We start from the raw sequence: 70,370 nt of genomic DNA, 5'->3' as shown, positions 1-70,370 counted from the left end.
AAATGTTGGCATCAGAATCTGATTATAAATTCACTCAGGTGTATTTGGAACATTCACTGAAATTCAAATTCAAGCAAACATCCATAATACTTTAACAGACTATATATGTAAGGAAGAGTGTGATCTTAACTGGCATTTCTATTTTCTATAAATTAGGGCAATTAAACATTCTGCATGCCTTCCTCTGGAATTATTTTTCCATAGGAAGCCCGAGTCTGTTATATATCTACTAAAGAAGTTCCTCAACCCTGTAGCAGAACCTGAAATCCAGTGATGAAATCCTCCATGGCTAACTTTATATTCAATATGTTCTCTTGGTCCAGGGTGAGCGGTGCTGTGATTAAGGGTTATGAGAGAGATGTGGGAACAAGAACATCCTTCTATGGATTCACTGCCTATTCCTTAATGTCTTCCCTTTTGATACTGGGGAACCATGGATTCAAGAAGATCCCCATGGGAAAGGTAAGACAGATGCATAACACTTGTCCTCCACCCCCTTGTTGGGGCTGCAGCCTGCAAGGTAGTTACTTTTCATTTATCTGCCTAAGGGCAGATTTACATCGCAGTTCTGACATACTGTGCTCTAAAGTAGAAGCTTTGGGCCCGTATTCACCTTTCTGGTCTGGTTGCCAGGTATCTTAGCTATTCAGGTGTGGGATATCAAAATTTGAAGAATTCTGGACACTGCAGTGCTGTGGTATGTGTCTCTTTAAAAAATACTATTAATTGAATAGATAACGAGTTCTTATAAGCAAGCCAATTTTACAAATTAATTTCATATCATCATCAGTTATAGCGTACCAAAGAACACATATGGGCAGATTCCATCTTGGAATTTAGAGTTCCAGAACAGTAAAAGATAGGCCATCATTCATAAAATTTATTCATTTCAAAATCTGACGTAGAGTACATACGTAGTATATTAATTTGATCATTATACTCATTTTCCAAATCTTATTACAACCATCTGATCTTGCTGGTGTTTATTAATTTTTCCAATTTATTGCAATACGTTTTTGCCACGGTCAGCAGATTTATAACCAAATTGATATCCAAAAGATATGTTTAAAATATGCTCCATTAGCAAGGCACCACCAATATTTATCCCTATCTGTTTTATATATTGTGTATTCTATATGGTGTTAAATACCATTGATTTTTAATATTAACGTTTTTTCTTCTAGGTTAGCTGAAATTAATCTAGAAGAAATATCGTTCTGTATCCATTTCTATCAGAATCTAAGATATATCAACCAAAATCCTTTCCCCATTTTCCCCTAAATGTAAGAATTGATTGATTCCATTCTATCAGTATTGAATACAATTATGCAATAGTCCTTTCATACCTATATTACTCATAATTAGTTCACACTGTATATGGGTTTTTTTGTTAAGTATGCCATATTTCCATAGAAGGGCTTGAACGCTATATTTTACTTGGTGTTTCATAGTACTTTTGGCAGTGTGTCCTGTTCAGCCACAGCAGGATAACAGCTGCAACTCAAGGCTCTCTTGATAAGAGTTTAATTAAAGTGATGTGTATAATGTTGTGATCAGTAGTAATGTGCTTATGAAGGTGCAGGGCTATAGAGCTACCATGCACATCTGTATGGCTCCAACAATTCCCTAGGGCTGGGTTTTCTCTGGAATTTGGTGGGATGCTGTCTTGATGTTGGAGGCTAAAATAAAGATTTCAGTTTATGTGCCTGAGAACTACTTTTAGGCAATCTTAAGTGGCATGTTCACACTTTCTCTTGCAGTCACTTCAGTGCAGTAGGAAGCAGGGCAAAAGCAGGAGTGATGAGATTTGCCTCCTAAAACAGTAACTACGTTGCATGGGAGATCCCACCGCCAACACCATCCTGGCACTTATGCAGATGGAAGCAGGGCAGCAGCAATTAAACAAAATTGCCGCCCGCATCTCAAGCCACGACTTGAGACCTGTTTAGTCTGAAATAAAATGCCACTGAGATTGATACCCATGTTAAGCATGCATAAAATCGCCAAACGGCACAGAACCCCTGAGATGACTGACCATTAGCCTCAAACCAGCAATCAGCCACTGCAAGCAGAAAAGTTGCAGTGGGTAATACAGTTTCCTTGGTGTCAGCTTCCCTGAACCATTAAGATATTCATGCTGACAAGATGAGCAACCATTACTTAGAAGCTAGGCAGCAGTTCCTCATACTGAGCATTATTGATTTTATCATAAAATCCCAGTGACTGTATTTAAAATTTTATATTTTATATATGCCAATAAAGGCTTGCTTGCTAGCATAACACCCCCCCCCCAAAAAAAAAAAACTGTGGCCACTGGTTCTCAGATTTCTCTTGGGTTAACATAGTCTGAAGCATCTCCATATTTTTAAATCAGCACTCCATCATTTTGACCCTGTTCTGTTGCTCTGAAAAGCTGAGGCTGGCCTTGCATCACTGACATAATTTATTCACAATGAAGCCTGGAACAGAACTTGGATTTCATTTGGCTGGCACAAAGTACACCCAATCCTGCTCAATGATTGCCCAATGCATTCTGGCAGTGCTTCTGTTCCGTCTGTCCTACCCCCTGTCAACATATGTGTGATGTGTTTCCTAGGAGATCAAATACCTTCATTTCCTGGAAGGGGAAAGAGATTACGAATGGCTGAAAGCTCTTCTGCTGAACAAGGAAGTCAGGAAAGGATTTTTGGACTACTATGGGTGAGAGAGGCTGTGTGGTCCAGGCCCTATTCAGAACATTCTTCATTTAGCTTTTTTTTTTTTGGCAGCTTTAGCTTTATAGAAGGCAATGGTTCCTAACAGTTCCTAACAGTTAGTCAACTACTCCCCCCACCCACCCCCATTTATTTAAACCTGTATATGCCACTTTCCCTCACTGACCATGGTAACTGAAGGCAGCTACAAAAACCCTGACCCACAGGCAATTCAAATTTTAAAACTGAAAGCTGAATTGCATGTGCCTGGCTTGAGGGTATGGTGTATGTATGGCGTATCAGCATAGTGGAGTAGTTAGAATGTCAGACTAGGATCTGGGAGACCCAGGTTCTGTGGAAGCTCACTAGGTCACCTTGGGCCAGTCCCTCTCTTTCAGCCTAACCTACCTCACAGGGTTGTTGTGAGAATAAAATGGAAGCGGAAAGAATGGTGTGAGTTGCTCTGGGTCAGCACTGGGGATGAAGGCAAGGTATCAATAGCTAATTAAACGTTTTGCTCCCTTTCCTAGGAAAAAGCCAAGGGAAAAATTTGATAATTTCAGCCTGGATAAATACTTTGTGGTTCATCCAGATTTTCTCAGATACATCAAAAACAGGTAAATCATAAATAAAGTTAACTTCAATAATAACCCTTTGTCACTGCAACGTCCAGCATAAGTATGATTGCCAGATTCGATGCATGTGAGTGCATCTGAGCTCTAATAATTGTGGCAGTACTGGGCAGGCACAGCTTCCACATCCGTTATGCCGCAATGGTAGGAGTAGCTGTGCCGACTGAAAATATTTCTTCTGCATAAAGTTTTAGAGCTCCAAAGTTTAGCAGTAGTAGCTGATGAATTTTAGGAGAAGAGGAGTAATTGTACTGTATAAACGGATACCCTATAAAAGCCTTACTGGCAATGCTAGCTAGCCTCATCTATGCCTTTCTCCCCTGGCTTATATAACCGTCAAGGGATAAAATGTACGAGAAATGTATTTATTTATTTAAAACATTTCTATGCCACCTTTCCACCCAAATAGTGTCCCCAAGGCAGCAAACATCAAGGCATTGAAATGTTTAAAAGATTAAAGTAGCTTTTTAAATGTATATGTAAAATATTGTACAATACAATAAAATATGTCCTGGCATGGATACCCCAGGCAAGCCTGATCTTGTCAGGACTCAGAAACTAAGGTTAGTAGTTGGTTAGTAATTAGATGGGAGACCTCCAACGAAGACCAGTGTTGCAGAGGCAGGTAAGGGCAAACCACTTCTGTTAGTCTCTTGCCTTGAAAACTCCAGCAGGGGTCGCCCTCCATCAGCTATGGCTTAACAGCACATTCTACCCCTACTATAAAAACATATAGACTTAAAAACACAACAGAACCAGGGAGGAGGGACCAATAAGAGTTTACTGGTGATAGTGTGCTTTCCCTTGGATTTTGTCCTCCTTCCTACCCCTTTTGAATCCACTCACCCTTTCCCTCTTTTTTCCTATAATAAACCTTTTCTATAAAGGCATTTTTGGCTTCCTTTGTCCGATACATTTCTCCAGGATATTTCTCTGACTTCCTTCCCTAGGTGCCAGGTCATTGGGGCGCTACCTAGTTTGCTAGAAGGCATTTCCCAGTGTTTCCACTCTGTTGCTTTGTAATTTTGCTAGGGCTTCCCAGCTTCCCAGCTATTCTCAAGAGGTCCCTGAGTGGTGGCAAGTGAGTACCAGGGTGCTTTCCGGGGAAACCTTGCTCTGAGCTCATTCCCAGCAAGGAAAGCAACTCCCCCCCGCCGCCTTTCCTAACTATAGCAGCAAGTGTTTGGGGCGGTTGTTGCCTTTATATCTTATTGATGGGATTCCCACAAACATGTGGCTGGCTAGCGTGGGAAATAGTGTGGACTAGAGAACCTCTGATGTGACCCAGCAAGCCTCTTATTTTATTCTCATAGAAGGTATAGGGCACGTGGTTATCCTATCCTCATTTTTACAGAGAGGTTTAAAAATATTATTCAGGATCCCTTTGCTTCCTCTAAGTATGCTCCTGAATTATTAAAGTATGTGGGAAGAAAGGAGACTGGGTAAAAGGTATTCAGTACATACTCAGAAGTATTTTTCTTCCAGAACTCAGCCTGTGCTGAAAACAGTGTCTTAGAGCCAAGGTACAAGAGACGAATTACACAAGAAGGAGCACATGAAGGGAGTTGCAGTGTTAGCCGGGAAGCTGAGTTTTAAAAGAGATAGGAAGGCTTTGTCAATTTCCCCTCTCTACAGAGCTAACCCTGCTCAGGTTTCTTTATTTCCTCTTGCCTCTCAGAACTGACAGAGGAAATTAAAAAACCCTCTGAGCAACCATCTCCATGGCTCCCTTCATGTGCTCCTCCTCGTGTAGTTTGTCTCTTGTGGCTTGGCTCTTAGTGAGATCTTGGGACAAAAGACAAATTTTTGAAGGGTTGCCATGTTACTCTGTTGTGGCAAACCCAAAAAGGAATCTTGTGTCACCATTTTAAAAATATGTATTGTCGTTCCAGCTTTCGTAGTTAGAATCTATTTCATCAGATACATAAAGTAAATTCTCAGTCTGCAGATATTGCTACACAGAGGGGGAAATGTTTATTAGTAAGGAAGAAAAGCAGTTGTAATTTCTATCAAAATGCCTGGTATTGGAGCTATGATGATACCTTGTAGTTAATCAGTATTACAAGTTATATTTTTAAAAGCTTATATGCAAGGAAACAGAAAACTGGGGGTAAGCCTATTGAATAAAATGGGACTTACTTCTAAGGACACCTGCTTAGGATGGCTCCCAAAAGATCTATTCTGTTCTGTACTCTTTGATCTTCTAAGGATCTGTACCTTCAACCTGATCAGGAACATGGATTGAGCTAATCTGGAAACTATTTCCAGGGTAATTTCAATTGCCCAATCTGTGGCTGCCCCTGCTCTCCGGCTTGCTTTCCCCTCCCCGCTTTAAGGAGGCGGCGGCAGCAGCAGGAGAGGAGGGAATAGGATGGAATTGCAAGAGAGAACTGGAGCTAGTTGGATTTCAGCATCCAGGGGCTAGAATCACTTTCCTAAATTAGTGCAGATACAGGAAGACAACACCATCAGGAGACTCGGCTCACCTGCCTTCTTTCCCTGGATGATAAAACTGACTTTTCACATCTCCAAAATGTTCCTTCCCCCATTTAAGCATTTTCATGTTGTGAGCTTTCTTTCTTTGTTCTTATTATTTGTTTCAGGTTAGTAGATTTTTGCAGTTTAGTACTTCTTGAGAGAGACTGATGTCTCAATTCAATGGGGCTTATACCCGGGTAAATTGTGTCTCACCTACGTTTAATGAATAGCGCACATCAGTCTTCTGGCTAGGTCCCTTGGCCAGTGGAGTCTTCCGGATTCTGCTTGCTCCTGTTTGTTTGTTTGGCACTGTATCTCATTGCAACGTGCACTGTGTAAATCATAAATTAAGTAAACTCTACTAATTAATAATCTTGTTCTTTCCCTTCAAAGCTTCCTACCTAACGAACAATTATTATTTTATTCACAGTAACGGAAAGCCAAGTGATTTGTTTTGTTATGTATCTTTTGGATCAGGGTATGTGCGGAATTTTTGTCTGGGGGGATCCATGATGGCTATTGCATGCCCTGGCCCTACCCACTGTCTAAAACCAGGGCTGGTGCCATTGTTCCCACAGACACCATGTTGAGGACCCCTGGTGTATACCGTATTGCCTACATTATATGTGTGATGGTTAAACACCATTTTTTACAACACAAACATTGTGTTTCACAAGAATGTCATCTGCCATCTTATGTCCCGCTGCAGGTTTCTAAAATCCCAAAGTTTGGACAAATCCTACTGGCGGCTCTATAGACCCACCACAGGTGCTTTCATTTTACTAACTGCACTCCATCTCTGTGATCAGGTAAGTACTCGGAGGTGCTGCACAAGACATAAGCACTTTTCTGAGGCGTCATGAAGGAACAAAAAAATAGAATTTAAATTTGATGTAACCTTTCAATCTTCTGTGCTTTACAATGCATATTTGATTTCCGTCTCAATCCCTTTGTGGCATTTGTGTTTTCTAAATGGGATATGTATGCCCCTTCTCCATCTCTCTCCATGATTTGCAATAGTGCCACCACCATCTGCCAGTTCTGTGCTTCCTATGTTACTGGAACTGCCTTTTATTTGGATGGGGAACTAGCTTAGCAGTCCAGAACTAAATTTAGCGTGGATCTAGCCAGCTATACCAAGGTCCTTTCTTCAGAAACTCACGTGATAAAGAGGCAGACTACAGATATTCAATCAATAAAGTGTATTTTCTAATAGTGTGGCATATGCCTGAACTTACACACACATACAAGATTACATACAAGAGCTAAGAAATACAGAGTAGGAAAATTAGAGACGGATGCATGAGCAGGAACCCCACGATGACAAGGGCATACTTACAATCCTGAGGCAGGTCAGAGATATGGCAGCGACGTGGTCCAGTGCCAGCACCAGAACCACGGAGAGACAGCAAGGGGGCTGGGACAGGAATGGCACACGCCCTCTGGTTTGAGGGGCTAGCTTATATACTTTCAAAGTATTTGGGGGCGGGCGCCCCGTTCAGTGGTTCTCACGACTTAAAGGATTTGAGGCTATCAGAATAGCCTTGATTGGACACTGTTTGAAGTCTGATTGATATCATGACACCTTTTGGGAGAGGGGATGGGTGAAAGGAAGGGGATCTGGGCAGTTTGCACGTTCCCAGCGCTCATCCTGGTGCCATCAAGTCCGGCGTGCAGAGGCTGCTTTGATGTGCGCTCGTTGATTGCTCTGGCTGACTGGTGCCCAATCTTCATTCTGGATAGGTGTTAAGATATGCAGAGGAGAGTGGAGCTCTCTCGCTGTGTACGTGGTCAGCTCGTTTCTTCGAAATGGCTTCCCAAAGCAGGCAGTTCCCCTCGGTTTCCTGGCTGCCTAAGAACAAGGCTGTCGTCTGGACATGGCTAGGGCTTTCTAGCAGGCTGCCCGGTAGCGAGGGCGAGCTTGGTAACTAGCCTGTGAGAGGCTCCCGGCGGGAGCTGGCCAGGGGGCGCCTGGTCAGGTTCACTGAAGATCTCCCTGGCTGGCACCTGGCTGCTAGCAGCGTGGGTGGGGCCCAGGGTAAGGCAAGGTGTCATGGCAGGCAGAGAGAAACAGCACGTGAAGCACAGTCTGTGGTTGATGGCAAGGCAGAGGGCACACAAGTAGATCAAATGTTCTGACCTCAGTTCAGGGAACTGACACAGTCTATGGCAGCAAGTATGAAACTGACACGTGTGTCAGGAATACATGTGCAAGGCAATCTCTGATGTATCGTAGTGCAGGAAACTCAAGCATAGTCCATGGCTGATCTACAAGCAGAGGAGGGGGGCTGCTTGGCAACACCTACATTTTGGTAAGCCAACTGTTTCTTCACCCATCTCCCATCATCTGTAAGTTACTTTCCCTTTTGAAATTCATGTTCCCTTGCCCCTTAATTTTCTATAGCCAACACATTTTTCCCTATAACTCCCTAATCTTTTGGATTTTTTGCCTTCCCCAGGTAAGCGCTTATGGGTACATCACAGAAGGTTACCAGAAGTATTCAGACCACTATTACGACAAGGAATGGAAGCGTTTAATCTTTTATCTCAACCATGACTTTGATCTGGAACGAGGGGTGTGGAAAAAACTTCACGACGCAAACATCATGAAGCTTTACCAACAATCTTGATCAAGGGGTCATAATCTTGATTAAGGCAGAGACATAATGCCAACAGCAGCCTTTTTTTTATTTTGCTCCTTGATATAAAATGAGAGGGGTCAGATTTTTGTGTGTGGAAGCAGGGATGTTATCCAGAGCTAAACCATATTTTTATTATTTATGTAATAATAGTAGAATCAAGGATTCTATTACTTGAGAACACACTGGTGGGATAGTTATGTCCTGAGAATCCATTTTGATTATAATGGACTGGATTATGGATTTATTGACCTACCCTAAGAGTTTCTTTCCAAAATCTCAGGCAAAGGTCCTTCCAGTTGCTGCTACCTCTCTTCCTTAGTTGAACTTGGAACTTAATGCATGCAAAGCTTGTCTGCTACCTCTGAGGTGCAGCCTCATTCCCTTCCATTGTTTTGACTGAACTATTAAGATGTTGCAAGGATTTTATAGTAGTACCCTCTCCGCTTGATTATGAATTCTTAAACCAAAGTTGGAGAATTATTAGTGTAAAACATCTATTCTCCTTTCAGCTGGGGCATTACAACTTTGAAATGCACATGTCCACAGCATAAACCAGGTGGGAGCATGTAGATGCACAGTGTGTGCATAGTACTGGTGGCTGTTTTTTATTTGGGATCCTCTTGGCAGTTGCAAGATTATGGTATTAAGAGTTGATCTCTTTGTTCCCGCCCCTATCCCTTAGCGTGTGAGTTTCTTAAGCCTCAAAAAATGAAACATCTATTCCTCTGGGGACCAAAGGATCTTAATTGAGAGAGGATAGCTTGGATGTATTCCAGAAGTCTTTCATCCTTTTCTGCTGCCACTCTGATCCTTTTATTTTACTTGCATTTTTTTACGCATTGACTATTAAACATTTACTTCAATGGACTTATGGGGGATATAACTCTGTTTAGGATTTTACTGTAAATCAATCAGTTTGTAGTCTCAGCAGATTTGCTGTTTCCTGACTGGACACACTGTCCAAATCTTTCACTGTATACCAGGCAGTTTTAGCTGCCAAGTCATAGTACTACTCAAGAAAGCTAGCGGGGAAAGACGTGAACATTCTTTCTCCGGTGAAAGATTACCAAAGGCTTATAGCCTCTTTGGCCTAGAGAACCTGCATTATATTTATGTCTTTCACACCAATGAATATATGTGCCTATTTGTGACAGAACAGAGAGGAATTGCATTCAGATTTGAATGAGCTCCAGCAGCTGTCTGGGAAAAGCGATTGTATTCCATGATAAACTCAGCTGAGTGCTGCCTTTAGTCTGCTTAATACATTCCAATAGTCAAAGCGCTAGAAAAAGCTGATGGCATCACTATACCTTGAGAATCTGAGCCAAAATACTTCATTAGGAAATGTCAGCTTTATCCCATGGGGCGATTGGCCCCCCCTTTTTTTTTTCTTTCAGCAAATGTGTGCCTCATCCTGTGGCGTAGCAAAGAAGATTCACCAAATGTCCATGGAATACACACGTTTAAAGGCAATTATAAATAACAATGAAATAAATAAAAAAACAATTCCTTTGACTTTTCAATCTCAGTCCATACAATTTTATCTGAACCTGTAATGGCTTATATAGCATCCAAATTAAAAACAGGAGAGCCCGATAGACCTTGTGGATCCAGAAAGGTATATATTAGATGCTAGCCCTCTACAGAAGCAAAATTCTGGGTCTGTCTGTGCTAACGAAAGAGGCTTCAGTCAACCAGCCAGTCAGCCTGTCCAAAGGGCCTGGGAAGTGTTGAATTATTTCAGAATCTCCTGGGACCGGGTTCCCCCCCCCTCTACCCTTTTAGTTGACAAGGAGCCCTACATAAAACCATTCTGTGTCATATCAGCCTCCCTCTCATTTCCTACCTCAAGTACCCTTAGTTGTCTTCTCCCTCCAAATTCCAAATCCCTTTACCTGCTTCCATCCCTGATTCAGCATGGCTTCGGTAATGTCTATTTTGGCACAGAACTTGCCCTATTCCCCCCTGCAAACTTAACCTCCGATCACTGCTTCCAGGCAGTTCCCTGACTATTTGGATTCCAGGTAGGGGTTACTGATAGTGAGCCCACAAAGAGTGCAGGAAGACCCAGAGAAAGAGAAGCTAGTGCACACTGGGCTTCGGCAGCTGAGAGATCCAGGCCAGGCAAAAAAAATACAAGAATCAGCCGCTAAGGAAAGGGGTATAGAAGTTTTGGCTTTTCATTGAGATGTTTGAAATCTCCATTACAATTTTTTAAATAAAGAAAATCTTGTTTTCTCCTTGAAGTTTCCAAAGGAAATTTACATTAATTAAATTTTGCAGGAAAGGCACAAACTATACACATTGTGGATAAAGCAATTCTAACCATTCCAGGTATGGGCCTTACCCTCCCTTCACTGGCTGCCATCAGGACAAAAATATGAATAAGAGGAGGCCTGAGAGTATTCTCCTCAGCTGTGTTTCCACCACCTTTGCTCTCTTATCTCAATTGAGCACCAGTGTAATTTTGCTATAGTTGCTTAAACTTTTGATTTATGCCAGAGAAGAGCAAAGCCCAATTATGAGACTGTCATTTTCCCCTTATATTTTGGGGCAACATGAGCATTGCTTTCCCCATTTTTTCCAATGTAACCTTTTCTCTCATAAGGCATTTTTCCATCTCTTGACTTCGATCCCTGCTGTATAGAAGAAGGTCCCCAGGCTTTGAGTTCTCAGTAGGGCAGTAAGGGATCATTGTTTCTCCCTCTCTGGAATCCAGGCCGTGCCACATTACTCCAGGTTGCTAGGTGACCATCTCCACGCTTGTATTCTTCAAAGCTGAATAGGAACTTTTCAATTCCCAAGAAGTTTTTGAAGTTTTTCTCCTCAAAGGCCCCTTCTCCCTTGTAGTTCTCTGTTATTGAAGGGGGATTATTCTCACCCTCCTCCTCAACAGCATGTAGTGATGGAAAATTCTCCACAACAGAAAAGCTGGCTTTAAATTCAAGAAAAATCCAGTGCACATTTACATGGGCAAGTGATTAATTTCTGGCATGGCTAAAGCCAAGAACCCTTTCCAATCTCACTGGTTGATTTGTGACTTGGCGTTGATGAATAGAAAAGATCCTGCATATAGTGGTTAAGTGGCTGGGCTGTGAATCAGCACTTGCTGGTTCCAATCTCACTGCTGCCATGAGCTCAGCAGGTGGCCTTGGGTAAGCCACTCCTCTCAGCCTGAGCTCCCCAGCTGTATTGTGGGGATAATAATACACTGACTTTGTTCACCGCTCTTAGTGGGGCACTAATCTGTCTAGAAGAGCAGTATATAAGTGCAGTTATTATTATTTAAAAGCTCAAAACTATCTTTTCTGCAGCTCCTCATGTAGCAAGGAATAATTTAGTATTTCACCTCTTAAGTTGTCTCATGTTGGAAACATGGACTTTAGCTCCATAGTTTCGAAGATGTTTAATCCAATTAAAAGAAAATAGTTGCTCTGTGTACTGACAGGATTCCTGTTTTGTTTGTCTTCTACAAGACTGCAGAATTAATTATGGCAGCCTCAACTGAGTAAATCCAAAAGTTTGAATCTTAAAATGCCAAAGTGCAAGATGTCAAATTTACGATGAAAATTGGATCCATCTTACTATTTCTCTTTAAATAGTAATCTACTGACTGTGGGCTGAGCTGCCTTTCTCTGATGCTATTTTTCGAAATTGGGAGTTTTATTGGCTTAACTATGTTCTTAAAGATATACATCACAACACATCTGTTTTACCTTTTGTCCAGTTTACAAAGGGACATGTGGCTATGGTGCTGGTGAACAGAGAGGGAGAGAAAATAAAAGGGATGAGAGAGCAATGAGAGGTCTAAATGGAAGGTGCTGGTCTGCAGCTCATGATGCTCTCTCTTCATTCCCCCCTGAAGAATTTGAGAAATGGTACCCAGATGTGTTTCTGCATGCCAATTCTTGAGCATTTCTTGAGTAATGCCTCTTAATCATTAGACTAATTAAGAATGGCAAGATGTGATTTTAAAAGAGTTGGCAAACTGCAGGAGAAATGGAGGAGTGCAGAGACCAAACAGCGAGTCAGTTGGTTTATTTGTTATATATTCACCTTTCTTCAAAGGAACTTAAGTCAGTTTTCACAGAGTTCCAGAGTGGCCGTCCATCCTGGGGCTGACCAGACCCAGACCTGCTTAGCCTCAACAAGGTTGCTAAATCAAGTACCAGCAAACCATGCTCTGGGCTTCTTCATTAGGGGAGTTCACAAAAATATCTCTTGTACATTTGCAGATATTGGCAGGTTTTCAAAAAGAAAGTTTCATCACTTCTATTAAACATCTCGTTTGCAAAAGCAGGATACTTGGGCTGCTTTGAGTTTGGCCTGTCTCAGCTTAGCATTTATGCTAATTATGTCATTTATGAAATACCAAGAATAACCAAAGTAAAATAAGGATATATTGCAGGGAGTGTACACTGTATGTATTAACCATGAGGACTGGGCTGCTCAGTGGCAGGGATTGCCCCATGTTGTGGCAGGGACTGCCCCAACATTGTTGATGTTCTGCTTCGTGCCATAGGCACGAATGGCAGCCATGCAGTTGTAGGGGGGGGGGGGGGAAGGAAAAAAGATGCCCTAAAGGATAAGTAGTGGCGTGAGGTTTAAGATTGTTCCCTGCCCTCGGTTTGGGGGTGAGAGTATAAGTGCATATCAGTATCAGCATGGTGAGGGAGGATGATAAGCTGAGCTATGCTCACCTGCCAGAACTGCAGTGACACTGTGGCCCATGAGGTGGCAGTAGGCCTTTGGTTTGTGACAGCAAAACCAAAAATGTAACTGAGGATAATCAATGTGCAGCACAATGAGTTTCTTCTCACAGTGCCATACCCTCTGGAACAATGCACTGTTCTCAGTACAACATGTAGTGCTGCAAAAACTGCAGTACAAAATATAGTGCCTCTGTGCTTATTGTATATCTGTAGATCATTCTAGTTGGACAAGAGTCGAACTAGAAGTGACATTGGCAGGTCCGCCAGGAGTGCATGCGCTGCGCATGTCCCCAGGGTGCCTGCCAGTGGTGAGCGATTTCTAGGTGGCTGGAAACCTCCCATTGGTTGCCAGTAACTGGCAAGCAAGTAGCTAAACCAGCAGGCACCTGGGATCCCTATCCACGCAAGTTGCCTGTCTTAATTAGAATTTCTCGCAACTCCACACAGACAGCTTAGGCTCCACACAGGTTGCCTGACTTAACCAGAATAACCTCTCTCTAAGATACACAAAGGGAGACTGAAAATCCTTCCCTCAGCACTGACCCCAAAAATGCAGTTCACTCCGCCCCCTAGGTTACAGCTATTGTCCAATCACAGCAGACTCCATTCACCTATCCAGCCCCCTCCTTCTTTCCTCAGAGATCTGCATTTTAGCAAACAGCAGCAACTTCAAAAACCCCACATTAGCAAGCAGAAATAAAATACTCAATTATATGCAAACCATTACACCCAGGCTTCATTACAACCATTACACTCCATCCCAGGAGGACAGGGATGGAGGAGCACTCTGACCCCTGCAAGCAACAGGGCATCTTCAAGGATCTCCTACCTTCTTACAAGGTCAATGGAAGAAAGACTTTTTGAGTACGGCCAGCACAGTTCAGACAGAGAAAGGCACTGTATGGATGATACTGGGAGCTTCATGCCATTACTCTTGAATAAGAAACTCCCAGGAATATGTGGTTTTCTTGCTTTTATTTTATTTAAATTAATTTGGTTGTTTTAATCATGATTTTGGTTTTGTCGATCTGTCCCTTTTGACTAAATAAAGCAAAGTAAATAAACAATTCTTAGTGGTATTTGCTCTTAACTCACTAAAGTGAGTGCAGATGGCATGCATTTCTAGGGTTGTTCTATTCATTCAATTTAATTATTTTGGGGGAGGGGGAGTGTTGGGCTGCAGATATAGGAACTATAGCTGATGTGGATATTTCTCTCTTTGCTTCAGCCACCACATGACTGCATTGATTCTTCTGTACTGCTAGTCATTTGCCCCCATCCCAAAGGGAATGAAAGTGATCAAATGTTTAAAGCAAAGCCCTGCTAAGTTCAGTTCTGAGTTGAGGCAGTACATCCTCCTTGGATCATCATAGTAATAAATGTATTCCATGTCATCCTGACGAGTTGAGCGACTAGAATCACTATTTCCCCTTCTAGGTTTGCAGCCACATGTGTGAAAGTATCCAATGAAAGAGTAATCTAGTTAGAACCTTTGCACCCAATTATATTAAGCATAGTGCATAAACATTTTAGCAACTGTCTTACAGGGCTTTTTTTGAGCTGGAACGCCCTGGAACAGCATTCCAGCGCCTCTTTAAAATATTCATGTGACTGGTGTCACGTGGGTATTTTAAAAATGGCCTGTTTGGGGCCCTTTAGAGTCCAAAATGGCCCGGATCAGATCCGAAACAGCCGGGATAAGGCTGGTGCCAGGTGTGGGACGATTCCCCTGCCCAGCACCGGGCTGATCCAGGCTGTTTTGGCTGCAATCCAGGCCATTTTGGGGGCGTTTGGGGCCCATTTACGGCCCGAAATGGCCCGGATCTGGGCCGAAAAAGCTGGGATCGGGCTGATGCCAGGTGAGGGAGGGTTCCCCTGCCTGGCACCAGCCTGATCTTGGCCATTTTCACCCTGATCTGGGCTGTTTCGGGGCCATTCTGGGCCCATTTCAGGCCCCAAAGGACCAGGATTGGGCCCAAAATGTCCAGGATGGGGCCTCTGACGGGCAGGGGAACACTCCTCCACCCGGCAGCAGCTTGATCCTGGTCCTGTTGGGTCCCTTTTGGCCATTTTGGGCCCAATTTGGGCCCAAAATGGCCAGGATCAGACCCAAATCGGCCAGGATCAGGCCTCTGCCAGGAGGGGAAACACTCCCCCACCCAACAGCGGCCCTGTCCTGGCCATTTTGGGCCCCTTTTGGCCATTTTGGGCCCAATTCAGGCCCGAAACAGCCAGGATTGGGCTGCTGCCCAGCAAGGAGTGCTCTTCCCTGTGTCAGCTGCCTGTTCCAGGCTGATTCGGGCTGTTTTGGGCTTGTTTTGGCCCAATTTGGGCCCGGACCCAGCCACTGCTGAGCAGGGGAGTGCTCTCCCATGGCAGAGTGGCCTGTTCTGGGTTGATTCAGGCCTGAGCCGGGCCGACTTTAGCCTTATCCAGGCCGAATTGGAGCCCTCCATGGAGCACAGGAGAGCTCCCAGGGCAACCACGGCCTGCGTGATGATGTCACTTTCTGGACATCATGCAGTCCCAGGAGTGCATGCATGTGCATGCGCAGCACACACGCACATGTTGTGAGAGGCACACCACCTCCTCCTGGGAGTTGCCCTGGGTGAGAGTTCCCCCACCTCTTTTCCTAGAAAAAAGCCCTGCAGACAACAGTATACTGTCCTAGCACTACAGAAAAGATGGGAGCAGAAGATAGCCTTGTTGCCAGAGATATAGCAAATACTGGCATTTTATGCTTTGAAAAAATTGCATTCCCATGCACGAATAGTATGGCATAACCATCAGTTTTGTTTTCAGAATATAAAAAGTGAATGCATATATAGTATGGCAATTGTATCTCACAACCATCAATTTTGTTTTCAAAATCTAAGAAAATGAAAAATGTTCTGTAATGATTCCAAGTAAATGTGTGCATGTGTCTTTAAATGCTTGGTTTGAGCTAGGTGAAGAGTGGGGGTGAGAGAGGGAAGAGTGAGTGATGTGATTGGTTGATGACTGAGAGTGTGGGCGGAGTGAATGCAGTTTAGACTGACAGTGCAGGGAGAAAAGGTTTCAGTCAGAAGAAAGCAGGCTAGCTGTGTGCTGCCTGAGTATACTGAAGTATTTATGACAGAAATATAACCTGTGTGGAACCTGAACTGAGCATGTTTGTGAAAGGACACTCAGTCAGGGAAAGAGAGGCCAGCTGTGTGCTGCCTGAGCAGGTTTAATATTTCTGTGAATGAGAGTCAGAGAAAGAGAGGCTAGCTGTGTGCTGACTATATTTGAAGTATTTGTGAGAGAACGAAGAACTACTTTTATGAAACCAATACGCTTCTTGAAAAATAAACATTTATTTTGTTTTGTTATATCCCAGTGTAGCTGTCATTGCTATATCCCATTCATACCCTCAGGGCCACATAGAACCACGAAGGAGCCTGACGCTTAAACACGTTACCAAAGGGGAAATTTGAATAAAATATTTTGGAACAATATATTCCTGGTGGCAGCAAACTACCCAGAGGGTGTAAGGGGAAGATTAAAAGAAAAATCTACCCCAAAGAAAGTACAGGTCATAACATGTTCATTATAATGTGCATTCCCCAGTAATGTGGTGTTCCCCAGCAATAATTTATTAGATATTGTGAAAATGTATAAAACACTACTTTTCAGAGATGTAAGCCCCTTCTGCACTGGGAACATAACTCCTCACTATCCCAGAAGTCAAGCCAAACGGCATGGAATCCGCCTGTCTGGGACCTTTTGCACTGTTCGCACACTGCCATTGTTGCAGCAGCCCAGATCAAAATACAGTGGCCCATGCCATGATGCCAACAGCATGGGGGCTGCTTGGCTCCAATTGCTCTAGGGCTGTATTGATATTCCAGCCTGATTGATTGATTGATTGATTGATTGATTGATTGATTGATTGATTGATTGATTGATTGATTGATTGATTGATTGATTGATTGATTGATTGATTGGGCTTCTATACTTCCCAGTCCGGCCTTGGTAAGATATCAGTGGCTTCACCACTAAGCATATCTCCCCTGCTTCTATTAATCTGCCTCCCGTACATGCATCACACACATGCATGCACACACAGTTGGTGCCAGGAGCTGACCCCTGACTTTGAGCCTGGGTAAACCAGGCAACCAAAATATCAACCAAACCAGTTCCATCTTTGCCTAAAGAAGAACATGTGAAAGTTTAAATAATGAATACGTGTTGCGAAAGCAGTGTAGAGGCCAACAGCTCAGCTGTGGTACTGTTGCATAGCCAGGGTGGGGCGGAAAACAAGCAGAGGAGATAGAATCACCAGCTGCAAAAAGTGTTAAGATTAAAAGAGTTTCTGCAAAGATAAGAGAACAAAATCCTGGTCAGAGATCAATGAACGGGGGACCCATGGCAAAGCCGTTAACTCTCAGGGCCAGAGAATAAGAGAGGAGCTGGGAAAGCAAGGAAGACAAAGAATGCCAAAAGCAAAAAACAAAAGGAGGTAGTGTCTGCTTGGTATAAATCAGTATAGTTACAGTGAGCCTACAGAGCCCGATATCAGCAAGGCTCTTCATGCCTATTATTGCATTTGTGTAACAACAAGCAAACACAAGCACTGCATAACACCAGGGAGGCAAGTTCAGATCTCCTGGTGAGTCACTGAGCTGTGCGGGGAGCGGGGGATTGTAATAGGATCAAGGCTGCAGCACTGGGTATGTTTTATTAAAATCAACTTTTTCCCTGCCCCATTTCTCTGATTGGAAAATAGTCTTCTCTGACTTCTTTAAGCCCGGGGAGGAGAAAATAACAAGCACAATAGGAACACCTATCTTTCCCCCTCCTTGGGCTTAAAGCAACTGGGGGAGGGGGATATCCAGTCAGAGAAATGGTGCGCACGAGGTTGGGGGGGGGGGGAGAACGACTCCTTCTTCACAGCCCTTCTCCATATTCCCTCCCAACAGCTACATATTATATATGTCGAGGGAGCTAGGCATGGCTCCCCAATGTCAAGACCATAAAGAAGAGCCTTGCCCAGATCAGACCACTGGTCAATCTAGTCCAATATCTTATCTCACTCAGTGGCCAACCAGTTACTCTGGAGGACTCACAACAGGATGTAGAGGCTGAGGCCTTCCCCTGAAGTTGCCTCCTGGCCCTGGTATTCAGAGGTTCACTGCCTCTGAATACGGAGATTCCCTTTAGTCACCATGGCTAGTAGCCCCTGATAGACCTATCCTCCTATCTGGTTGATCCCCTTTAAAGACGGAGAAAAGGTTATCTCTGTCACGTGTGAGCACAGGTGTCTGTGTGTAGAAGAATGAAAGAGAACAGCTGCTCCCTCATTTCTTGCTTTGGTGTTCGCCTCCTAATGTGAGCTCTCAGGAGCATGCAACTTCCAGGGGGCACAGGGAAGGAATAAACTAGAAGACATTGTCAAAGGCTTTCACGGCCGGAGAATGATGGTTGTGGGTTTTCCGGGCTGTATTGCCGTGGTCTTGGCATTGTAGTTCCTGACGTTTGGTGCTACACTTCTGAAGATGCCAGCCACAGCTGCTGGCGAAACGTCAGGAACTACAATGCCAAGACCACGGCAATACAGCCCGGAAAACCCACAACAACCAAACTACAAGACAGTTTCTTGCCATCTGAGTCTCCCACAGAGTCTTTGTCAGGAGTGCAAAAGTAAGGATTGGGTAGGCTTGGCATCGGCATTGCCTTTGCTGTTTCCCAGGCCAAGCATTCAGTTGGAAGTCCAGATGGCATAGACATGGTTGAGTGTAGCTTTTGCAGTTCTCCGTCAGTGTGTAGCCTTTTTTGGTAATTTATTATACAAAAAGCTGGAGGAAAAAGGATTGACAAGGTCTTGGTTTTGCATTCTGTAGTTTCCATGCCACCTAGAAAATGGGGGAGACTTAAGTGGCCAATTGAAAACCACAGTTGTTGAGTTAAGGCCTGAGGTAATCTGATTTCTGTTTGACAAAGGACTTGGTCAATACAGCTGACACCCTTTAAAAAGTGTCCGTTGAGACAAGAAGGTGGGGGCAAGAGAGAGAGTCAAGCATGTGAGGCAATATAAGCTCCTTTTGCCTGTCAGGGATTTTTCCTCAGCCCTCTTACCTTGGAATGTAGTTCAAGTTCAAGATTTATTGGAATGTAAGCACACCTGAGACCCCTTGATCTGTCCTGCCCTTTGGCTCTAATCTGCCCAAAGCCCCTGGTTTGAGAGGTACCCAAACCTGCTGGATGAGACCACTGACTGTGCCCTGAATCTTGCCAGCCTAGGTTGTTTCCCTGTTCCTTGTAGGTTTGCCTTTAGCATTCCTGACCTTTCCCAATCTTCCTTCTTCACTTCGTTGATTCACTGTGCTATCTACATCCTTGATTTCCCCTCATAGGGGAAGAGTAGATAGAACCACATCTTCAAGAAGATAAATTGTTAATGCGAAGAACAGAGAATGAATTGTTCTTTGAATCCAGATTCCAGTCTGTGCACATTCCCAGAACAGATTGCAATTTCTGGAAAAATGTTTTAAGTCAATTTAACATCTTTTAACAATGCCAACAACAATTTAACAATGCCAACATCTTTTCCACACTGTGACACTGAGAGATCTCTGTCTTTTGGTGCTACACCTCTGAAGATGCCAGTCACAGCTGCTGGCGAAACGTCAGGAACTACAATGCCAAGACCACAGCTATACAGCCCGGAAAATCCACAACAACCATCGTTCTCCGGCCGTGAAAGCCTTCAACATCAATTTATATCTGTTAATAACAATAATTTGCAGAATGGGAATCCTCGACTCCAAATTAATCTCTGCTTTGAATGGCACTCTAGGATATATTTCTTCTTAGCACAAGCTTGTAATTAATTCTGCTTCTTCGCTGCTCTTCTTTTTAAACACATGGCCATTTTCAGTTGCAAATACATGCACATTTTTTCATATCTTAGTGTGTCATGTTTGCAACAGAAGGATTTTGCATAAGCCTCCCAAGATATATGTTGTCGATTCTATCAGTTTGCTGCAGCACTGCCTTCCCTGAGTCTCATGTGCCCAATGTTTCTACGACAGAGTTGACAGACTCTAAACTTTGTAGACCTCACCACACCACTCTTAGGCCATTTCCACACACGTTGAATAATGCACTTTCAATGCACTTTCGCAATCCTTTTGAAGTGGATTTTTTGTTCCACACGTGGAAAATCAGTTTCAAATGTTCACTAAAGAGTATTGAAAGTGGATTATCCAACGTGTGTGGAAGCAGAGAAGATTTTATACTTGTATTCCATTTTCAATAGTAAGGGGAATGAACTTTGGGCCCTTTGTTGGACAAACTATGCTAGGCATAAAGGCTTCAATCCAGCTGTAGTCAGAGGCAAACAGGTCTGGTTAAAATGTGATGCTGGGGAATCAAAAGAACTTACCCTGCGCAATTCATACAGCTTCTTGTTTCAGCTGTGCTGCGTCTCATGCCTTTGCAACACTTGCCTGGTCTATGGATCTCTGGCATGCTAATTAAGCAACAAGAAAGCCTCCCCGAACAACAGTTGTACCACTTTTGGTACAATTAAGCATGCATAGCTGGGAAGTGTTTTTGCCTCACCACTGTTGAACTACTAGTTGTCTGTGACAACTGGTGGCTGCTGATATGCACCCCCCTTTTTACCAAGTGATGCTTGAAAGCTAGCTTAAAAGAGTTTGGATGAGCATTGCATTAGGGATGTATAACTTGTTGCACATGGACCTCGGAAAAGTGTGCAGAAGGCTGCTTGCTGGATAAAGGATCACCTTCACTCAGTCATTCCCTGGCTGTCCTTTTCTCTGCAGTTTTTCATTCACAATCCACATGATACTGAATGATTTTATTTTTCTTTCTCCAGCACTGCCCGCTCCTTTGGCTCTGATTCCAAAACAGAGATTAAAGGAATCATACAGATCAAAAGACGATCCGTGCTGGCCATCTTAATCTTCTTCAAAACATTAATTGGCAACTTCAATATTATGAGCTCTAGTGTTCTGAATTTTACCCTTGTAGATCCAGCATGTGCCTCATTGATATGTATCAGGCACAAGACTTAACAAAGAGGAGACACATTTGATCATAATTTGCACTCAAGGATTATTTCTTCAAGCGATGTCTTCATCAAGGGCAGAATGCTGATGGTTCTGAAATATTGGGCTTTACTGCACATCAAAAGGCAACTCTCTAGACTCAAACACATGATTTTTAAGGGGGCCAGAGTTGATGTATGGTTAAATTTTCCCTGGAACAAGTTTAATCCCCTGCCGCTGTTATCACCTCATTGTTCTTTCTTGTTTTCTCTGTTAACTGATTATGCATGGCACAAATTTACCTTATTTGGAATCGTTCATTTTGAGCAGATTGCTGGCCTCCTTCACAATACGTGGAAGAATATTACCAATCTACCCAGGTCATCAATGACTACAGAGAAGTGTGTTTGCTTCTAAAAATACTGAGAACCCGTAAATTACTCTGGTGAGCTTCAGGTAGTGTGTGAAAGAGAGGTTTGCCATATCCTTCCATCTAGGGGTCAGTGGATAGAATAATTTCTGCAAAGACCTAAAATGAGCTCCTCTCCTGACCTGAGCAATCACCTTCATATGCCTCTACCAAGCCTTCCTAGATCCCTGCACCGCCAGATCATCATCATCATCATCATCACAACTACACTTATATACCACTCTTCTAGACAGTTTAGTGTCTCACTCAGCGGTGAACAAGTTAGTGTTATTATTATCCCCACAATACAGCTGGGGAGCTGGAGCTGAGAAGAGTGGCTGACCCAAGGCCACCGACTGAGCTCATGGCAGTAGTGGGATTCGAACCAGTAGAATAATTCACAGCTGAACTACTTAACCACTGTGCTACAGCAGCTCTCTATTGCTGGGGAAACATAGAACTTGGTTCTGTGCAGATGTATAGGGACTATCTCTGTTGGTATGTTACTAACTTAATATACAAGTAACCTTCTGTTTTACTGTTTCTCATCTGGATCAGCTAGTCTAGTCGTTTTCTTGCACCAAGAAACTGAAAAAGGAACAAACCAAAAGGGATAAGCTGAAAGGGATAGCCCATCATGATGTCCAGCATCTAGGGTCAATATTGGGGCTTTGATCAGTTATCCAAACATTAATGCTGTTGTTCGGGGTGAGGGATTAAGGCCTGGAAGCCTGGGAGCAGGCTTAGGCCTCAGAAGAAGGGGGGGATTTGTCTTTCCCAGCAGCAGCCGGCCCAGACTTCTTGAGCTTGAGAGACACAGAGAGGGGAAGCCATATCAGAGATAGCTTTACAGAACGCTATAATAGCTATCCCTGCAAAGATTGTCTGCCAAAGAACCCCTGAGTTCCTGTCACAGTCATTAAGCGGGTACATTCTGAGTCATTTTCTACCCAGGGTACAACAAACAATTCACAGAGTGTGCTGGACAGGCCTATTGGCTCTTGCCATTACCCTGCATAAACTGAGTTATTATTATTAATATTAGTATTTGTTGAGTGCCTAACCCTGCCCCCCCCAGGCATGGTACAAAACATCCAGTGAGGCAGGACCTACTTAAATGCAATGACCCTCCTGTGGCTGCATACTACAGAAGAAGATTGTTACTGACAAACAAGGAAGGTACACCACCTTGACTGCTCTTCTTATTGAAGAATTCCTGAACACCTTTCTAGAATTCTGGGCTCTCTTATAACATACTTCGAAAAGCACCCCTTAAGCTATTTGCCAACTAACCTGCTTTCTACAGAACACTTGTCTCTCTTTTGTGGTCAGGACTGTACACACAGCTGCAAGGGCACCTGGTAGGTGGAAAATTCTGCCACGGACAAATAATTAAACTGGATATTCTGGAGAAAGCTGTGTTTGTTGAACTCTCGATCATACAAAAGTTCCTCATGGAGCTTCTCTGAGGAACATGGTCTGCAATCTTTAGACAAGAGTCTATGCTACTGACAAAATGTTATGATGATCTAATGATTTCAGTGGGGCCTGGAAACTGAACATCTTCCTTCACAAACTAGCATTTCCTCTTATATCACAAAAGGAACAGAGTTTCATAAAACACAGGCTGATGGTCTGGATTTGGTGTGCTAACTAGACACTCTGTACTATAATAGTTTAGATGGTTAATCCAGTGCTACGTGTTTTAGGATTAGTTTTATGTGACAACGCCGGTGTCATAGAGATGTTATTCTGCATCCCATTTGCAACTATCTCTTAAGTTTTACCTGAGTGGGAGTAAATATGAGGCAATTGGGAAGCTGAACATGAAAGGCCGTTGTCACTCTCATAAACCCACCGACATAGATTGAAGAAGCTGCCTGAATTTCATTTTCCATTCCATGTGTAGGCTTTGGGAGGGCGGGTGAATACATAAAAGTATGCGTCATATGAGCATGAACTGAGGGCAAAATCAGTTCTTGACAACACCTTCACAAATTTAGGGTAATTTTTGGTTATTTGTTGAGTTCAACTGGTGACTACTTTCTAAAAAAGGTGCTGTGTCTCAAACTTGCTTGAAAGCTATCGCCTATGAACTGGAAGCCCTGGTCCTTACTACTGGAAGCAGAGGCTGTGGTTACTCATTGAGGGGCGAAGGAAAATTGGCAGGCCTGTGCTTTCTGCTTTTATTCCTAAGACAATTAACAATATTGCAAAGCAATAAATATCTCCAACATTACAATAACAACTACATATTTTTTAAAAATAAATGTTTAATCAGAGATTAGATGAAGAGGTGGTATGCTGCAGGACCTATTTAGTAATTGCACCGAAACGCTTTCCCTGAAAACCTCTTTAGCTGTACCACTCCAAATGGCTTTCAGCCAATGGTAGACAGAGCTGGGGCAGAATGCATTCTGGGACATGACAAAGTAAGGATACTCAATAGTAAAGAGTCCAGTAGCACCTTTAAGACTAACCAACTTTACTGTAGCATAAGTTTTTGAGAACCACAGTTGGTTAGTCTTAAAGGTGCTACTGGACTCTTTACTATTTTGCAACTACAAACTAAAACAGCTAACTCCTCTGGATCTATGACCTAAGGATACTCAGTATCTCTGTCTCCTTGTCTGCTGATTTTTCCTTTATTATGCTACTTTTAAAAACGGGGGGATTTTAAAAAATGTATCTGTTGTTAGCCGCCTTGGATTCTTTGTGAGAGCAAACTGGATATAAATGTTTATAAACAGTTTACACTTGAGGCTGAGCCTGGCATTAGATCCCAGCTTCTCATGCTATGGAAAAGGAGGAGAAAATACACGAACCCTTTTTCAGACACAGAAAGATGATTCGCAAATCCTATTACGCAACAGCCCAGCCGAAGGCACCTCTGCAAAGTTCCAAGGGAGCAAATTTCCTCTGAGAACAGAAGGGACCGATTCTGCTGAAACTCACCGAGTGTGGTAGGGTTGCCAGCCTCCAGGTGGTGGCTGGAGATCTCCTGGAATTACAACTGACCTCCAGGCCATAGAGTTAAACTTCCCTGGAGAAAATCGCTGTCTTGGAGGGTGGACTCTATGGTATTATACCCTGCTGAGGTCCCTCCCCTCCCCAAACCCCGCTCTTTCCAGCCTTCACTCCCCCCCCCCCAATCTCCAGGAATTTCCCAACCTGGAGCTGGCAACCCTGAGGTGCTTTTCCATGCGCGCGCGCGCGCGCGCACACACACACACACACACACCCCGGCCAGCTGCTTGGTATAAAAGAAAGCTCTCCAAAGGAACGTTAGGGGGAATTAATCAGCACTGCGCCCCAACCCGCCCTCTCCAGAGCCCCGCCATTTATTCAGGCGTTGGGATTCACTCCAAATTTGCAACGTGGTAGATCAGCTCTGCCTCTCCCGCGCTTTCTCCCGTCCATACCCCGTGGTATATTGCTGTAATAGAAGCACATAGAAGGGGGGTTTGTGTGCTTGCCTAAAACTGGAGGGGGCGGGAAGGCTGTCCGCTGGAAGCAGAGGAAAGCCCCCTTTGCCCGAATCCCGCGAGGGCAAGCGGAATCCATGCTTGGATCCAAAGCCCGAGCCCATGGCGAACTTGATCTTCGCCGGGCTGCCGGAACCACTGCTTAATCGCTCGCCCCCGAAGGGCGCCCCCAGAAAGCCAGCCTGAACCAGCCGCCGAACGGCTTCCCCTCTCGTCGGTCCCACGCCCGCCCCCCCCCCCCCGCGATCCTCCGAAGGTGCAACGGGTAGATCAACAGATGGAAGGGCAGAGATCGAGAGAGGGAGGAGGCGGCGGCGGCGGCGAGAAGGAGGTCTTTATCAGGGCGCTGCACAATAGCCGAGCCCTGGGGGCCCTCCTCCAGCCGGGAGCGGGCGTGAAGAGGCGGGCGGCAGCAAGTTTGCAAAAGAGCTGGGAGCAGAAGCGGCAACCCCGTGCCGGAGTGGAGCAGCCTGGCGCTGATTGCCTTCGCCGGCGCCTCGGTCGGGGGACGCTGCGAAGCCGAGGCGGGCTGCTGCTTGCCGTTCTTCCCCTGGGCGCCAAACTTTCCCGAATGGGTTCTCCTCGGTGGAAGAGGCTGTGCCTTTTGTTGCTCATCGGGTTGACTTTTTCCATTATCCTCTATGGGCATTACTACGCCACTCTCGATTCTTCCACCAGTCCCAGGACTGCAACCAGGTAAGCCTTTGGGACTTGGGCACAAATCTCACAACGCAGCAATTTTAGGAAAGAGAAAATAAATGGGTGACATAAAGAAGCAGAGTTTTAGGGAGCTGGACGTTTGTAAGGCAGATGTGCTTTGCATAGTATAGTCTGGGACTTGGAACAAGGTGCAATCCTTAAAAGGCAAACGAGGATGCGGCTGTAGCGGGAACAGAGTGTTAAAGGCTGTCAGGGAGGATAGTGCTTGCCTAATATGTTATATTCTTGATGTGTGGGAGTTAAAACCCAAAACTGGGTCACTGAAGTGTGCCAATGAGGCAGAGGCACATTACAATGCGCTTTTACCCAGTGGGATTCAAGCCATCAAAGCTCACAAACGAGTCCGGACCAGAAGTAGATGTGAACTTGAGATGGAGTTGCTCCTGTTTTGTTAGATGTTGCTTTTCAGTGGAGAGGATACCCTTCCGCACTTGCAGAGACATCAAAGTATTCTTTAGGCGATGTAGCAAAGGGGTAAAACAGCAGCCAGATATAGGAGAGAAGTAGAAAAGAGCAGGAGTCCAATAGCACCTATAAGACTAACAAAATTTGTAGTAGGTTATGAGCTTTCGTGAGTCACAGCTCACTTCTTCAAACAACGGCTCTTGCTCTTTCCTACTACTACAGACAAATACGGCTACCTATCTTGATCTGTCTCCAAAGGAGAGAAGGGTATTGTCCTTTCAACTCTCAAAAGGCTACGGATAAAAGCAGGCGGGGCATGTTACTAAATTTCCATGGAGTGACTAATGTATGCCTAGAGCCAAGGCACCTGGATTCCATGCTAACAGGTCAGATTTCCAGATGATAGCGCTGGATCAACCAGAACATTGCAGGATTCCTTTGAGCGCATCTCCAGATAGTTGCGTATTTGGGGAGACCAAGTGCATTGTTTCATCTTTTCCAATCTCAGTATTATAGCAGTGAATGCCTATGCTGCTCACTGGTACTGCTCATACTGCTGCCATGTCCTGCAATGAGTACAAAAGAGTCCCTTGGAAAAAGTACCTGTACGCTTCCCACCCCCCTAGATGTCTTCTACAGCACTGTAGGTATGTGAAGTTGCACTGTGAAAGTATGCTAGTAACAGGGTCAGAGAAGATGGAAAGATGGAAGATAGAAAAATGCGGAGTACGGTGAAACATAAATTACTGGCAAAACAGTTCACTCCCGTCCCGTTGCTCCTTAAACAAAACACTCATATACAGTAGCGTGGGGTTTCCCAGTGAGCGTTGAAATTCACTTCCAGCACTAATAGATGAGCAAGAGGCTAGACTCAAAACTGAAACCCAAAGAAAGTTAACCAAGGCTGATTCCGCACACATTGGATAATGCACCTTCAATGCACTTTATCGTTTAAGGTGGATTTTTTGTTCTGCACACAAAAAATCCACCTCAAACGATTGATAAAGTGCATTGAAAGTGCATTATCCAACATGTGCGGAATCAGCCCAAGTGTAAAACAAGAAACCCAAATGCCAAATTTCCAAAAGAGCTTGGCAAATGCCACAAGAAAACTGTTTATGGGTCTGCCAACTCCAAGTTAATTTCATCATGAAATTCAGCTTGCAGTATCTGTTGGCCTCCCTTTTCACATCTTAGGCATTCCACAAAAATCATACATCTAAATGCAACTTCTTTGTGTGTACTTTCATTTTAAATTCAACCATTTTCAATATACAAATACATTCTTTGAATTTCAAAAACGTACCATCTGAATTTTCAGCTAACAAATCCCAGTGTGATAGTAAAAGGGGCTGTGCTATCCTCTTTCATATGTGTATCTCTCTGTGTCATGTGCGTCATATATACATACACAATATAAAGACACACATCACAACCAGCATTGAGACTTGGATTGAGCCATTGTGGCAATTTCGTACTGTAACCCCTTTTACTTGGGGGCCAGCACTTTATAAAATACACGTGATACCAATGTTTTCTTTGTGTCGCCTACCAAATAAAATTAATGGTGAAAATGAACTATAATTACCTTTGTAAGACCCAGTAGCTGGACATTATGTATGTATGTATGTATGTAATTTATAGTCCGCCTTTCTTACTGAGACTCAAGGCAGATTACATAGTGTGAAATTAGTACAATCAGTAACAAGGACAAGGGCAGGCATTTCCATACAGTGTCAAGGACATTTCCATAAGCAATGTCATAGCGTAAATGAATACAAGTTTACAAAGACAGCATTAGCAAGGATCCAATATGGGGTTGAAGAACTGCTGAAACAAAACAATCAGTTCTAGGACTGACATTAGAACAGGGCAGTCCAGTACATAGCTCATGCTTTTAACTACCACACAGACACATACAGGGATCTGTACTATTAATTTTGAAGTACAGAATGTAAGGTACAAAACAGCTTTGTGCAAGTCAGCTTGCCTCAGGTTCTCAAGGTATAAAATGAGAAGGGTAATGGAATTGTTTTGTGGCATGTTAGCCACCCTGCCTGCCAATTGTGCTGCTACAGAATTAATTACAGCAGGAGGCAATCATTTCAGTAATGTGTTTTAAACATGTTTGGCCAATACACTTTGGTTAATTGATGTTTACAGTTGCTGCCTTCCATTCCCACATGTTGATTTGCCATTTGGATGAGACTTTAATGGCTTGCCATGCGTGTGAGATGCAGGTTAGCCTGCTGAGCTTTTGCCTTCTAGAAAAGAATTCAACCTTTGCTGTTGAGAGTGTGATGATTCTGTACTGCATTAAATGTAGTAGAATGCATAGCAAAGGCTCATGGACATGTGTATCCACCTACATACATGCTATCAGTGGCAGAGCTGACTCCCCACAGACAGATGCTACAGTAAGGAAAGGGGTGGTGTTGGCTGCGGGCAGCCACTTTACCGTGTCCTTGGGGGCTGTAACTTACTGCAATATTCAGGCAACCCCATTAGAAGCTGTTCGTCTGTAGCATCTGGCCACCTGATGAAGCAACTTGCCACATCCCAGATTTCTGATCAGTTGCAAGTCAGTAATAATCACTTCACCACATAGGCTAATGTTGCATATTAGATTTTTTTTAATATAAAGAACATGGAATGCATGTATTACCATAGTTTGCAATGGCTGACCTCCTGGCAGGTAGTCATCTTTACCCGTTCTGCAACTTGCAATCCAATGCATGCTTACCTGGGAGAAGGCTCAGTTAAACACAGCATGGCCTACTTTCGTGAAAATATGCTAAAGATTTAGTTCCATGCACAAACGCTTTAATCTTTGCAGTGGACAGACATTAGTAACTAACAACTGGGGCCTATGAGGAATTTCAGAAGGGGAGAACCGTGTGGAAATCCCATGTCTCCCCCCCACACCCCAGTCTCTCCGTCTGGGATTCTTTGAGCTGTTGAGGACCTGAGTAGATTTGATTTCTTTTAACTGAGAGCCAAGCTACAAGTGACGAATTACACTTGCTTGGCAAGTGAACAGACTCACGTGTATTCCTCCCTGTTCACTTGCCATTCACTTGCGTTCCACTTGATCAAGTGGCTCTGAGGGCCAAGCTACAAGTGACGAATGACACTTGAACGGCAAGTGGATTGAGTGGAGGGCAAGTGAACAGGGAGAAATACACTTGCTGTTCAAGTGTCATTCGTCACTTGTAGCTTGGCCCTTTGTCTCAACTGCTCTCATCATTCCATGTCTCCAGGAGGATACTCAGTCCTCATCAAGCTGTTTTGAAAGGGTTTTTGTGGTTGTTAATTTTCAAAGTAATCTTTTCCTGCATATATGTAGGGGCCTTCTGTGATGGTGGCCCCCTTGGAGATAGATCAAGATGGGCAGCCGTGTTAGTCTGTTTGTAGCAGTAGAAAAGAGCCAGAGTCCAGTAGCACCTATAAGACTAACAAAATTTTGGGTAGGGTATGAGCTTTTGTGAGTCAAGAAAGCTCATACCCTACCACAAATTTTGTTAGTCTTATAGGTGCTACTGGACTCTGGCTCTTTTCTATGGCGGTCCCCTTGTGTTCATTTCATCATCATAAAATAGCCAGCCACTTTTTTATCACAAAGAACAAGCGGAGAGTCCGCAAAGCTAAGCAAGCCTGGATCTGGTTGGTTTCTAGACGGGAAGCTTCCAGGGAATAAAAAGTAGACAGGCCAGCTAATACATGAAGAAAAGAGGAAGATTGATACCTGACCCAGCTTTTGACTAGTTGTTATGTACCCTTGTAATACAACTTGTGGAGCCAGAATCACGGCATTGGCAAAGAACTAGCTGTGATTGCTCTTAAAATCTTGCATCTGACTTTACAGACCTACAGAAATTCCTCTGAAGCTCGGAAGGCATTCCATCTATGTCTTGTTCAGCACATACAGACTTTTTTTTATTATGACTATGCTTCCCGTGGTTAAGGTTTGTAAATGTCACAGTAAAATGAACTTATTTGTTGCTGTTGAAAGGTTTTTTTTTTTGGCACATTCTATCATTAACATACTTTAGGGTATCTTTCTGTAATTTAGAGTTTGAGGGAGAAATGCTAGAACCTGTTTGTCACCTTTTGCTTTAAATTTCACCAACAAGACACATTTTTCAAGTCTCTCTATGCTTCAATGACTTGCATGGAAAAGCTCCAATGGCATTATTTTCTGCGAACAATTCAGAATGAAAGATGGATGGGGAGTGTTTGACCCTAAATTTTTGAAATTGCCCCAACTCTGGTTATGTAGAGCAGATTAGTAACCCCTGGTGTCTGCTGACAGGGAACGTTCCATTCCCCGTCTCAGGCCCAAATGAACAATACATTTCCCATGCTTTGGTCCTCATGGCACAGTCAATTTGTAAAGGAAAGAGTTGCGCCTCAATGGGGCGGCAGCTTATAAATCTATGGTGAGTTGCTGATAAGAACAAAGCAATGGCAGGGAGTCTACTAAGTGTCACCGTTGCACCTGTTCCTAGCCAACCAAGGGGACAAACTGTACAGTATGCACAAATGCATGAAATGAAACATCAGTATATAGTTCTAAATATTGAAAGGAAGCTCAGGAGGTTGCAATTTTGAGGGGGGAAGTAGCAGCAGAAGAGGAACATTTCCCCTCCCTTCTGTTTTGGCAACCTGTTGCCTTTTTCCTGTGAAGGTTCCCAATGTTGGGTAAGCACCATTTGAAATGTGGAAATGGGGGCGGGAGGGGGGGTGGAGAGCTTAGGAATAACTTTTGAACCTTCTTGGCGTTTTAAGGAAAACAGTGAGGCCAGTGTGTTATTAAATAAATGGGAAGGGGAAAGAACCAAGCCTCGTCTTTGCACACTGCCTTTCTCTCTTAGCCCCCTCTAACTAGCTGCTCCACTAATTCAAATTGTCGCTTCTTAAGGCTACTTCTCATTTAACGATGGCAACAAAAACCCACTCAGAACTTCATTGCACACATTTTTGTGCAGCATCTAATTTACCTTTAACATGGATAGGTTCTGGAATAGACCAAACTGGCTGGTTTAAACTTGTGAAGAACAGCTGTATTGTCACATGGCCTTAGGCAAAAGAGAGCAGAAATGTTAGCTTTCTTTGAGGGTGCTTAGTAATACCTGCCTGGTTAATCTGTGATCTTACACAACATTCTACTTAACTGTACTTTGTCAATAATAAATGTCATTATACTCCTACACAGATTATATATTGAACAAGAGATCCCTGCACCCAGGCCTTCATAACTAGGCGTCACCTGGAAATCTGCTCTTAAGGCTACAGTGAATACAGACCCCTGGATTCTCTGCTCAGTAAAATTGGAAATGGGGGTTTCTCAAATGCTATTCACCCCATGGCTTGAAGAACACTCCCTTTTCCCTTGCACAGCACTTCTGAAATGCCCCATGAACCTCAGCCAGTCTGTCTTCATGTTATATATCTGTGATTAATAGGCTTCCCATTCCACTGGAGTGCCAGACATTAAAAGAATATTTTCTAGCACCTCTTGTGATGTAATCAGCCAAAGAGGAAAACCACAATGAGCGGGCTAATTTCTACCATTAGCTGCTCATTAGTTTACATCATATAGGGCGATACTCTGTGTGTGTTTTGCTTTTGTGATTTTTAGCAATGCTAGTGTGTCATGCGTGACAAAGTCTTTTAATCTGAGCTAAATAATGGATTTTTTAAAAAAAATTGGAATACTATAGGACTGAACTCAAGATAATTGAGTGGGAAAGGCAAGGAGGTCTGGGAAACAAGCAAATTACTAAATTTGACTTACTGACATTTCCTGTGTAATAGATCCAGAGGACTTAGCCGTGTTAGTCTGCAGTAGCAAAATAGAAAAGAGTCCAGTAGCACTTTTAAGACTAACGAACTTTACTGTAGCATAAGCTTTTGAGAACCACAGTTCTCTTTGTCAGATGCAACCTGATGAAGAGAACTGTGGTTCTCGAAAGCTTATGCTACAGTAAAGTTGGTTAGTCTTAAGGTGCTACTGGACTCTTTTCTATTTTCCTGTGTAATGGTTCACATGTGCAGGTTGTGTAAAAAAAAGTTGCTGTTGGTTTTTAAACGTATGAATCTTTTTGCTCTTACCAGTTTCTTATAAGCCGTTTAGATGTGCCTCAGAAATGAAGACAGTCAAAATGGGAGTGTAAAAAGAGTATTTAGTCCATTGAACAAAGTTTAGTTCTTTTGTCTTGGTCTTGATTCATAGGTTTCTTTTCTCATATTGGTCCAACTTGCTGCCTTGGATCTTCTTCCCTCTGAAACAACCTCTCTCCTCTTTCCCCCGCTGAGCCCAGGGCCTTAGCCAATCCATGCTGCAATCTTTTCTATCACTATTTTCCCTCCATTTCAAAGGAAACGGCCACCCAACAGCGCAGGATGAACTACTAGATGATGTGATAAGAATGGCAGCGAACTAGACTGCGGGACAGTCCTGTGCCATCTGAATAAAATTGTCATGTTGTTCCTTTGCCCTGTATACCTGACTTCTTAATATTCACAGCCAGGAGTCATTTCGTAGAAAAAGAGCTGCAGGAACTCATTAGCACAACTCATCAGCATAACTCATTAGCATATGCCACGCCCTTTGCTATCACCGGAAGCGTGCCATTTGCATAACTGATTTGCATATACCATACCCCCTGACCTCACCTATCCTGGCTGTTTTGGACCCAATCCTGGCCATTCCGGGCCGAAATTGGGCCCAAAATGGCAAAAAGGGGCTGAAAATGGCTGAAAAGTGGCCCAAAATGTTCAGAATCGGGCTGCTGCTGAGCAGGAGAGTGATCCTCCACCCATAAGAGGCCCGCTCCTGGCCGTTTTGGGACCAGTCCTGGCTGTTTTAGACCCAATCCTGGCCATTTTGGGCCCAATCCAGTCCAAAACAGGCCCCAAATGGCCAAAAATCAGGTGGGTGGGGCTACCTGACATGTGACCTCTTTGGAGAACTACCAGAACTGTGTTCCTGCACGTTCCCCCTCAAAATGAACCCTGTTCACAGCCCAAATGACTGGAAATCAATAATCGTGTTTGACTTTCAGAGTTGCGTAGGGTCCACTTTTTATACTGTTCACTGGTCTTCCAATTTTCTACCTTCCCATTCTCATCTGCTGAGGAATGTACCCCAGCGCATTGCAGGTGACTCTGGGGCATGCCCTCAGGTGCTCAGCTCATAAAGGGCGCTGGCTAGGCTTGTTTTCTCGTTAACTGATGCACGCAATGCTTTCCTGTAGCTGTGCATTGCAAGGGAAGATCTGTAGTGGAGATCTGCTTTTCAAGGACGCTTGTTAGCTGTTGACTGAAATCTGGACTGAGGGATCTCAGGATTTTCTGGCACAGTGTTTGAAACTACTTACACTACAATTGTAGTCAGCAGGTTTAGAAGGGTATAACTGCTTGGGATGACTCCATTAGCCACCTGTATTATCTACAGTCTGATTTCTGTAAGAATTCCAGCTCCGCATAAAGATCACCTAGGATCTTGGCATGCAGTTCCTAAAATTCAAACTGTCACGCCGTGTACTGACAGAGCACAGAGTGGCTTGCCCACCTAATGCATTCAGTTAAACGACTACCATTAATTTTGGCTCTAGTATATACTGGTTGCTGCTAATCCCGTTTACCACTACAGAAAGGTTGTTAGCTGTTGTCTCAAAGCTTCCAGACTCATCCTAGTGACAACCTCCGCTTAAATCTGCACTTACTGCTTTGCAATTCATGGAACTGTAATAAGAGTGAGTGGCCTAATAAGTAACCACAACAAAAACTGCCCTCTGCCCTGTTAGGCCTCTCTTTGTAAGGGGCTTCGAGATTATATCAAAACATTGAGAGCTGTTAAGTGATTTGTAGCTTTGGGGTTGAATGAATGTCTGCTTTTAACCAATATCCTAATTGAAATCAATTGCAAACTGTCTTTATAAAAGTGGCATTTTGGAGGTAATTAAAGCAATGCTTTCAGCTCGAATAATTGGATTCATTCTAGTATTTCCACAAAGAGAGCGAGCCTGTTTGCAGAAGGGATTTTTGCCACCTCCCATTTCCCGGTACAGCCTTCTGCACCCTACTAAGTTGCTCCTAAAGGTCAGGAGACCTTAAAGAACAGTGTGGGGTGTGTTGCTGCAGACTGTAGTGAGAATTGGCAGAAATCACCCAGCCTCTTGGGTGAGCTTTTGTTCTGCTTGCAGAGTTTATTCAGCTGACACAAGAGCAGGGAGGGGCAATTGCTGCTTCGCTATTCTTGCTGCATACCTGATGGTCTCCCAACTCTCAGGCTTTGAGGGTGCAGCAAATATCCCTTCTGTGAGCTCGCTCCATTAGCGCTAGGATCGTATTGATTTTTGGTAGAGTCCTTTTGAAACTGACCACAAGGCAGTACATTCAGTCAGGAGCTAGGACTGTTTTAACTATAACAGTACTCTCAGCGACAGATACTCGTTCATGGCAACAGTGCCGCTAGAAATATGATTGATGCTTTTGTCTTCACCTGATTTGGCTTTCGAAAGAGTTGCACTAAAGATGAGAGTGAAGGCATGTTTGTGCATGTCAGATTTGTTTAAGTAATTTCGCAAGGCTAAATCCAAATACGTGTTTCCATGAGTCATGCTAGTTAAAGAGTTACTTGTTGACATCTTTGTCTTCGTGATCCGTTAGCTCAAGGGTGAGCATTTTGACTGGCACCAACAATCTCATTGGCAACATATGATATCAAATTTGTACATTGGAACTAATTGTAATTGACATTCTGTGAACATTATTTGCATAAGAATAGTGCATGCCAAGTTGTAACAGATGGACGTATTGCATTTATTTTGCAGTATCTGAAATTATTAACCCCAAATGTGAAAATCTTTCCATGGTACTGGAAAGAACTCTGACTGACATACAAACGTTTTGCTTGTGCAGCCTCTTCAGGGTTACTTTTAATGCTCGTGAGCTAGAGTAGTTTTCATATTGGCACTACACTCAAGGCAGTTTCTACCATTCAGACCCTTTTATTTGGGGTCTGGTGGAGTTGCTGGAGTTCCAAAACAGGAGTGATGTAGATCTAGTCATGCTTTTCTTATTTTTTCCAGTTGGCATTCCATCCACTCCATCTATCCTTTTATTATGTAGAACTTTATGACATGTTTCCAAGCAACTAGAGATCCTTGTGTCACAACATCTGAATAATGTAGGCCAAAGCTAAAGCATATTTTATTTTAAACAAAAGTTACTACCCTGAATTTATAATTGTTTTCCTAAATAAGAATAGTCAAACTCAAGAAATGCAACAGTTGTGGTCTATGGATACATAAGGATGTAGTATTGGGAATGATTTATCTCTCACATTTTTTTTCCTGTTGTGTGCGTGTTACGTGCCGTGAAGTTGCCTCCAACCTAAGGTGATCCTATGAATGAGATCTCTCCAGAAAATAAGAATAGTCAAACCCAAGAAATGCAACAGTTGTGGTCTTTCGATTCTTAAAGATGCTGTAATGGGAATGATTGACTTGTCACATTTTTTCCTGTCATACGGCAATTAAAAAGCACTGGAGCCCCACCAGAAGGTGGCAGCCGTACTAGAAATCAATGGTGTCATATTTAGAATATCCTAATGTGTCATCTACATATGCAACACTCAGATGACTGATGTTTCTGTCTTTTGTCATGAGACCCCCTCTTAATAGTTCTCCTCTCCTCTGCCTGCAACTTATTCATCTTGCATTTATTCCTACTTCCATTGTTTATATTGCATGGGCAGGTAATCTCTTCTAATCTCATCTTTCTAGCAGTGTAGCAATAACCCTTAAGTAGGGAGAAATGTCTATGCACGGATGTTACAAGATGACTATAAGATCTGAAATCTTTACCCCAACTGCTTAATGTACATTCCCAAGGGGTATCGTGTTCAGTGCTGAACTTCTACCCTGGCACTAAAACAATCAGGGCTTTTATAAATTAGTTAAAAGCATTATCCAGCTTGTATTTGCACTCTGAGCATGTGGGGATTGGTTCCTTAAGAGGAACCACTTTAGAGTCCATTTGTATTGTTGCCATTCAAGGACTTTCTGGCACTGACCCCATAGTTGGGACCAGGCTAAGTGGGCAGAAGGAAACCTTTGTGGGACAAGGAAACCTTTGTGATGGTCCAACGGGGGTTTCCAAACCAAGGAAGGAGCCAATCATGTGTGTTCACTTCTGCGTGTGCTTTGAACTGGGGTTGGACTTGGATCCATTTAATTGCACGAGTTGTATTGTTTCTTTTTTTTCATTTAAATTATATTCTTCTGTTTCTTTGTAAGCCACTTCTGAGTTCCCAGTGGGGAGAAAAGCAGGATAGAAATACTTACATATAAACTACAGCCATACAATAAATAGATCTGTGAGAAAAGGTGTGGGTGGGTAGACAGAAGAACAGACTGAAAAACAGAATTGTAAAATATTGGACGCAAAAACAAAACCGCCCCCTGGAAATCCCTTCTCACAAATGGATAATATGAGGGGTGTGGTGGAAGAAATAGAAAGGAAAAGCAGAGCTGAGCTGTGAGTAGATGTGTAGCAACATCTTCACCTGCCAAGTCTTCCTCTTTTGGTTCCCTGTTGCGGAAAAGTTGACCTCCTATAGTTGCTGTGGTGAAGGAAGGGCCACCTGAAATTACACATGAAATTCATGCAACTGAGTTCATGGATACAGCTTCCGTCATGGAAAATTACCCCTTGTGTGTAGTACCCCAAAGACCATCTGAGCCTCTTGGATCCTGCTTTCCAGCATCCTCTGCCAAAGGAAACAGAAAGAGACTGTTACAACCCCCTTTCTTTTTCAGTTAGATTTTGCCTTTAACCCTCTTCTTACACCCTCTGGGTAGATTGCTGCTACCAGGAATTATATTCCAAAATAGTTCATTTAAATCTCCCCTCTAATAACGTGCCCAAGCGTCAGGCTCCTTCGTGGGACTGTGGGGCCCTGAGGATAGGAATGGGATATATAGGGATAACATAAACTCTGGGATGGAAAAAAAAACTTTTATTTTTACAAGAAACATATCAGTTTCACACTAGTACTTAAGCTTGATGGTTTCAAAAATAGTTTTCGGTTCTTAAAGTTTCTTTACATAGGCTCAGTCACACAGATATATATGAAACTTTCTCAGGCGCGCACACAGTTTGCCTGCTTTAGATATATTTAGAGAGAATGTTCTCTCACAGACACATAAAGTTCAGGCTTCCACACAGGTTGCCTAACTGGACTAGAATAAATATTTCTCTCAGAAATGCTTGCTCAGGCTGCACACAGCTTGCCTGCTTTGCCCAAACTGAATGTTTTCTCTCTGCTCAGTAACTAAATTGCTGCTGTCTTATGGTGACCCTATGTATCAATGCCCTGCCATTAATAACAACAACAACATTTGATTTATATACCGTCCTTCAGGACAATTTAACACCCACTCAGAGCAGTTTACAAAATATATTATTATTATCCCCACAACAATTACCCTGTGAGGTGGGTGGGGCTGAGAGAGCTCCTAGAAGCTGTGACTGACCCAAGGTCACCCAGCTGGCTTCAAGTGGAATGGGGAATCAAACCTGGTTTTCCAGATTAGAGTCCCACTGCTCTTAACCACTACACCAAACTGACTCTCATTGACAGTCTTACTTGAGTCTTGCAAAATGGGCGTCCCAAAATCCATTTGCTGAGTCAATCCATCCTTTCCTGCTGCTTTCTCCTTCTCCTAGCATTATTGCCTTTTCCAGTGCCCTCCAAAACGTTCTGTCATTGACAACTTTACTCAGATCTTGTAAACTGAAGGCTGTTTCCTTTGATTGAGTTGATCCATTTTGCTCTTTCCTCTTCCTTAGCATTAGCTGTTTTCCTAGCCTTATTGTCTTTTCCAGTGAGTCTTGTTTTCTCATGATGCAGTCCAAGTACAATAGCCTTTCTTTAGTCTTTAGTCATTTTAGGTTTTAGGGAGAATTCAGGCTTGATTTGATACAGAACCCGCTTACTTGTCTTTTTGGTGGTCAGTGGTATCCATAAAAATTTCCTCCACCACCACATTTCAAATGAATCAGTTTTTTCCTGTCAGCTTCCTTCATTATGTTTCATATCCTTACATATTAATGGGGAATGAAATAGTATGAATTATCTCAGTCTTGGTCCCCAATGACACATCCTTTTCCTTAAGGATCTTATCTAGTTCCTTCATGGCTGTACTTTCTAGTCTCACTCTCCTAATTTCTTGGTTGCAGTCTTCCTTCAGGTTGATAATTGGGCTAAGGAATAGAAAATCTTTAACAATTTCAATTTCTTCATTGTCAGTTGTGTAATTACTTGGTAAACATTACTTTTGTCTTCTTGATGTTCAGCTGTAATCCCGCTTTGGCACTTTCTCTCTTAACCATCATCAGTAGCTGTTTCAAGTCTTGACATGCCTTGTGTTCCCCTCCATTTAAAAAGCAGGGTCTTCATGTGCTCATTGGCACATTTGAACAACATCTGGATAATCCCTAGCAGGAAGGGAGGCCATGATGAGTGCATAGAGGGGTCACATGACCCCTTAGGGGCTTCTAGGGAAGGGAGTGCATGGTGCCCCGCAACTTCCCACCCAAACATCCTATAAACTCAAAACCCTTTTTGATTGGTCCAGGGCAGTGAGATGAGCTCATAGAGGAATCACATGTCCCTGCCCCTCTCAGGGTCATGGAGGTCAGGGGTCATTCCCTGTCACATGGAGTAGTGCTTCTGGAGCAAAATGGGGACAGGACTTAGGCCTTAGAAGGGTGCTGGGCACCTGTCAGTTTTTGTGATGATGAGAGGTGCCCTCCCCTTATCTTCCTCAAACAAATAGCATATCAGGAAAGGTGGGATATAAATACTTTATTAAATAACTCAAACAGAAACACCAGACCAAGCCCAGAATTCTTATAGGCCCTCCAAGTCCTGCCTCCTATGCAGTCCATCAGCAAAAGACAAGCCAAAATGGTTCATTTTGCCTCCGAAGATACATCAAGGTATAGCCTTACTGACAACCTCAGGTAGGCAATTCCTCCAAATAGGGATTATTACCAAAAAAAAATCTTGGTTTCTAGCTGACACAGATCTAATTTATCAGCAAGATGAAATTGTTAACAGCAGCTGATTGGCTGAGCAGAGGAACCTCAGTGAAAATTGCTGGAAGAAATTAGAGCAGTGTGGTACCCAGGCCATGATCTTGAATGAATTGACTTGGAAACTAACCTGCAACCACAAAAGTGCTTCTAGCACTGATATTATATCGTTGCAGGCTCCTGGCAATAAATTGATTGCTGCATTCTGTACCAGCTGGTTTCCAAATTGCCTTCAAAGGCAGCCCCATGTAGACAATACTCTAGATTTGAGGTTACTGTGGCATGTTCAAACTGGCTGTGTTGTGCATCCCTCCCTTATTTTAGCTAATCTGGCATGTGAAGGCAAGTTCAAACCCCCACTGTGCCATGAGTCTTTGGAGTGACCAGTCTCTCTCTCTCTCTCTCTCTCTCTCTCTCTCTCTCTCTGTCAGCCTCACTTGCTTGTAGTGCGCGTAAAATAGAGGAAGGGAAGACTGATGTAAACTGAGCCCCTAGGAGAAAGGGTGGGATAAACATATATTAAATAAATCTGTTCATGCACTATGATCCATATCCAAGCACAGACTACACTACTGATTGCAATAGAGTAGCCATCCATACGGCCAAAAAACATGCACACTCTGAATTACTACTTCCGGGGAGGTGAATGGATTAGCATTTGTTGTGCATGTGGTGATTTCCATATGGGGCCAGGCTTGTTTGGGTTCCCTGTTACAAGTGTAGCAGCTGATACAGCATAGCAGCACAAGGCTTCCACGTTAAAGGTTTCCTCACAGTTTCTCTTCCCCAGTCCTTGGCTTACAAATTCTGGTTTAGGAAACTCCTAGAGATTTGAGGATAGTGCCTGGAGATGGCAGAATCTGGAGAGAGAAAGGAGCTCAGTAAGGATGTGATGTTATATGAGTCCACCCTCTGAAGCTGCCATTTCTTCCAGGGGAACTTGTCTATATAGTTTGGAGATCAGTTGTAACACCAGGAGAGCTCCAGGCACCAGTCTCCCAGAACTTGGAGTCAGCAAGTCTAGTTCCAGAGGTTGTATCAATGCTACTGGGGCTTGTCTTCTCCCAAACAGTAGTAAGGCAGATATGGGAAGTGTGTTGCCTCCCAAACATGCTCTGCCACTAGAGTTTCCTGGCCTAGAGTTGCCAATCCCCCAGTGGGGTGGGGGATGCCTCACTCCCAGCCTACACACCTTGCCACCGCTTACGTGGCCAGCAGGGGGAAAGGCATGGAAACAGGTCTCCCAGGACAGGCTCCAGGAATGACAACATCATTTTCAGGAGTGATATCACACAGGCCGCAGGAATGCTCCCACGCTTTGTGCTGGGCATTTTTGGACCCCAAATGGGCCAATTCTTTAAGAATCAACCCAGCATGTAACACGGGAGCACTCCTTCAGCCTGCATGATGATGTCATTCACGGAAGTGATGTCATTGTGCCACATGCGTGCACTTTGTGAGCACACAAATACTTTCTAAAGGTGAGTGCCCTCCCCTCCTCTGCCAGGAGAGTAAGAGGATCTGGCAACCCCAATCATGATTAGACATGGGCACGAACGGACCTCCCCCCCCCGAATACCCTGTTCCTCGTTCAGTGCCATCCACGAACAACGAACATGGATGAACATGAACTGTTCCTGGACAGGTTCGTTGTTCGTGGGGGCCAGAACCCCCCCACACCCCCAAACACCCCCCACTTAGCCCCCCTCCCCTCAAACCTACTTACCTGGCCCTTTAAAGATCCCTTTAAACTATCAGCTGGCAGGCGGCAGAGGGGGATTCCCCCCTGCTGCCTGCCAGCTGATAGTTTAAAGGGCCGTTTCCTGCCACGTGCAAGGGGCAGGGCCCTTTAAACACCCCACACCTTCCCAATGTCCAATCCCCACCATATTTGCAGAGGATGTAGTCCTCACTGTCCTCTGAAGACCCCCCAAGTTTCAGAGAGATTGCACCCTGGGAAAGGCATGATCCACGGGTCTCCCTGTTGGCTGTCATTTTCTCTTCATAGTTGTAAAAACGGGGCTGTCTGCTGGAAGTACTTTGAAGGGTTAAAGCCAGAAGGAGTTCAGACAGAGTTCAGTCCCTCCTTGCCTCCCGTTGTGAAGGGGGTGATTGCAGCAGGTTCCAGACTGCCTGGCTTGCCAAACGGGCTGCCAACGAGGCTTTTAACAACCACCTGTTGGTTTAGGATGGGGCCTCACGAACAGCTTGTTCGAGAACAGCAGATTAGGCTGTTCGTGGTTTTTTTCTGTTCGTAATGCTGTTCATGCCCATGCCTAGTCATGATGACAACGGTTGTGCTGACATGACTTCTGGTGAAAAACTGGAACTGATATCACTGAATATTCTAGGATTTTTAAACTCTGTAGTAAAACCATAGCATTTTTTAAAATTCTTGAGCATCCATGACATTACTTCTAAGCTGTATAAACGATGCCAGCACACTAGAACTTCCTTCTGCTAGCACTTCAGATGCTGGCAGGCAAAGCACCGTCTTACCAGGTTTCCCACTTCAAGGGAGTATAGTGCCAGCGTGGTGCAGTGGTCAGAGTATCAGACTAGGATCTGAGCGACTTAGGTTTGACTCACCTTGAGCCAGTTACACACACTCGGTCTAACATACCTCACAGGGTTGCTTTGAGGATAAAACTGAGAAAGGGGGAATATTGTAAGCCGCTTCAGGGAGAAAAGTGGAATATAAATGAAGATAAATAAATAAATATAGTTGCAGACCTAGAAGCCTATCCACCACTGCTCTATTTGGGACAGTGACATACCTTGAGCTGGCCCAGACCTGAAATGGGCTGCTTCCACACACGTTGGATAATCCACTTTCAATACTCTTTAGTGAACATTTGAAACTGATTTTCCATGTGTGGAACAAAAAATCCACTTCAAAAGGATTGCGAAAGTGCATTGAAAGTGCAGAAATGGCCACGGTTTAGGGCTTGGCATTAAGTTATGCGATTACCGCCTTTCCCAGTGACCTCAACAACTACTACAACAACAAAAAGATAAGTTTTTCAGATATCAGTTATCTCCTTCCTCTCTCTGCATTTATCTGAACAAAATAAAATATTCACTGTGAAGTAAATGTAGAAAAAACAAACATATTTGGTCAAATCCTTTGGAATTTTTTGAGGTTTTCCCCTTGAACAGACATTTATAATGTATCACAAACTGCTTTTGAAAATCCTCTGCAAGGAGAACTGCTGTTCCGGAAACATAAACTCAAAGCCTCTTTGGACATGCAGAAGTAGCTGCAAGGCTATTTGCATCTCAGTCATCATTCGAAGTCTCATTTCTCTGCATTTTCAAACTTCACACTCCAACCCTTTTTAACCAGTGCTTATTGTTCCTTCAGGTTCTCAGGAGTTCAGATTTCAGCGCTGACTTTGTCAATTCTCAGATGGGTCTAAATTCATCTGATTATTTTTCCCTGAGGAATTTATTACTTCATATTTGTGAATTTGATGTTTTAGAATTCCTTATACTTGTGGAATAAAAAAAAAAAACCACTCCCAAACTTGTGCTGTGATACAGACTCACTTGACCCAGTGAAATGTATTTACAGGCACAAATGAAAACATACTAGTATTTTGTTTTTGTTTTAATTGGGGCTAGATTTTTACATGCCTGGCCTTTATAACCTGTTAGCACACCACTTTTTAGCAAGGGAAGTGCTTTTAGACAGCTTTCCTTTCACTTAGGGTTGCCACCCTCCAGGTAGTAGCTGGAGATCTCCCGGAATTACAACTGGTCTCCAGGCCACAGAGATCAGTTCACCTGGAGAAAATGGCTACTTTGGAGGGTGGACTGTATGGAATTATGCCATATCAAGGTCCTTTCCCTCCCCAAACCCCACTTTCTCCAGGTTTCTCTAGGTTTCACCCCCCAGATCTCCAGGAATTTCCCAACTTGGAGCTGGCAACCCTACACAGCTTGTTTTTATTTTCCTTAAAGCTCTTCTGAGGATTAAAAAAAATACAACAACAGATTTTTAATCTAATTTTTAAATACAACCCCAAAATATATATACACCTGAGGGGTGGGGGGAATCAGCCCATGGCAGGTCCACTTCATAGTGGAACAGTCAAGAACTTGCCAAGAGGTAAGAAGTCTACCCAGCCAGATCAGAGATCTAGAAAGCAAGTACAGGCAGAACTTGAAAGGGAGAGCAAGCGTGTAGGAAGGACAATAAAGTCTCCTTGCTGGACAGGGTTTGGGGAAGCTGTTGTTCATGAAAAAGGACTAACATGGCCAAGGAGACACAAAGGAGTTAAAATACATTTTTAAATTTACTTTCATAGTCCATTATTATACAAGCAGACTCAGTGACTCATTTTCCCTCGTATTACAATGGAAAAAGTAGCAATATCTTCGAAGAATTGTTGTGAGCAGGGCTTTTTTTCTCGGAAAAGAGGTGGTGGAACTCAGTGGGTTGTCAGCACAGGGGGCAACTCCTGGCAGGAGGTGGTGCCCCTGGTACCACATGCACAAAGTGCACGCACGCTCCCAAGACCGCACCATGATGTCACTTTGGGTCAGCAGGAACAGGGGGGGGGGGGTTTTAAAAAGTTTAAATCACCCTCAGCAAAAATGGTCACATGGCTGTTGGCTCTGCCCCCTGTTCTCCAGACAGAGAGGAGTTTAGATTGCCCTCCACGCAATGGCCATGTGATCATTTTCAAGAGGTGCCGGAACTCTATTACACTGTGTTTCAGCTGAAAAAAAGCCCTGGTTGTGAGAGTAGGGATCCCATTCCACTAGTGGGGCAGGGATTCCCTGCTCCCAGCCTTCAAGGAAAGGTGTGGAAATGGGTTAAATAAATCTTGGAGTGCACGGGAGCGTGCTCTAGATTGCTTCGGCATCGTATCAAGAATAATATCATTCCTGGTGCGACGCAGAAGTGTGGGGTCCTGCCAGTTGCCAATCATTATCTTCTGCATATCTGCCAAGTGCATGGAGGTGTGATGGGGGCTAAAATGAAGCCTATTGTCACCTTATCTATGAATGGCAGCTTCCTGCTTTGGAAGCCAATTGTGAGAGACGTCTCTGCAGTTGTTTGATTGCTATGCTTGTTTTTTAAAAGTCAACTTCATTTTAAAATTTTCTTTCAAAATTGGAAAGGCAAAAAACATGTCTTTGAAGAGTCTTTACAGATTTTCATTTCAAACGTTAAGTAGTTATTCACAACATGTCTTCTGTGTAGGGTTCACAGTTCCCTATACTCTCCCAGTGGGAGGGGGCCCTCTTGCATGCACTCCCGGTGAGGCATGATGACATCACTTCTGGGCAGTGATGTCATCACGCCGGTCATGGCTGTGCTTCCACACTTTATGTGGGGCCAATTCAGCCCATTTGGGGCCGAAATTGGCCCCAACAAAGCTCAAGAGCACACCCGTAGCCAGCACAAACACATAATTTTGAGAAGTGACATCGTCATGCCCTGCCAGAAGCGTACCCATTGCACACCTTCCCAGGTTGCCTGCTGGTAACAGGCAATCACAAGGGGGTTTGCCACCTCCCGCCAATCGCCAGCCTACTTGTGTGTATTGTGTGCTGCCAAGTTTCTTCTGTCTTATGGCAACCGTATGGATCAGTGCCCTCCAAAACTTCCTATCATTGACAGCCTTACTTGGGTCTTGCAAACTGGGCGCCCCCAGCCTCCTTTTATTGAGTCAATCCATCTCACGTTATGAGAGGTGTCCCCTCTTATCCTCCTGTTTGATTTGGCTGTTTGTTTTTAATTGTATTTTTAATCAGATGTTATAACCTGCCTTTAGCCTTTTATTAGAGACAGGTTAAAAATGTTAATCAAGTTAACTGAAAAAGCTGCCATGGTGAAATCCTAGAAAAACCCAGTCCTAAAGCCAGTTTAGGTCTGGGATTTTTTCCTTACAGAAAGCTCAAGCTAAAAGGTCGAGCTTACTATCAGTGATGTCTTACATTTCAAAAAACTGTTCTTTAACAACATGTGCCTTGTCTAATCCACAATAAAGTATTTTGTGTAGATACGTGATGATCCCCATCCTCTGCCGGACCAAACCAAGGCAAGCTGCTGCGAGAGTTGCATGCTTTGAAGTCTATCTTCTGTTTCCCAGTGAATGAGCTTCTTTCTTCCTCTTCCAAGATGGCCTGTCTAGCATGTAGGGAGGCAGAGCTGTTGTAAGCTTATCTGTTTGGGTGAGAAAGTTCAAGTGTCAAATTAGTCTGATATCTTAAGAAGGTCTGCTGTCAAAAAGCAAAAGTTTCTGTCCTGGTTTTGCCGCCGTCTCTCGGTTCACAGAAAACAGAAACAGCAAATAACGCCCCTCCCCGAAGGGACTATGAATGGTTATCACATTATCACAGGTAACAGATTTCCTTTACAGAGGCGGGGTCTGGGGGAGCCCAGTGGCGCCTGGCGTGGGCTTTCGGGGACCACAGTTCTCTTTGTCAGATGCATCGAAGGCTTATACTACATAGGAATTGGATGGTCTAGCTGTTTTACTGCTGCAAACTAACAGGGCAAACTCCCTTGAAGCCTCACCCAAGCCAACTGACCCCAAAAGGACACCAAAAGGAGATGTTTACATTTACTAGCAAAGGAATGTTTTGGTTGCACCCTCCCCCTCCCCCCCAACTGCATCTTCTCTCTCCTCCCCTCCTCCCCCCTCCTCTTCTATATTTGACCAGTTTCTGTACTATGCATCTGACGAAGAGAACTTGATTCTCGAAAGCTTATGCTACAATAAAATTGGTTAGTCTTAAAGGTGCTACTGGACTCTTTTTGATTTTGCTACTACAGACTAACACGGCTAACTCCTCTGGATCTACTCCCTCCCCGAAGGCCTTCTTTCCTCTCTTCCATTATGTTCCTGGAGGACTGGAAGTGGACAATAGGCATTATATTGCCCCAGTGCATTGTTTTAAAAATGTAGATAATGTTTAAAGTGATAGAAGTACTTCTACTGTTGCAGCTAGTAACATTTTGGCAAGATTGCCTTGCTAAAGTGAGATCAGAGGAGTGAGATTTGCTTGCCTTAATTTGCATCCTGTTATTGAGATTCAAATAGCTAAGAATTTTTTTTAAGTCAAGAGAAGAAGAAAAGAGTAACTGAAGATTTGTGTTGCTTTGGGTTATGTTAATATTTACACTGTAGTTGGGGTAGTTGCCTGCCTAACCATGCAATCCTTTGCAGAGTTACTCCAGTCCAAACCTATTTTTTTAAAAAAAAAAATTAATACAAGAAATGATAAAACCATATAGTACAAACAAGAAAGGGATTAAAACTAAGCCATAAAAGACATTATCAAAACCACTCTTGGCAAATTGTTAAAAACCCAAGAATTACAATAAACAAGCATTTAAACTTTGTTGCATTGGGGGAGTTACTTCTTGGGCATATTGATTTCAGTAGCCTTGGACAGGAGTAACTTTACATACGACTGCATTGTATGTCATTCAAGGATGGATGCAAGATCCAAATCAGGAAAATCCTAATTTATTCAATATTATGCTAACCCAGCTCTCAAATGTGACTTTACATTTACAAGCGGAAGAGATCCTTAAATCAAGAATTTTGAGCATACTTTAGATTCCATGTACCCGCAAAATGTCATTGATGCTAACAAAATTGCCCCGGTGTATTGTTTTTAAAATGTAGTTAATGTTTAAAGTGATAGAAGTACTTCTACTGTTGCAGCTAGTAACATTTTGGCAAGATTGCCTTACAAAAGTGAATTATTTATGCTGTGGAGTAGAAAGGGAACCTTTGGGAACGAGCATGGAATTCCAGTCTCAACCAGTAGTTTTAAATAACACTTTCTTCCTATGTTTGTCTTCCATTTTCTCTTTTTTAATTTTAAAAAGTATAGTGACACATAATATACAGACAATGCATCCAACATATACTTAAGATTACATCAAATTGGTCCTTTATTTTTGCCGATGACATGGTTGTATATATTACAAATCCCATAGATTCTCTATACCCACTCCAAAATAAACTACTGGAATTCGGCTCATTTTCGGGGCTTACAGTCAATCAATCCAAGTCACAGCTCTTTCCAATATTTCTCCACGCAAACACTGTTACACATATCAAACAATCTAGTCAGTACCACTGGAACCATAAGCAAATGTCATATTTAGGCATAACCATCCCTAATAACCTTAACCAATTGATGGAACTAAACCACATCAAAACAATCAACCAAATTAAAGCAGATCTACATAAATGGGGAAGGATTACACCCTCATGGTTAGAACAATACCACCTAATTAAGTCATTTGTACTTCCAAAATTACTCCTTTTTTTGAGAGTAATACCGTTAACAATTCCACAAAAGAAAATTAAATCATGGCAACAATTATTAAACCAATTCTTATGGGGGAAGAAACATCCAAGAATAGCCTTTAAAACTCTTAAGCTAAGAAAACAGCAAGGAGGCTTTAAATACCCTGATCTAGAACTCTCTCAGACAGCCACCAGACTATTCAATACATTACAAATTTTAATTACAGCAAATAAGACTGACTGGATCGCAGTCTTGGAGTCAGAACTTAAACATTGCAATATACAAAATATGTTTTGGAACACAAAAAAAGATCGACCCCACAAAATAAATAACCCTTTTCTAGAATCAATAATCAATACCTGGGATCATACAAGATTCAAACTTATACCACAATTCTCAAGATTCTCTTCTTTTATAGAACAGCATTGGTTCTCTCCAGGGCAAACTAAAGCCTTTAAAAATATATGGCTCCAAGCAAATATGATCTGCATAATTGATATAACAACAAAAAAGGGAATCATAAACAAAATAGAATTAGAACAAAAAATAAAACACAAGATTCACTGGTTTACCTATTTTCAACTCTCAAACATGCTACAACAAATAAAAATACAAGAATTACTTAAAAAGAACGCAACCGATTTTGAACTCCTTCTTGATACCAAATCACTCAAACAAAAGGGATTAATTTCTAAACTATACAACATCCTTTTATCTCTCAACCAAATTAAAACTCTAAAATGCCAAACAAATTGGCACTTAGATTGCAACATAGAGCTAACACCTGAACAATGGAGAGAAATATGGACTGCAAACATTCTAAAACCTAAGACAGTTACCTCCCAAATCCAAAATTACAAAATCATTCACAGATGGCACATAACACCAAGAAAACTCTCACTAATAACTAAAACAAATCCTCCACTCTGCTGGAAAGAGTGTGGAAATATAGGAACGTTTAAACATTGCTGGTGGGAATGCCCCCGAATAGAACCTTTTTGGAATGATATATTATGTTATATAAAAGAAATAACGGGCTGCAAAATCCCCCTTGATCCAAAGATCATATTCTTGAATGTATGGGATACTTTCGAAATTCCACAAATAAGAAAAGATCTAATTAGCAACCTTTTGGTTGTAGCTAAGAACTTGCTAGCTTTACATTGGAAATCAAATACGGTTCCCACAGCAGAAAAATGGTTAGAAAAAATATGGGACCACTATATACAAGAAAAAATACATGACGAATTATACCAGAGTGAACACTATTTGAAAGAAACTGATTTTATTGCAAAATGGTTACCATTCATTGAAGTCATTTCCAATACAAATCACTCTCCACCTAAGCATTTACTTTTTGTTACTCAGATTTGAAGCAACGACTATCAAATAATTGAAAAAAAAATGCTAGTTGTCTTTGTTTTAACTATATTGGCATGACGTTTATTATCTAATTTCCTTATTCCTGTATAAAAACTAAAGCATTTCACAAATTTCACATCTATGCATATAATTGTATATAGTTCACTAAGACTTTGTTGTTGTTCTATTTTACTTCTGTACACTGTTTTTGTTTGTTTGTTTGTTTGTTTGTTTGTTTGTTTGTTTGGTTGGTTTTTTAAAAAATAAAAAAAAATGGGGAAAAAATTGGTCCTTTATAGAAATGTACCAAGTTATAATTTATGTTATAAATTAAATGATAGATTACCCAGTTAAGTTTACACTTTTCAATTTATGCTCCGTTTATTTGTTAGAGCACCTGGAATTCTCAACTCTATTTCCTTTGAGGTTTCATTGCTTCATAGATTTGGGATGTCAGATGTGGCTATGTCCCAGTGTTTATGTTCTTTGACTATAACCAGAAACAGCGCCATGAGATGTATGGGGAAGTCGCCTCTCTTGTTTTTAACTGATAATTGGGATCTCCTATGCATTTTAAAGGGAAACTTGCGGCCGATGTCAACCTCTTGGAGAGAGCCGAAGGGCAAGAGCAGGAGAGTTCTTGGCCCGGGGCACACAGTCAGGGCCCAATGAGTGGAAGAAGGTCTCTCACCATAGGAGAGGAGCTGTGCCAGTTACATATGGGCACAGCTGAAGTGGGCAGCTGTGAATAGGATGCAGTTCAACAAAGACAAGTGCACAGTATTACATCTGGGCCACAAAAATGGGAAGTACAAATACTGGATGGGGGATACACTTCTGGGCAGTAGTATATGTGAAAGAGATCTAGGGGTAAGAGTGGACTGTAAAGTAAATATGAGCAGTCAGTGTGATGCGGTGGCAAAAAAGGCCAATTTAATCCTGGGTTGTATCAAAGGGGCCATAGCATCAAAATCGCAGGAGGTCATAGCCCCTCTCTATACTGCCTTGATCAGGCCGCACCTGGAGTATTGTGTGCAGTTCTGGAGGCCTCACTTCAAAAAGGATGTGGACAAAATCGAGAAGGTGCAGAGGAGAGCGACGAGGATGATCAGGGGTCTGGAGACAGAGCCCTACGAAGAAAGGCTGAGGGCCTTGGGAATGTTTAGTTTGGAGAAGAGGAGGTTGAGGGGGACATGATTGCTCTCTTTAAATATTTGAAAGGCTGTCATTTGGTGGAGGGCAAGGAGCTGTTCCAGTTGGCATCAGAGGGTAGGACCCGAAGCAATGGGCTTAAATTACATGCACAAAGGTACCGGATGGATATTAGGAAAAACTTTTTCACGGTCAGAGTAGTTCAAAAGTGGAATCAGCTGCCTAGGGAGGCGGTGAGCTCCCCTTCACTGGGAGTTTTCAAGAAGAGGCTGGATGAATATTTGTCAGAGATGCTTTAGGCTGATCCTGCACTAGGCAGGGGGTTGGACTCGATGGTCTGTATGGCCCCTTCCAACTCTATGATTCTATGATTCTATATCTAGAGACCATGAATACCTAGCATAGAAACATCACCTGTTGGACAGCACTAACATTAGTACAACTGCTGCACTAGACTTCTGTGTGGTTGTCTGTGGTCCCAGCATATTGAATGTGAGGTATTTATAGAACTTCTTCGTAGTTGTGGGGCAATCTCTACCTGGAGCAGGTTGTATGGTGAATGTCCCATTCCAGTGCAGATGGTAGATATGAGGGTGGGATTTATCAAGGATGGTCAGTCTCAGGCAAGGATGCTTGCTGTATATTTAACCTCTGTAGCATCCTGACAGTTGATGCTGCAGGACCTCCTGTTCCCCACCTCTTTGCTAATATTATGCAGTTCCAGATCTGTGATGCACAAAACTGCTCTCCTCACTGGCTGTTTCAGGAAGAGGGAATTGACCTGGCTTGCCTAACAGAGACGTGGTTGAAGGGAAATGATACAGTGTGCTTGTCCCAACTAAATCCGCCTGATTATGCAGTTCTCCACCAATCCCACACAGGTGGCCAGAGAGGAGGGGTTGCTTTGGTCCTCCATGAGCTGCCATTGGCTGTATGCTTCTTGCATTGAGAGCGAAGGACAGATTGGGTATTCTGCTGGTTAACCAGCCACATAGTGACCCAGTAAGCACCCTTCCTGAGTGGGCAGAAGCACTGTTGAATGTGGTGCTGGAGATCCTAGACTGATTGTCCTGGGAGATTTTAATATCCTTGTGGAATGTGGCATGTCAGGACCAGCCCAGGACTTCATATCTTCTTTGAATTGAGGAGTGTTTCCCTTCAAGTCAGTGGGTCAGTTGAGAGCCATAGGTTTATGTCTGTTCCAGTGTCTTCCAAACCAATGTGAGACTGCAACAACTGAGAGCACGCAGCTGCTCAGATCCCAAAAACTACAATGCCATTTTTATGGGTGATCGGAAGACTAGTTTGCTCTGAGTCTTGACTCATTGAATGTTTGAGTCAGAGTTTGTTATTATTTAAACAAAGGTCTCTTACTCACTGAGGAACGAAGCAACTGATGCTCTTCTTCAAATGCTGCAAAGCAAAAGACAAACCGTTTTTAAATTTGATGGTTGTTGTGGGTTTTCCGGGCTGTATTGCCGTGGTCTTGGCATTGTAGTTCCTGACGTTTCGCCAGCAGCTGTGGCTGGCATCTTCAGAGGTGTAGCACCAAAAGACAGAGATCTCTCAGTGTCACAGTGTGGAAAAGATGTAGGTCATTTGTATCTACTCAGGAGGGGTGGGGTTGAGCTGAGTCATCCTGTAAGAGTTTCCCAGGGTGTGGAATGCTAATGGCGGGAGGCTTCACTGTATCCTGAGGAGGTTCTTTTGCATATGGATTGGTACTTGATGTGCTAATCTTCTCTGCAGGGCTATTGTCAAGGATAGAATGTTTTGTTAGCCTGGTGTTTTTCAGAACTGGCAACCATGCTTGGTTCATTCTTAAGGTTTCTTCTTTCCTGTTGAAGTTTTGCTTATGCTTGTGAATTTCAATGGCTTCCCTGTGCAGTCTGACAAAGTAGTTGGAAGTGTTGTCCAGTATTTTGGTGTCCTGGAATAAGATACTGTGCCCTGTTTGAGTTAGGCTATGTTCAGCCACTGCTGATTTTTCAGGTTGTCCAAGTCTGCAGTGTCTTTCATGTTCTTTTATTCTTGTCTGGATGCTACGCTTTGTGGTCCCGATGTAAACTTGTCCACAGCTGCAGGGTATACGGTATACTCCTGCAGAGGTTAGGGGGTCTCTACTGTCTTTTGCTGATCGTAGCATCTGTTGTATTTTTCGGGTGGGTCTGAATACTGCTTGAAGGTTATGCTTTTTCATAAGCTTTCCCATCTGATCAGTAATTCCTTTGATATATGGCAAAAACACTTTTCCTGTGGGAGACTGTTTTTCTTTGGTTGTTTGCTTCATCCTGGGTTTGATTGCTCTTCGGATTTCATTTCTGGAGTAGCCATTTGCCTGAAGTGCGTGGTTTAGATGATTAATTTCCTCATTTAGCAAGTGCGGCTCACATATCCGTCTTGCACGATCCACTAATGTTTTCATTATGCCTCTTTTCTGTCGGGGATGGTGATTGGAGTTTTTGTGTAGGTACCGATCAGTGTGAGTTGGTTTCCTGTAGACCTTGTGACCTAACTGAAAGTTTGCTTTGCGGATGACCCAGGTATCCAGGAATGGGAGTTTTCCCTCGATTTCTTTCTCCATGGTGAATTGTATGTTCAGGTGGATGTTGTTGAGATGATTCAAAAACCCCATCAATTCTTCCTCCCCATGGCTCCAAATGATAAATGTATCATCCACAAACCGGAACCATACACTAGGTTTGTGGGGTGCTGATTCTAGAGCTGTTTTTTCAAAATGTTCCATGTAGAAGTTTGCTATAACTGGGCTGAGTGGGCTCCCCATGGCCACCCCATCCATCTGTTCATAGAATTCGTTGTCCCATTGGAAGTAACTGGTTGTCAGGCAATGATGGAATAAGGCTGTTACATCCTCTGGGAAAATCTGATTAATAAGTGCAATAGTGTCTTTTACTGGAACCTTGGTAAACAGGGATACAACATCAAAACTGACAAGTATGTCTTGTGGATTGAGTTTCAGAGAACTGATTTTGTTGATGAAATCTGCTGAATCTTTGATGTAAGACGAGGTTTTCCCGATGTGGTCCTGCAGGAGATCTGCCAGATGTCTAGCTAATTCATATGTCGGTGAACCAATGGCACTCACAATGGGTCGGAGTGGGACTGAATCCTTATGTATTTTGGGGAGTCCATATAGTCTAGGTGGCTGTGCTTCAGTCTTGCATAGTTTTCTGTGCGTGTCGGGATGTAGTGAGGAATTCTTGATCAGCGCATTTGTTAGCCTGGTGATTTTGCAAGTGGGATCTCGTTTTAGTTTTTTGTAGGTGGAGGGGTCCAGGAGTTCCTTAATCTTCTTTTTGTATTCCTCTGTTTTCATGATCACTGTAGCATTGCCTTTATCAGCTGGTAGAATGATGATGTCTGGATCTGCATTGAGGGTCTTGATGGCATTTTTCTCTTTGCGTGTTATATTGCTGGTGGGAAGCTTTGCCTTTCGTAGAATCCTGGCTGTCTCTCCTCTTATTTCCTCAGCTTCCTCTTCAGGTAGATGACGAATGGCAGCTTCTACATTTGCAATGATGTCTTCCACAGGAATTCTGGTGGGGGTGACTGCAAAGTTTCCTCCCTTTGCCAAGATGGAGGTTTCTTCTGGTGAGAGTTGACGGTCTGTCAGATTGATGACAATGCGTGCATTGTCGAGCATGGGGCTTGTCTGTCTTTTTTCCTGTAGTTTGTTAAACTTCTGCTTCTGTCTGGATGTGTGGTTGGTAAAAACTTGTTCCATCTTCCTGTAGGTGAGATTATCAACCTTGTCCCAATCCTGACTTCTCATTTTATGGCTGGTGTTGATATGCAAGCAAAATAGCTCCTTGTCTGTGGCAGCAAGTTCTCTGCGGGTAGTGTGGATTCTCTCACGTAAGAGGGCCTGTTCTAGACGGTCATAAATGCGGTTCGCCTGTGTGGTTTTGAAGATTCTTTTAGTTGTGAGAAAAGATGGAATAGTTCTTGTGTCCCTGCAGCGTAGAAGAAAGGTTAAAGAACAGAGTAGATGTGCTTTCTTGTTCCGAAGTGTTTCCAATCTCCGGGTCTGTTGGAATGTTTCCTCCCCGTACAGTGAAGCCTCCCGCCATTAGCATTCCACACCCTGGGAAACTCTTACAGGATGACTCAGCTCAACCCCACCCCTCCTGAGTAGATACAAATGACCTACATCTTTTCCACACTGTGACACTGAGAGATCTCTGTCTTTTGGTGCTACACCTCTGAAGATGCCAGCCACAGCTGCTGGCGAAACGTCAGGAACTACAATGCCAAGACCACGGCAATACAGCCCGGAAAACCCACAACAACCATCGTTCTCCGGCCGTGAAAGCCTTCGACAATACATCATTTTTAAATTGTTTATTCATGGCAGTCGGTACATGCAGATAACAGCTATAGGAAATGCAAATGCTTTCTGGGTCATGTATGAAACCAGCATCCCTCGTTTGCAGCTTGGAAGGACGCTAGACAGTCTGGCTGCAACATCTACTTATCTACAAACACTATAGTAATGTCATGAATCATAGACGGTAAACATGTGCGCATGGAGGGCAAGATAGTTATTCAAATTTGCTGAATAGGTTTTATAAACTTCCAGCACTTGCTCTTTTACGTACACTGATATTGTGATTTCCAAACAAAAATACTGAATGTTTTCAAAATTAGGGCACAATCCAGTCTTTGTTATGTACATTTAAGGTTCCCTTTGAGAGCTAAACACATGCATAATCTCCCCAATTGAGATCAATGAAATGTAAGCATATTTACCTTTGGCTGGATTGTGTCATTAGATATTAATATTTTCAAAATAAAGCTTTTTGAGGTTGATTCCCAAGCAGTGGAAAACTCATTATTAAAAATGGTTTTAAAGCTAGTTTTTACATGTCGGTTTCCTGTTAGATGAAAGATGACTGGAGGCATCTTCTGTCCTTATTAATAAATAGCTTTTAGGAAACGTTTACAGGTTGAGCAATTTGTTCAAGGGGCAAAAGCTAGCCCAGCCCACATAGGCAAAGTGCTAGGTTCACAGCAATATCTGTCCTAAATAAACACCAAGCACTGAAAACTGAAACACAAAATCAGCCAGAGCAACTTTGGCAGTCGACTCCAAATTCAGAAACTGTCCACATTCCACATAAGGGGCAAACTAGTTTCATAGCCTCCTGCGAGCCTGCACATTGACATGAGGTGACCATACAAAGGTCTGAGATGACCCAGTGCACTATTTATGCAATGCAAAAGGAAGGCTTTAAACAACATGACAACCTCAAAAGTAACAATTCTTTACAAAAATGCCAAACATCTGGGCTTAAAAATAAAGTTGCTTTTCACTGGAATTTGGGATTCTGCTAAATAAAGCATAAACTCGTTCCAGTCCAGGGATGGGCACCTTCATGTAAGACCCTAAATTCCATGCCTGGAGATATGCGCATGGTGCTCTGATCTTCTCTGTGTCTAGACACCTTTCTATTCACCCTGCTGCATGAGAAAGTCACTGAATCAGGGCCAGGATCTCCTGTTTCTGGCATGCTTAACATAGTATGAACATGAAAAAGTACAAGGTTTTGCTGACCAAATCAGTAACTTCTCTGCACTGCTCAGTTGGCACCTATTTAATGCAAATCTTCAACATTTATTTGCTGTCATGTCTGTCCAAGACACAGCTGGGAACTGGTGTGTGTTCTGAATTGGCCCTCCTCTGATTGCCATGGGATCAAACTGCATTACTTCAGTATGTAGATTGGCAGAGATTCCAGGTTAATTACTCTGCTGTTGCAATTGGAGTTGATCCTTGTACATCTTCTCTGGCTCAGTTTGAATTTTACTTGTACATTATGCATGTTCTTGCCAACTTCTGCCATGCTTGAATACAAAAGCTGTATGGGATACTTGCAAGGATTCGAAAATATAGCAGGGGTAGATCTATATTCCTCAACTGGATCTTAAAATCCTCTCCATGATGAAAACAAAAAGGAGGAAACCAGAGGTGACATAGGCTGATTCCGCACACGTTGGATAATGCACTTTCAATGCACTTTATCAATCGTTTGAGGTGGATTTTTTGTTCCGCACACACAAAAATCCATTCCAAATGATCTATAAAGAGGATTAGAAGTGCATTATCCAACTTGTGCGGAATCACTCATAGTAAAATTTGCTTTCATTATGGTGATATTCCTAAAGGTGATGTGCTAAAAATATTTGTTTCATATGGCTTTGTTTTGTGGCTGAACAGAAAACTATATCTAGATTTGCTAAGTGTTTGGAATCTGATTAATTTCTTGTCACAGGAGCTGTTTGGGAATTAAGACATTTTGCTAAACATGAACAGATAGACAGCACATATCTTAAGTCAGATGAAGTCTGTTGCGGCGGGGGTGGGGGGAGATGGGAGCAATATATCTGTTCAGATTAATGATGGTATCTTTATTAGCTTGCAAACAGAGCAGTATTTTCTGCACTTGGGTCTGATCTAGCAAGCTCAGCTTACAAGTTGTGCAGGCTAATATAACAGAAGATAAGGCTGAAGAACCCACAGGGAAGGTAAAACTGACTGGGATGCAGACAAAATCCAGTTTTCAAAGGAGAAGTGTGTGTGGGGGGGGTCAGAAATCTATATCCCAAAGATGGATAATTGTGAGGCCTTCAGTGTCCGTGTTATTTCCTCAAGGCAGCTCATTATGTACCACATGCCTACTTCATGCAGCGGTGGCTACTACGCTCCAGAGTTATGTACTGGGCAAAGGAAGCCTGCAGCCACAATGTGACTTTTTCTATGTCAGGGTCTCTGCTTTTTTCTGTGTCCTAGGTTGCTACAGCAGGAGACATTTGGGCGAGTACCTGCAGAAATACCCCGAGGTGCCAAGAACCATGGTCTGACCAGAGAGAACATCATAAAGGGGTGAGTATAGCTGAACAGTTTGGCCTGTTGGTTGGTTAGTTGCATTCAGTATCTGACGAAGGCAGCCTAGAAATCTAGTTGGTCCCTAAGGTGCTGCTGGACCCGAATCAGGCTCTTCTACTACAGACCAACATGGCTCCTTTACTAAATTCTTCACATAAATGCTAGCACTGGGAATGTTAGAAACTGCCTTGAAATAACAGAATGGTTAGTTAAAATTAGTATGTCAGACACATACCTCCCACCACACACACCCCTGCTCGTAGCTGCTTGCCCCATTATGGTTGCCCGGTCACAGTGGTGCAGTAACGACAGACACTACAACTGGCAGAATTCTCCTGTCTGTGCCTGGTCTGTAGCGCTAGCAAACTTATGTCTCCTTTGCTGTCTGGCTGGAAGTCCCCTCCAACCTTCCTAGCCTGCTCAGTTCATTCCCATTATAATAGCAATAACATTTGATTTATATACCGCCCTTCAGGATGACTTAATGCTCACTCAGAGCAGTTTATAAAGTGTGTCATTATTATCCTTACGACAATCACCTTGTGAGGTGGGTGGGGCTGAGAGAGCCCTGGAAAAGCTGTGACTGACTCAAAGTCACCCAGCTGAATTCAAGTGGAGGAGTGGGGGAATCAAACCTGGCTCTCCAGATGAGAGTCCTGCCGCTTTTAACCACTACATAAACTGTCTCTAATAGTGCACAGCCTCATCACTGTTTTCCAGTTGTGCTCCAATTCTTCTTTCTCCTTAACTCCTCCTTTGATCAATTCCATACCTCCACTACTCATTGTCTCCTCAGGCCTCAGTGGGATGGATGGCAATGGGACTGAAGTGATAATTGGTGTGATATCCTCCATTTGTTACTAGCCCTCTGGCTATATAAAGGGCTCCAATTCACACCAAGATCATGTTTTTTACATCTCTGAATTCTCTTTGGAAGCTTAGCAAGTCAAAAGTTCTACAGGAAAGCTGTTGGATCGGTGTAGGCATCTTAGTACATGATGCACAAATCTTTGTCATTGGAAATCAATGCTCATTTCCTCTTTCTTGCGGTTTTAATTCTAGAGGGAGCCCAACCAAAGAAACGTTGAAGCAAGAAGATATGAACCCTACCAAGAAGAAGGTAGGAAGCATATCCTTCGTATTAAGAGTTTCCTATTACATGATCTTCTTTCCAAAACAGTCCAGCACAGGATTTATTATTCTCGGACCTTATTATGCACAAATGCTTTATTGAGGCTTCATTCATTTACCTTTACAAAAAAAGAGCGATGTTTATTCCCATTTTTTTCTGGAGCTCAGAGGCTGAGACAAGCTCCATACACACACACATCTGTGCATTGGGGGCAGGGGGAGTGCACAAGCCAGCAAATGGTTCCTGGCTCCACAACTGAGATGGCCCTGCCTACACACATTCTCTCAAACAAGGGAACAGCTCCTATGTGCATGCAAGCAATAAACATGTAGGGTCCATGCCTGTAGTCAAGGACTTGACTTTTTGAATATTCCTGAAGTGTTTGGTTGTTTCCATATTGTAACACCGGACAGCCTGCTTGAATCCAGGAACTGTGAACTTGCTTCTTCAGGATCAGAGGGAACCCTTCCTGAACAGGCAATCCACCAACTCCTAAATTAGCTGGTTTTCCTTCCATCAACAACTTCGGTTTGTTTGGATTAAGTTTCCCATTCCATTACCAAGCATCTATTCATTTGACACACTTGGTTCAGAGACAAATGAAAAGGAGAGTTTGATATTAGCAGCATAAAGATGTCATCTCATCTCATACTCCCTCAAGATCTCCCCACACAGTTTCGTGTATATAGTCAGACCAGCTGGTACCATGTAGTGTCGCGCCCCACATGGAGATGAACAGAAGTTATCCTCTGCGCACTTCCTCGTGATCCAGCCAGATAGCAGGGGAACCCCTGTGACAGACCCTAAATCTTAAGCTTGCTACTGAAAGAGAGCAAATTGATTCAGGAGATTATTATTATACGCAGCGGGGCTCTGTGGATTTTGTGATCACAGAAGCTGTCAGACAACTTCATGGTTGTTGAGTAGTTGGGCAGAGACCAAGAATTTTTGTGAAGACGTTTAACTCCACCAGATTTTCTAAAGAGAAGTGCTGCTTGTGTTTGGGTATTTTATATATTTTTTAAAATAAACAAATGTTTTTATTATGTTTTTGTTGTAAGTTTGAGGGGCCCCTGTGGCTGAAACCTAAGAACCTAAGTAAATAAATACAATTTTCTGGAGGAAATGCCTGCAGCTGCAAGTTAACAAGTACAGTTCAAACAAACCCAATGTTCAAAGCATAACTTAGTGCAATCCACCTAAACAAACTGTATCATACATTTGGATTCTAATGCTTGCACGTTTTAATTTCTCGTGATCATTCTAATTTGGGCAGTCAAATCAACATTCAAGTGGCAGATGCTATCTGCACAGTCCACATGAATCTGACTTCGACATCAATAGAGTCTGGGCAACAGGCATTCAGTCACAGGCAGAATATTTACACAGCCAATGCAAATGTAGCAAAGGAGGAGAGTGATGCATTTGCTTCGGTGAAACCACTTCATATCCGGCAGCATTCGGTCCACAGATGTCAATTCAGAATGTTTCAATTAGTTCACTGGAGCCAGTGATTTGCATGATGTTCAGGAACTCCGTTTTTTTTTCCAGAGCAATGGAGAAAGGATGATGAAGAAGAAGAAATCTGCCTTTCTTGCTGAGCCTCGTGGTGGATAATGCAGTGCCAGTCAATACGGTCAACAGCTGAGACATTCAATAAACAATACAATAGGATATGGGTTGCAGAAATTTGAAAACAACTATACATTTAATAACAAGCATAAATCCAAATACAGAGATGAAAGATTGCTGAAACAAAGCATTAGTAATTAAACATGACATATTTAACTACCTAACAGCGTATCCACATCAACAGATAGTATGCAGTATTATAGTCTGCAGTCCTTGTCCCTTTACCAAAGGATATCTTGGAACCATTTCTTACAGCACATTCCATACCCTACAGCATTGATTTTGAATGTTTCACCTATTGACCTACACTGTGTAGGTTAAGGGAGTCTCGGTGAGAAAGGTAGATTATAAATAATGTAAATAAATAACTAAAATTTAATTTGCACCAGTTATTATGGTTACAGAATGTTATAGTCTGAAGCGTGCAAGTTGTAATCAGGATTCCCTGTGTCAAATTTGGAAGTTGTCCTGGTGCCCTTCTTATACTTACAGATGGCCAATTGTCATGGTGCCCTACATACATAGAAATATTTTATTTATTTATTTCTATTCCGCCCTCCCTACAGCAGCAGGCTCAGGGCAGATGGATTGTTACTAGTACCTACTGCCTTTATTTTTACTCACTCTGAGCCTTTCTCAGTCTAGCTTGTGCCCCTGGTCCTTGAAGTCCAAAGTGAAGATGGACCCCACGTTTGGAAAGCAATTTGATTTTAACATTCCAGTACTGATTTGGGAGCAGCACTTCACCCCAGAAACGTGGGACAGACTGAAGGATCGCAATGTCCCCTATGGCTGGCATGGGTTGGCATATGAAGGTAATAGGCTGAGGCAGGATCGTAAGCAACTATGGTTGTGAGATGCTGTCATTCAGTGGGTGATGTTGGAGGCATGTGCTTTGATAGGATTGTTTTAGCCCCATGTCAGTCTCTCATGGGGCTGTTCCCAGAACAGTTGGGGGCCAAAGGACACAATGGGAAGTCAATCTCGGGCAAGTGTTGAGGTAATTCAGAAAACAGTTTGGGCCCAGCAACTGTCACTGATATCTTGATGATTCTGGGAACACCTAAGTTTGCAGTGCAACGGGTTTGTGTATCCTTTTTTAAAAAAGCACATTTATTAATCAAAAAAACATGGATAAAAGGGTTTTATTTATTTCTTACTTCATTTATACCTCACCTTTCTTGTTGGTGGTTTCCCAAAGGAGCTTGCACCATTCTCATCTCTTTCATTTTATCCTTACAACAACCCTGTGAGGTAGGGTTAGGCTGAGAGGGTATGACTGGCTCAAGGTCACCCAGAAAATTTCCGTGGCACAGTAGTGATTCAAACCTGGGTCTACCAGATCCTAGTCTGACACTCTAGCTGCTCCACCAGTGGGCTCCACCCACTGATTAAGTTGACACAAATGGGAAAGACTTTCTCATGGTCAGGTGAGAGAAGTATGAACCTCTTTGGAGGGAATCCTGTTCAAAGTTCTGGGTGCCTCGATTACATGACTAATGACCTCCTCGTCTTAGCCAGTGGTAGTCCAATAAAAGGTTCCAGTGTCTTTTCTATCTTCTCAGGAATTTTCAGCCACTACTGTCAGCAAAGACTAGTTATCAAAGCAAAAGAGAAGTAGATTCATAAGTTGCCCTGGAGATTACCTCGGATATCTGTTGTTGCTGGAGACTTCAGAGGTTATACATAGCTGGCACGTTAGTGTACATGCTGTACACAACAGATAAACTGGTCAGCTGGAGTCCGAGCAACACTTTAAATTCATGACAACAAGTGGATAAACATGGCTTCTAAAGGGGGAAAACATGTATAGTTGAGAAGACCCACTTGCCACGGCAAGTGTCAGGCTCTTTTCTTCACCCTAACAGATCAGAACTTTGATAGTCCTCCTTATCATAAACAGAATTGTCACAGGAAGTGAAGGGGAGGGCTCTAGATTCAATCCAAGCATCGGCTTTTGGCCCATGTAAAGAATCAGAAGTCCAAGGAGATAGCTCATTTGTAGTTCCGGACAGAATTATTCCCCCTTACTTTAGCCTCACAAAATGTCTCCTTTGAGTCAGTTGCCCCACAGCTGCCCATGTGGCTAACCTCATGGGGACTCTTCCGTTCAGATGTGAGATGGGAAGTGAAACGTTGCTGTCATTTGCATGGCTTTCTCGCTGTCCCCTTAACTAATTTGGTTGAAGATTCTAGTGCATACATGCAGTGGGTGTGGCTGTCCTAAAGAAAAGGAAATAAAACTGTGAAAGGGAAGGGAAGAGTCCATCTGCTTTGCAGTGAAAACAGAAAGGGTTTTAATTGTGTTTTAATTTGGTAGAAATGCTCAGTGTTGCGAGTGTCATGATGTTATAATGGCATTCCCAGTATGTGGTTTCTCTTTAAAGACTTAGATCTGGAGGATGGGGGGAAGTGTTTGAAAATGTCAGTATCAGCATCTTGTGACATTTGCCTCAATGAAAGGTCCCAGTGTCTTTGTGGTAATTAACCTGAACCAAAGGGCTTTGTTACAACCTGCTCCGTTGTTGCCACTGGACATTGGCAGCCCGAGAGCGTCTCTTTTCCTTGCCTACACCCTCTTGTCTCTGTTTACCAACTTTGCTGCTTGCCTTATCAGCTAATGTCCTGAATTTGTAAGAGCCAGGAAGCGAAGGGAGAAATGAAAGGAAACTCTAGCCAAATAAAGTTTGTACTGGATTGAAGGAAGTCTCTATGATATGTTGCCTGGAGAATACTTGAGCACAGAAGTTGTGTACTGGCAAAAGACTTTTCACAACAGGGTTACTATCACCTGCCTTGGGACTGTCTTGTGTTCACACTTCTGCAACTGGCCTTATAGGAAAGGGTGGGAATTTCTAGCCGGAACTGAGAGAAGGCACAGAGGAAAGTACAAAAGACCCTTTCAGCTCTGCAATTAAGAACATTTAGAAAGTCTCTCTCTCTCTCTCTCTCTCTCTCTCTCTCTCTCTCTCTCTCTCTCTCTCTCTCTCTCTCTCTCTCACACACACACACACACACACACACACACACACACACGAACCTGAACTTGATCTTGTGTGGCCTCCTCACACTTCATAGTGTTTGCATCACCCTTAATCCCAAAATGGTGACTTCCCCTGTCCTCTGTTCTAATGCTTTCATCATTTTGGTTTGATCTGCAGTTATCGCTTCCACAGTACAGCTCCTCAATGACTCTGCCAACAGTAGGCTCTTTGCCACGACCAGGCCCCCCAACAGCTGCATCCGTTGTGCTGTGGTTGGCAATGGGGGAATATTGAATGGATCCCGCCAAGGCAAGGACATAGATGCTCATGACTTTGTCTTCAGGTACAGAGGCTGGCAATCCCAGACCATGGGTGGGGGAGGTGGGGGTTAGCCTTTGTGTCTGTGAGGGGAGGGGTGGTTCAGGGAGGAAGGCTGCTCTGATAGAGGACCATTTAGAGATATTCTTGTGTCCAAGTACAGCATGTCCATGGCCCCCCTCACAGATCCCTTCCTCCTGATTTGGAGACACCAAATGTCAGTGGTGGGTCCTCTGCTGAGCTGTGGGCCACAGCAGGTGCCCAAGCTGCTCACCCTTGACAGCAGTCCTGACCTTCAACACTCCTCTGAGAAAACAGCAGTTCTTCTGAGCACATTTAGTGTACTCCACATGCTATGTCTATCATCTTATCTTTAGAAGGCAAATTTCTTGTCTCAGGCAAACAAGGATCCATATCTGCTTGGCTATCACATTTTTAGCCTAACTTTTCTTCAAGGACCTTAGGGGATACTAAAAAGTTAAATACATCGGCTAGGTATTCTCAGAGCAGTGTTGCCAACCTACAGATGGGGCCTGGAGATATCCTAGAATTACAACTGATCTCTAGACTACAGAGATCAGTTCCCTTGGAGAAAATGGCTGCTTTAGAGGGCGAACTCTGCTAAGGCTCCTCCCCTTTTCAAACTCCACCTTCCAGAGGCTCCACCTCACGTTTCCAGGAGTTTCGCAACTCTGAGCTGGCAACCCTAGCTCACAGGGCCTGCTTTACTGCCATTCTCAAGCCCTATTTAACCATTGTGTATGGACAGGATTTTCCCTCAGATTAGGCCCGCTAGATACCATACACAGGGGCCCATGATTCTAGGGAGCTGAGGAGAAGTCCAGGATAGGGCATCAGAATTACTGCCCACCCCATGCTGGGCCCTGCTCAGTGCAGGGTGGGTGGGAGGGTATGGTTCATTCACAACAAGCCTGCTGCCCATGACCCAGACAGGGCAGGCACTAGCAGCAGCAACAGCCTGTTCTTCCTCTTTTTCTGCTTTCCCTCCTTTGGTGTGTATGGAGCTGTGGGTGGCTGGAGCCCAGGGCAGCTGCCTCTGTTGCCCTTTGGCTAAGACTGCCCCTGACTATACATGGCCATTTACTTGTCCCCTGGAGAAAACCAGAGGAAAATCCTTTGTATTTTTCTAAATATAATCATCTACTTACAGTAATGTGATGTGCAAGCTGTTCTCTTCTTTGGATATCCTTTAATCTGAAAGATGTAGGTCCATCCTTTTAGGGTCGTTTAGATATCTTGAATGGGATTGCACTAATAGTTTAAAATGCCATGATTCTTAATTCCAGCTAGATTTATTTATTATTATTTATTTTATTACACTTCTAGACCGGCCTCCCCATCAGACAGGCTCAGGGCGGTGTAATTTGATAAAGCATCGTTTGATGGGGGATAATGGATTTCCATCTGTGGGATTGCAGCGTTCGCACAAGTGGAATCCCTGAAGGGGTAGAAGTTACAGAATTTTTTGAATCCCTTTCTTAGTATTTTACAAACAAAAATTGTTGGGCCTTGGTCATATATTGAGGAGTGCCATGCAGTTAATCTACTGGTGAACAGCAATACAGTCTAAGTATGTATGCTCTCTTTTCTTCTCACAGGCTCAATGGAGCAGTGACTAAAGGCTTTGAGGATGACGTTGGGACGAAGACCTCCTTTTACGGTTTTACAGTAAATACCATGAAGAATTCTCTAATTGCTTATGCTGAATATGGCTTTACCAAGATACCACAGGGCAAGGTATATACACAGCTTTACTAGGGTTGCTCGTCCCTTCCCCATATGTGCAGCCTTGTGACAACATAGCACTTCAGGCTACTTTGGCTTGCTGGTTTTTGCCACACCAAGTTTTTGCAACAAAAAAGGAGTTCCATCAGTTTTTGAGCTGATGGAAAATGCAGGCATGTTTGTGTGTATAATGATCCTGATCAGGGCTTTTTTTCAGCTGGAATGCGGTGGAACGGAGTTCTGGAACCTCTTGAAAATGGTCACATGGCCGGTGGCCCCGCCCCCTGATCTCCAGACAGAGGGGAGTTTAGATTGCCCTCCACGCTGCTCCAGCGGCGCGGAGGGCAATCTAAACTCCCCTCTGTCTGGAGATCAGGGGGCGGGGCCACCGGCCATGTGACCATTTTCTCCAAGGGCAACCCACTGAGTTCCACCACCTCTTTTCTCAGAAAAAAAGCCCTGGTCCTGCTGACAATCTTCAAAGAAACTAATCTGTAGACTGTTTTTGGTTTAATTAAAAAGGCAGGATTAAATTGTCCTAAATAAACGAAGTCAGGATCAGGCCTTGGAAAGATCTATTCTTGAGAACTTAGAGAAGGAAAGAAAAGTAGTAGGAATGAGGGTGTGGAAGTGGAGCTTGCAGCAAGCAGGGGGACAAACCCCCATTGTTCAAAGAATCATTCATCATCACTTGGGAAACTAGTTACATTCCTACTTCACTACCACAGACACAGCTGAAGTATGTAACAGTCCACCAATTTGATATTCCTGTTTTGTGTTTTACATTCCTTCCTAACTTGCCTGCAGGACATACAGTACATTTTCATTCCCTCAGACATACGAGATTACATCATGATCAGATCTGCTGTCCTGGGCATCCCTGTCCCAGAAGGTCATGACAAAGGAGATAAGTAAGTACAGCTCTTTTCTGCTTTTCCTGTAGCAATTTCGACCATCAGTCCTCCTTTGAGTACTCCAGAGCAGATCCCCTATGAAGATCAGCAATTGTGTGCATGTGTGCCAGCAGAGATGGGAAAACTCCCTTTCCCCACACTGTTTTTGCATGAGGAAAAAAAGCTTGGAAGAAAGGCAAGAGTTCTCCCTCCCTCAGTGGCAGCTTTTTGAGCCCATTTGTGCTCTCCTTTTTAAATAGAAGCCATTCCCCCAGAGCTGCTGTGTGACTGTGTGGAGCACAGGTTGGCTCTGTGGCAAACTTGTAAAAGAAGTAACATGTTTAGAGACCCAAGAGACTACCTTAAGGTTGACAAGCTAGCTCAACAATGGAAATACTTTTCTACAATCAATTTCTGTTCTAAAAAATTATCACTTTATCTTGTTCCCTCCAGATTACATTTGTGAGGGTTTTAGAGTGTTTGCCTTGTTTCATATTTGTTCCCACAACTATAGCTGTGCTAGCCCTTTAATTATGTTTAGATTAGTAATTTGGGGTATGCCAGTTACCTTATTTTACCTTTTTGCATACGCCTGTCGTCATTAACATCTTCCACTTTGAGTTTGTAAATGAAAAATACTCATCTTGTTTAATAGCTGTAACTTGGGAATATAGCACACACACACACACCCATGTGCTTAAACGTTATTGCCCCAGTAATGGGAAAAGGGAAGTTTGGGACCATAAAGCACAATGAGGTGATAGATTTGGGGCACTATTCAAGATAATCTAGCTTTCACTGATTGAATTTAATATAGTAGTATCGGTCCTTTTTCCATAAGTAGGCCTTATTTTGAGTGTCTGTCTCAGATACGAAAATATTTTTGGACCTGCCTTGAAATCTGGACATATTTGCCACTAGTTTACTCCAGGTCTGGCCTCCAGGTGTCTAACAAACAGTACCATTGTTCAGCTTAAACTTTTTTCCCCCCACTTATTCCCCACTCATGGGATCATTTGAGAGCTGTCTAATTACTGCTGACTGAAAACCATTTTCTTCTGATCTCTCAATGCAGGCCACAGAAATACTTTGGATCCGAAGCATCAGGAGGCAAGTTCAAGTTGCTGCACCCAGAATTCATGCACTATCTAACAGAGAGGTAATGCTTTGTGCTGTAAACAAAGCCTATGTTTATAACTGACCCAAGTGCTCAATAAACGTACTATATCAGTTGCACCTTTTGCATTGCGAGGCAGATTACCCACATTTATAAACTGTAATAAAATGTGCAAGGAGCCTACTCTGTACTCTGGTTGCAGTGTTTGGAATTTTAGGTGGGGACTGGGCTAGTGGAAGTGACCACGCTTATGGGTGTATGAGACACTGGTTTTCCACATTATGTTCTGTATTGCCCTCTGTTTGTACAGCCCAGAAACAAATACCTTGGTGAAATTCTAAAAGTCATACATTCTTTTTCTGTGGAGGGAAAACTAACTTTCCCCCTTTCTAATACAGACCAGTATGCCTCTTATCGGGTGGCTGTTTGCCTTGGTGGCCATGAAAATATGGGCTGTTGCTATCCTTATGTATCTAGAGAAGGTGCTTTTGTGTTTTTAATGTGCTTTTATGTGCTTTTAATACATTATTTTGTTGCCGTTTGCTTAAGTTCCTTTTATGTCCTAATTGTAATGGTATAAATACAATGATGACTATAAGTGTGGTTGGGAGATGCACAAAGACTGGGAAGGTTGTCAAAACCTTTACCTTTGAGGAAGGTGTGTCCTATATAGTTTCTTAAGAGTCAGATGAAATGTGCAAGATAATGTTATTGTCCTATCACAGATTTAAACCACTTGCCAACATTGATGGGAAGATCAATGGTTTGAAGGTACTTCAAGCTCAGGAGTTTCCTGTATGTGGCATGTTAGCACATCAGGAAGATGAATGGGCTGGAAGTTTGAAATCTGTTCAGTTTATGTGGTCCATTCCTTACAACTTTTAGAGCCAGTTATAAAGCTTTATTATATTGTTTCCCACAACCCATAAAGTTTCTGCTACGAACTTCTTGGTCTGTTACAGGTTTTTAAGATCTGAAATAATAAACACTCAGTTTGGGTATCTCTACATGCCGAGCACTGGTGCTGTTATGCTTCTAACAGCTCTGCACACCTGTGATCAGGTAAGATCTCCAAAGAACCTTTCCAGTACCTGATAATTCTGAAGCCAAGGGCTTGAGATTTAAAAATATTTGAGGGCCTTCATGCTTTAGGAGAAGCACTGAAATGCAGACCTGCAATCAATTCTCACTCTCTTCCAGGCAGGGCTTTTTTCCAGCTGGAACGCAGTGGAACAGAGTTCCGGCAGCTCTTGAAAATAGTCACATGGCCGGTGGCCCCGCCCCTGATCTCCAAACAGAGGGGAGCTTAGATCGCCCTCTGCGCCGTGGCCATTGGCCGTATGACCATTTTCACTGAGGGCGATGTTCTAGCTGACCCAAAGTGATGTCATTGCGCAGCTCCGAAGCATGTGCGCACTTTGCGTGTGCGCACGTGGTAGCAGGGGCACTGCTTCCCGCCAGGAGTTGCTCCCTGTGCTGGCAACCCACTGAGATCCACGGCCTCTTTTCCCAGGGAAAAAAAAGCCCTGCTTCCAGGTAATTATCAAATGGCAGCAATGTGTAGCTTCCTTATTGTCTTAAGGGGCAATATACATTGTCCAGTTCTTCGTGTATTTAGAAGTCTCACATTTTGCTGTGGAGGGGCTAGGCATGTTGCTTTTTCATATATTCCATGGACACATAAAAATTGAAGTGTGAGCCACTCTGGCATCCATATTATGCTGCTTTGAGTTATGTGCCATATTGCTTTGTGTTGAGTGCTGCAAATGAGCATGCTAGAGGCATGCAAGATTGGGTCTCATCCTATCTCTAACTCATCCCGTCACCTCTGCTTCCTTTTAGGTCAGCGCCTATGGCTTCATCACGGAGAATTACAGAAAGTTCTCCGACCACTATTATGAGCGTGAGAAAAAGCCCTTGGTGTTCTATGCCAACCATGACATGCTGTTAGAGTCTGAGCTGTGGAAGAGCTTGCACCGGGTTGGCATCATGAAATTATATCAGCGATGAAGTCGGCATGTGCTCTTGGTTCCCTAGGCCTGAAAGCTTTCCTGTTCCACAGGAATCCTCCATCTGCCTTTATGTAGGTCACGGGTGGAATTGGTAACCTGCTGGTTCCAAATGGAAAGCACCATAGCAGCCACGTAACCTCTTAGAAGAAAGATCTATCCGTGGCTAATAGCCAGCTTAGGCCAGAGATACTGCTGCAGAATCACACCATTGCCAACTCCCTGGCTCAAACAGGCTGGGGCTAGATAGATGATACGGAAACGAGCACAGTGGCAGCAGCTCAGGTGCTTATGCTTTTCCTAGGAGAGGATCAGTCTTTTGGCAACACTGACTCGGCCAAGTATGGCAGTTCTTGGTAACACTCCACTTCTCGCCGAGGTGGTATTCAGCCTACAAAATTCACTGTAAAATGGGACAAAGGAGCTGGAACACGTTGCAATTGCCAGGAAAGCCATGGTGATGACCACAGAACTTTGCTCATGTGGCATTAATGCAGTGAAATGGCTGTGACAAAACCTCAGAAGATGTCTAGAAGGCAGCCAGCTTACTATTATGGCCTTATTGTTGGCCAGTAAGTTCTGATTCTCTGATCTGGAAACTGTTTTTGTTTTTGTGTGTGTGTGAGAGAGAGCACTAGCTGTCCAGCCATGAATGACAGAATGTATACTGAAGAGAGAACCCGATAGTTTCATCTCAGGGCCAGGTACACACTTTTTAGCCCCAATTGTAGGGGAAAACTTTTTGATACCCCTCCTTTATACACCCAAGTGGCCTTCAGTGGCAGATGGCCACTTCCTTTCCCTACAAGCCTGCTTGAAAATGCTGTCCCCTAAGTTTATCTTGGTGTTACATAAATATGGATGGTTCATGTGAAAATTTCTTTTGTGATGGCTCTGAAGGCTTCTTCACAGACAGGCACCAACTCCTTCTCATTGCAGGAAAATATTCTTTGTACTACATTAGTTACTTACCCACCGATACTGTCATCTGGAGACTGGACTTGTGGTTGGAAACCACAAATACTAAAACTGGACACCTAGTACTCCCACTAAGCACAAAATGTCTGCTTATGCTGTCCAGAAATAAGCATTCAGTGAGCAACAGGGCAGTTCGTCCATGTGATATACAATGGCTAGCCATTATCAGTTGTGTAAAATATGCACTAAAAATCAGTGCCAGGGAAAGTTGAATTATGTATAAATTGTATACATTTGTATAAATTATGCAAACTAAATAAAATTGCCTGTGTTTGTGTAATCTATCAAAGTATTGGTTTCTCTTAAGGTAACCTTAGCAACCTACACCAAAGCAAATGATGGAGGCAATCTTTTATACACAAGGTCTAACAAATTGCTCATTGACTAGTCAGTGTATTTAAATATAAAGTACACGTTAAATGTATTACACAGCATCGACATCTCAGCTACTTTATAGGATACACTTCATAGTAGTATGAAGACATCCAAGCTTGAAAATATTTTAATATCCAAAAATAAAAACAACAGAATCCAG

General features: G+C 43.2%; 2 protein-coding genes across 2 annotated transcripts in view; both read left to right on the top strand.

The window, feature by feature from the left end:
* The window catches only part of ST6GALNAC1 (ST6 N-acetylgalactosaminide alpha-2,6-sialyltransferase 1), a 23,779-nt gene extending 13,811 nt beyond the window's left edge, over positions 1-9,968 (top strand). The window contains exons 5-9 of the mRNA XM_054975285.1: positions 324-462; positions 2,597-2,700; positions 3,224-3,310; positions 6,513-6,612; positions 8,263-9,968. Of these exons, the coding sequence (XP_054831260.1) occupies positions 324-462; positions 2,597-2,700; positions 3,224-3,310; positions 6,513-6,612; positions 8,263-8,433 (601 nt within the window). The 3' untranslated portion in view covers positions 8,434-9,968. The remainder of the gene's footprint in view (positions 1-323; positions 463-2,596; positions 2,701-3,223; positions 3,311-6,512; positions 6,613-8,262) is intronic.
* Positions 9,969-25,420: 15,452 nt separating this feature from the next.
* Positions 25,421-70,115, top strand: ST6GALNAC2 (ST6 N-acetylgalactosaminide alpha-2,6-sialyltransferase 2). Its single transcript, XM_054978777.1, has 10 exons — positions 25,421-25,783; positions 56,931-57,023; positions 58,089-58,146; positions 60,431-60,605; positions 62,952-63,117; positions 64,712-64,850; positions 65,646-65,749; positions 66,807-66,890; positions 67,811-67,910; positions 68,691-70,115. Exons 1-10 carry the CDS (start codon positions 25,659-25,661, stop codon positions 68,856-68,858), a joined length of 1,212 nt encoding a protein of 403 aa, XP_054834752.1. The 5' UTR covers positions 25,421-25,658; the 3' UTR covers positions 68,859-70,115.
* Positions 70,116-70,370: the final 255 nt, after the last annotated feature.

Source organism: Eublepharis macularius, chromosome 4 (genome assembly GCF_028583425.1).
Source record: "Eublepharis macularius isolate TG4126 chromosome 4, MPM_Emac_v1.0, whole genome shotgun sequence".
Lineage (NCBI taxonomy): Eukaryota > Metazoa > Chordata > Lepidosauria > Squamata > Eublepharidae > Eublepharis > Eublepharis macularius.
The sequence above is the reverse complement of the archived record's forward strand: the minus strand, read 5'-3'. Positions and strand labels throughout refer to the sequence as shown.

What these genes read in the sequence shown, in the direction of transcription:
- ST6GALNAC2 (XM_054978777.1), top strand. Translation starts at nt 25,659, where the DNA reads ATGGGTTCTCCTCGGTGGAAGAGGCTGTGCCTTTTGTTGCTCATCGGG. An exon ending in AGTCCCAGGACTGCAACCAG is followed by an intron (nt 25,784 to 56,930) that starts GTAAGCCTTTGG and finishes TCTGTGTCCTAG; the next exon opens with GTTGCTACAGCAGGAGACAT. An exon ending in ATGCACTATCTAACAGAGAG is followed by an intron (nt 66,891 to 67,810) that starts GTAATGCTTTGT and finishes GGTCTGTTACAG; the next exon opens with GTTTTTAAGATCTGAAATAA.